At 41.1% G+C, this 72089-nt stretch overlaps 1 protein-coding gene across 1 annotated transcript; it reads right to left on the bottom strand.

The window, feature by feature from the left end:
- Window positions 1-12537: 12537 nt before the first annotated feature.
- On the bottom strand, window positions 12538-37071 carry LOC131293878 (protein encore). The gene is made up of 12 exons (XM_058321928.1): window positions 36364-37071; window positions 23208-25457; window positions 21976-22146; window positions 21644-21846; window positions 21194-21418; window positions 20736-21115; window positions 20525-20652; window positions 19422-19976; window positions 18931-19333; window positions 15411-17677; window positions 15239-15332; window positions 12538-14201 (listed from the first exon to the last, which is right to left on the bottom strand). The coding sequence occupies exons 1-12, from the start codon at window positions 37069-37071 to the stop codon at window positions 14125-14127; spliced, it is 7461 nt and encodes a 2486-aa protein (XP_058177911.1). The 3' UTR covers window positions 12538-14124.
- Window positions 37072-72089: the final 35018 nt, after the last annotated feature.

The raw sequence follows: 72089 nt of genomic DNA, 5'->3' as shown, positions 1-72089 counted from the left end.
TTTGCTAAAAAAAAAGTAAGTCGAAGAGTGAAAAGAAGGACGATTTTATAACGTCACCCGATAGTTTTTTCTTCGACCTTTAATCTAACTTGGACGGCATAAAGTTTGAAAAATATTAAATCAATAAAAATTGCGTTAGTTATGAGGCTTGAAAATTATAACTTCTAGTTTATAATAATAATAATAATAATTATAATCAACCATTTCTCCGTCAAATTTCTGAGAAATTATATCATAACTGTGATAAATTTTCTTTTAACAAATCTGTTACACACCATATAAAATACTGATTTAACTCTAAACCTGCTAACTCTATAAGGCTCGAAATCTTCTCTATACTGCAAGACGTTCACGACCATTTCATGAATCGTAGGTTTGCTCTTGGTTCTAGCTTTTTTCTCCTTCCGCATAGAAAGAAGCGATTCATGTTCTGTGAAGAAACGACCGCTTTCGGACACGCCACGATGAAATGTGATTATAATTCATCCGAGACATGACCGCTCCCGGTGTCATGTTTTCCTACCGGTCTTGATTTGGCGTTTCATAAACATCGGCCGGCCGTCCGGGTTTCCATTTCCGTTCACACCTAGCCCACGTTCGTCCAGACATTCCGTTCCATTCGCCGGTCGGTCATTCTCAACCGGGGTTTGCGTTGATTCGCAAACTGGCGTTGCAAATAGGATGGCTCTTCAGCGAGATTTGCGACGGTGAGAACTTTCCGGAAAAACCGGTTTAAATACCGAGCGACCCAATTTAAGACTCCATCAACTGCGTACGTTCAGTCAAACGGACTGATTTGCCTCGTTTGCGGAATTGTTGAACTCATGGTTATTTTAGCTGTACCAGTAAGTTGAAACATTATTCTTTTCTATATTTTACACAGTTTTAGTTTTGTGAACTATAAATACATTTTGGAATTTAAAGAGCAACAGAACACATTCAATTTCGATTTTCGACTGACGATGTTTTTGAAATCTGTGTCGATAATAAGATGAAAGTGGAACAGACATTATGTGTAAAAAGTAAGGTGTATAAGATCGGCGCTTTCCAATAAAGCGTTTACAAAGAATCAATAAACAGCTCGTTCAAGTCTCTGATGAAAATAGAAGCAGAATAGTATTGATGTCTAGATTAGACTGAAAATAAAGAAGCAAGTTTGATAGAAGGACATTAACAGAGGTTATACATATTTGTAAGGTATTTAAAAGTAGTCTAACATGATTAACAACACCACACATAGATTTTTAATCTTTTCAGCGTCCAACATTTGATTTATATTATTTGAATTCGCTGATAAGCTAAGGTTGATATATGAGTAATTCTTTCAAAATTTAGTGTATTCTCTAATAGTCTTACTCTTAGAATTATAATTAATTACCAGTACCTGCCAACATCAGCTTTGTTTTTGGAGTTTCTATAAAAACTGGAATTATCTTTCGCACAAATCAATCCCTCTGCTATCCCTGCACTTTAAAAAGCGTTAGTAATCTTTTCTTTTCTGCAATGGATTTTTGTCGCCATCAATAGGAAGCTTTTCCTGGGACTAGAGGTCCCAACTCTCGATGACCCTCCAAAACTGAGGTTAAATGGGGCCAGAATAGGAAATGACAATCCAAACGGATCGTTGCTCTAGGTCTCCGTTTTTCCGGTTCGCCCTCACGACGAGCTTGACATAGTAAAGAAAGGCCAACGCTGGCAGGGTTGAGTCTATGAGCCGCCATCCCGATAATCGATATCATTCCGGACACTATTTTTCGAACCCAACCAGAACTACCGAGGGCACACACACGCGAATACAACCGTATCCCCCAGCACACCAGTGAAAAATCTAGACGGAACCGCATGGACCCATTTGGCGGAACACAGCAGAACCAATCGATCGAAAGGCAGCCCGGAACGGGAGCAAAACTCAATCACAAAACGAGTTTCGGTTACATAATCGTGGAGTCGCTTACGTTGCTTTCTCTTCGTTTCACTTCCTGTGCGATGTGCGAGCTAATGTGGATATGTGTGTGTGTGTGGTTTTGCGAGGAGCTTTGTGTTTTATTTTTTTCTTTCTTCTGCAGGGATTTTATTTGCCTGCCCCAACCACGACCTTTCACGGACGAAATGGTGACGAGCGACATTCCGAAACCACCAAAAACTATTTCCAATCCAGCGTTTCATAAATCAAAAAGGTCGTTCACACTGTCAACTAAAGAGTGGGGTATGAAAAGTATTTTTTATTGAAGTTGCTTTTCCGGTTTGTTGTTTGCTAGTCACAAAAAAAAACTCTTTAAAAAGAAAAAAATAACACTTTGAAAAAAATTAGACCAAAAGTGTATCAAATTGTTACATTTTCATTCCTTTGAGAGATTGCGTTTTTATTGCGTCTTTTGAAAATTATTGAAAGTTTACTGAAATGCAAAGATTAAATTTTCAATGTTTCCAGTTAGGTATGATTATTTGTTTTCCATTAAATCAAATCACTGTAATGTGTACTTTAATCTTCATATAAATTATCTTTTACGCGGTCAATGTAAACAAAACACATTCTTTTTATTTGAATATGAATATAGTTGTCAAGTGAGTAAGACAATTTTCTATTATACTTCCTTAAAATAACCATTCATGGTAACACGCACTACAATGAACAACAATCTTTCGTTTGATTGTTTGTTTTTTGTGAGTAAAAACGGAAAAAAGCGACGATCAAAAATTTGCATATGTTTTAAGATAGTCAAAAATATACAGAAAAAGATGTGATCTACTTAATTTAAATTTGTACCGTAGATGTACCATATTTGGCGCAGTTAAGGAAATTCTGCATAAAAAGTTGAATAACCAAATCAATTTTCGGTCAAATCATACTACGTTTTGCACAGTGCCTAACTACCATTGCATACAAGTAAAATAAGTGAGAAACTTTTAAATTAATATTTCTTCAAGTTTCAGAAGCCCTTTGTGTGGCACATTATGTTCCTAACTTGGCGCATTGTTTTTGCAATGTTCCTTACTTGGCGCGATGTGTTCTTTACTTGGCGCGATGTGTTCCTTGGCGCACTTAAAACAAAATGGATGTAGTTCATTGAATTCAACAGCTTTATTCAAAATTTAACTTAAAACAATAGAAACACGTTTCAACAGCAATTTAAAAAACAAATTAGCTTTTTTTGCCGCGGACTTTGGCTTCTCTCGTGAAAATAAAACTATCTCATCGCTATCTTTTAAATCTCATTCATCAAAGCCTTCTATGATTCAAAAATATCTAGCAGCGCAAACATTCATAGTCTCCACGGTGAATAATTAGGAACACTGTGAGCCAAACTTGGCGCAAAATATTTTCGCTGCAAAATTAGTAGAACAATCTCAGAAAGCGACGAATCTAACCACGATTCGTTGGAAATACTTACGTTTTAACAGTTTCTGATAAAAAAAGTCCCTAATATTTTTTCCTTTGCGGAAAAATGATTGGAAACAGTTTCACCATCTCCTTAGCAGCGTTGCTAACGCGGGTAAAAAATGGCGCACTTGTGGGATGGAATTTTTTATTTAATTAAATATACATCCAATTACAAAAAATCAATCACATGTTTTGATGCGGATGTATTGTACAAACATAAACAAATATTTGACTACATATTTTAGACTGAAATGTTTTGGAAATAGTCTAATATCGAAGAAAATATTAGATAGTGCGCCAAGTTTGGACCTGCGCCAAGTATGGTGCTTCTACGGTATTTCACTTTCAAAGTGAAGAAAAAGTGTTCCAAGCTTACAAACGTGTGTAATTTCTATTCAAATGTTCTTGACGAGATATGCGGGACGAGTGCATCTGACGAGATTCACTGCCACGATGGGAATGGATTGACTTTCGTACAAATTGGTCCCTCAGCTATCAACGGAAATGGCGCGGGAAAGCCTCCGCGTTCGTTACTACTATTACCCACATTGAAATGAATACACTGGCAAAGACTCGCGGGTACAATTAGCCATTCGCCTCCGGTGAAGATTGCCGGTAGCCATCGCCCCAGATACAGTCGTCATTTGCTGCAGGACGATAAAGTTCACGGTTTTTTGATCTCCGAGGCTATTGCGTAGCAATGACGTCGACGCACAATGACAATGGCAATGGAAAACAGCTAGATCTTCTATTCGAAAATTAGTACATTTAAAATGTGCTTTCAAAATGCACGCTAACCAGCAGAACTGCGCGCTATTTTCTGGGACACACTCATTATTACTTATGTGGCAATTTTAAACTGCATCATCGTCCATGCAATTACAACTAGGTCGATGCTTAAAATACACGTCATTCACGAGCATGCTCGAACTGAAAATTTAAGTTCAAGATCAAACTTTTTAAACCAGTTATTAAAGAAAATGAGAGTTCTCACAAAAACTGGAACTGGATGGAAAATTGTATTGTCCAAAGCAGAAATCAAAAACATGTTCCAGTTTGTTTCCAACAGGTTGCCAAAAACGCTTGCTTACCATATAACAAATAAAACTTCTCACCAAATCGTTACAGTTTTATGATAGACTAATGGAAATTGGTTGTGTCACGCGCCTGAAAATGCAAAGGGCTTTTCTTTTTATTTCATTTTTTGCCCAACCAGATATATAAGAGGTAACGAAAACATAAAGAAGAAAATGGTATTTGCCATAAATGTCACTTGACCACCCAGGGGTAGGAGCGAAAAGCTTCCGCATCGAACAGCGAAGTAAACAGGAAATCAAAATTGAAATAAATTCATGTGGCTTATGGGTAGCCACTTTTCAGCAAACGAAAAGTTCTCAATTCTGCCGTGATTGGCTACGCCACGGTTGAGCCATAAAGTTAGATGACGATTCGTGTACAAGCTCGCTGCTGGCGGAGTTTCCATCCCTTCTTTTATTTTCCTGGATCAGGCACAGCAACGACAAACGAGTTCGTTGAAGGTTTGTGTTTCTTTCGATGAAATAAAAACAACGAGCCAACGAATCGAAACGCATCGTATATTTAATCAATTCCTCGATACCTAAACCCGCAAAGCCCTCAAGAGTACGCTTTGCCCTTGAGCTATGCAAACCATGCAAAGCAGGTTACAAATTCGTCAATCTGGTGTTTTGCGTTACATTCCGATCCCAAAAACTGTGTCAACTTGAGAGTGATAAAACCACGATAATGAAATCCTTTTCGAACTGAACAACCTTAGATAGGACTTTCCGTAAAGCTTGCAGATAAAATATGTTAAAATTATAAAGAATTTTCTAAAAAAAACTGTGAGATCAGCGCTATTCTCGACCGAACTGTACCAATAAAATGTCGCAGATTGATACACCCTCTGGTTTGTTGACGATCGGTTGTTTTGGACTTGCGACGTTCGTTTTTTTATTGCATTGCAGTACATCACTATGATTCGCAGTGATCAAGCCCAAGTTTTATCGATACACATGGAAACCTTTTGCACCGTACTTATGGTAGATGTGTTTGAAAGATAGACTTTTACCCCTCCGTTACGCCTACCATACAATACAGGGGCGATTTTCTTCTTTGAATGTTTTCAATGCTCGAAAAAATGAAGTTTCAATTTCTTCTGATATTGTGCCACCAATAGAAAAAGTGTTGTACAAATTGTTTGAAATCTATAACAAACACACAATTGGGTCTTATTTATTTAGAATACCGAAGAGAGGTTTTACGTAATAATAAAAGTAAATTCTTGATACAAAGTAAAACTCAGAATAACGTATAAACATAAAGTTAAAATATGAAAAATATAAGTTAATGAGTATTAGCAGAACAATCCATGCATAAATCGCTAAACGCTTTAAAGGACAAAAGTTATAACTCAGCATATATCTATCTGTATCGTTTACGAGAAAAGATATCCTCTAACACACAGACATTTTTAATGCCATATTAATGCCATATTATTATGTTTACAACGCTGTACGCAAACCAAATGTCATTTCAAAACTAGCGCAGGTGTCTCCACCAACATCTTAAACAGTGTGAAAAATTTGTCTAACCAACATCAATCAACTAATAATAATGTTACGAGAGGTATCATTGTTTATACTTTACTACAGTATTTTTTACTGCAAGAACAATCGATTTTGAAATGAAACCTCCAAACCCGTAATCTAAATATATTTCACTTTACGTCAATGATCTCATTGTTCGATAAGCAATCTTAGTTATATTAACACCATTTCGATAAAACTTTAATTTTAAATACTAAGTCTGAAACTTATTAATTATTTAATTTTACATATTTTCTAATGTACTATGTACCGCCCGTTATTACAGTGTGATAATAAGATGTCATTGCTTCAATTTAATACAAAAATGAAAGTTAATTTTGATACATTTGTGCGTCGGGAAGACTGTTTTCTATTATTATTTTTGAAATTTATAATTAAATTTCAACAGAAAGATTTATTTTTTATGATTTGAGTACACTGGGATATCCCTGAAGAGTGTTAAAGGTTTGGATCATTAACATTCTAGATAGGAACAAGTGTTGACTTAGGAAAATGTAGTTCAAATCTTTCCACGACTGTAACAGCCAGTGGCCCACATCAGATTGAGAAGAAACGGGGTTAATTTTAGATCGCATCCCAAGATCGACCTTCACATCATTTTCGCACTCATACCAGAGACAACCCATTAGTAGTGTTAGGACGGTTCACGAAACTGGATAGTACTGTTCATCCATTCATCGTTTAACGGACTGAAAACCGAGCATCACATGGTCGATCCGCACAGATTGTAGAAAATGGTGTAGACGATTTTTGGGAGAAGACATAAATCTCGTGCAAAACCATAAGTCTACATAAGAAAACATAACACCTACCTACCTATATGCCGAAAACCAAAGACGGGCGGCAACAGCGTGCAAAAGAATATGGGGAAGTTGACCGCGGATGAGGTTTGATTATTTTTAGCCAGTTACTATACTATCAACAACGCCGCAACGTCTCACCGCACCTCTAACCAACGCTTCCTCTTGAGGAGCAATCGTCGTTCGAGTAAAGAAAATGTTTACTCGCTCATAAATTTTTACCCAAAGTTAAACAATACAAGCAAGGTACGAATTAAGTTTCTATAATTGACTGTCTGACATGCTTGACGAAAGTAATTACTAGGAGAAAATTTCAAATTTGTTTAGAGTAAACAATATTATTGTTCTTGCAGTCACACCTTATCAATAGAAACAAAAAATCGAATTAAAGCTGATACAATCAATCTTTCGATCATACGCTCTAGAAGACGTCTTCCAATTCTATAATTTAAGATTATCTCTACTTCCTTTGTTTTTAAGGTAAAGGATCGGGAGTAGTTCCCAAGGAACCACTCTTGGGCGAATTCGTACTGTGTGGAAATGCTATACACACATATAAACACCCATGCACTTTTCTGCGCTTCCAAACAACAAGAACAACTGCACACATTTCCCGCACAAATCGGTAAACAAATTTCCAATCCCTACTTCGTATAACACGAATTCGATGCAGTACAGCAGGCAGGCACAATAAGAGGGCGTACATCAATAAATAAACTGAAAGTAAAGAGAGCATTGGCGCAAGCCGCTTAAATCCCACTGGGCTGGAAAGGTGTTTACAACGGCGCCGAAACGGCCATTAATACGTAAACGGTTCTATTTACGTCCAGTGCTTTTACTACTAAATACGATGGCAGTCTAAACATTAATACGTTAGATGATTTGTACTCTGCATCAATCATACATGTAGAAATCAATCCGAAAAGTGAAGTTGCTTAAGAAAAACAACCCCAATTTATCAACTTCAAAAAAATCTTGAACATGTATATTTTATATGAAACATAAACAATGCTACAATAATTATTCAGTTTGACTAAAGCACAGCTCAACCAACAATTTAAGTATAAAATATAAATATAATAATAAATATGAATGCAATTTGGGTTGCTGTTTAGTTTTAGCTTGAGTTTTAGCTTGAAAAAACGTCTGTGTAAATTAAACGATGAACACTCATATTTTTTATATTCTGTACTTTTGTAACTAGCTCAAGCAATAAGTTATTTATTAACGCATTCCGCAACAAGCATGTTCAATTCATTACCCCTAAGGATTTATTTGGCACTGCACTGTCTAATGGACATAAAAACACAAAACCAGCTCAAACAATAAAATACGGCACTGCATCACCTCTGTCGTAAGTGCAAAACGATTTGAAACTAACACACAGTTATAAAAAAGCTAGCTCCGATTAAAGAGCGCAATCATATTTCATACCACTTCAACCCTTTATTTCCAATACACCCGACTAACTATCAACAGAAGCATCGTAAATTGGCACCCGATTGGTGATTTTATGGCCACAATATTGTGAGTAATTAGTACTGGACCAGGGTACAATCGAGTTTACACTTTGGCAAATGAATGAAAAAGAAAAATTGATTGCTTACGATATAAACCTGGACAAAAAGTGTTGTGAAACTACCTTAAAATAATAATTAATCTAATAAAAAGTTTAACTGTTGGTATGCAAACTGGATTTCTCCAACCTGTACCCACTTGTACTATAAAATTACAGACTGTAGAAAATTACTTTCCATTCTGCAGTCAAACGCTAGACTGGCAGTGTTTGCAATCGCTAATATGTGTGTGGTAGATTTAGACATTTAGACAAAAAGTTGCTTTCAGTATTTCATTCAAAACACAATATTGAATATTTTTATAGAAATATAACTTTGTCCATCCATCGTATGATAACATATTTGTATCGATAAATAACACATTGATCGCTGATTGTACAGTGCGAGTAAAGTTTCCGGATGCAACTTCCCCGTAGCATATCATTAATACCATAAAGATATACTGAACATGTTGCTTTACGTAGGTTGCCTTTTAAGTTTCGGGATTTGAAAAAAACTGGTTATGCAATCTACCAACTAACAATTTTATCGTAAAGTTTGGCGTTTTTGAGGTTATACGTACTCAGAACGTTTTGACATACGAGCGCTATTTGTGTTGTTAAAAAAATATTAAAAGTGTCAATGTCCGCCAAATTGTGGAATTGGGTCGTGGACATTCTCGTGCGATTATTTTTTGCAACTTTCGACGTGAATTGACACAGCAGTAGTGCATGAATGAACCTAATTCAACTTTTTGTGATGAAGCTCCATCAATGATCAGTATTTATCGATGGTTTGGAAAATTAAATCGTAGTTGGAGTTCACTCCAAGATGAATTTCGTGAAGGTCGTCCAAAATCAGTTGTCGTTCCGAAAACAATTGATGCTGTGCGTGAACGGATATTGCAAGATCGTCATGTGACTTTTTGTGAAATAGAGACAACCCTAGGTATTACTGGGACCAGCATATACTTAATATTGCATGAACATTTAACTGTCAAAAAATTTGCTGGTGTTGGATTCCACAAAATTTGTCAATCTCTCAAAAAAAGACTCGTGTCGATTGGTCGGAAGAAATGCTCAAAAAATACGATTGCGGTGCTTCAAAACTCGTCTTTAATATCGTGACAGGTGATGAGCTGTGGATTTACACGAATGAGCCCGTAACTAAACTGCAATCGACTGTATGGGTGTTTCAAGATGAGCCGAATCCAACCAAAGTTGTTCACGCACGAAGCACTTCCAAGCAAATGGTCGCATGTTTTTTTCGGCAAACTGGATATATCGCAACCAAACCTCTAGAACAACGCAGAACAGTCTATTCTGAGTGGTACACAACAATTTGTTTGCCAGTTGTCTTCCAAGAAATCAGGAAATTTAACCGCTGTCGACGGATCACCCGTCACCACGACAATGCGAGCTCTCACACATCGGCTCAAACAACTGCATTTTTGAGTACTCAAAACATCGATTTGATGAGTCATCCGCCATATAGTCCTGGATCTAGCACCAAATGACTTCTTTTAATTCCCGTACGTAAAAAATAAACTGAGATTTCAATGTTTTTCAACACCTGAAGAAGCGAAGGTCTCTAAAAAAAGACTCGTGTCGATTGAAACTTTAAACATTTTTTTAACAACACAAATAGCGTTCGTATGTCAAAACGTTCTGGGAACGGATAACCTCAAAAACGTCAAACTTTACGATAAAATTGTTAATTAACAGATTGCATCACCAGTTTTTTTCAAATCCCGAAACTTAAAAGGCAACCCTCTTAAACATGATCGGAAAATAAAGTTCTTTCGGTTCGGTACATAGTTGTACCGAAGTTTATCGAATGTTAGTAACTGATACTGTATTTCTCCAAAACACATTTGAAAGTTAACTAAAAAGAATTCTTCGAATAAAGAACCGGTGCAGTTAAGGTTTTAAAAGTAGTGATAATCAATTATAAGGTAAGTTTCATAAGGAACCTTATGATAGAGAAGCAATGGACCATAATTAAATATACAATATGATGGTGCTTTTTTAAATCTACTATACAATTTTAGTTTTTTCAATGCATGGGGTTTTGTGTACACTAAATACTCGACCATTACTGAACCGCCATTTCTGAAACTTGCCACACATGAAGTTGAAAATGTTGTTGAAAATTTGTTGGATCACTATTTTTTTATAAAATTATCTAAATTTTAGGATTGAAACTCAGTTTTTCACACGTATGAAACAAGCATGTACGTACACATGTGTAAAGGTATATCCAACAAAGTTATACAACACGGGGAAATCGATGAAATATCAACTTTTTTAAATATTTCGTTTTTAGTCTACTATAAAAAAAATAATAATGACATAAGGAGACGTAAAAAAACTCATAATAAAAACATAACAGTATCTAGCGCAGTCCTCTCGTACATGGGAGGGTCCGGTCGCGATCGGGATTCGATTTCGCTTGTCGTTTATGGTTGCTGGATTACGAGGAGCAGACAGATGAAAGAAGTCCTAGAATTTTCTCAATACATTAAAAAAAAAGTATACACACGTATAAATGCATTTTTCTACTTTAATTTTTTTTCATTATTTTCCCTTGGAAATAGCTTTCCCCTTTGTAACTGCAGCAAGTTCACTTTTTATTCTTATCATTAGTTGTTTTTTCTTTAATCAGTGTTCACTCATTATAACTGTTTCAATGTGATCCTCTTTCATTATTCGTCATTTACTTTTTACCTCGCTTCATTTTTACTTTTTTTTCGTTTACTTACTCTCGCCATCTTTCTTTTTCGGTGTATATAAATTAAAATAAATACATTCTTTCATATATATAATAACACATTATCAACCGTTCCTTTTTTTCTTTTGTGTGCCTGTACGTTTAACTCATTCACTCGATTCTCATTCCTTTCGATTTGTATTATCTGCTTCAGGGATGTTGGTTTTGTGTTGGATTATGCAATTATAGACGTATGGTCTTTTTTCATCAGCCTCGGGCGTCTTTGGCGCTATTTTTTGCATCAAATCAGTAGTAACTGATAATTATCTTGGTTTAGTCCTACTGCAGATCGGTTGTTCTGATTTTAGTAGATAGTATGGTATGGTTTGTTATCGTTAGTCTTTCGGCAGAATTTATAAAGCATAGAGAATCATGTTTAACTCAATGCTGGTAAAACAAAGTGGCTGTCCAATGTACTGCAGGATCCTAATTCCGTTGAACACTTGTTTGTCGGAAAAGTCTAAGACCGTAGCACCAATATCAATGTTTTTTGACCAGAATGCCGATTCTACCACATTGGGAGCTTTGTTACCGGTGCCTTTGTGCTCGTATCCTTTAAGTTGCTAACAATTTGATGAATAATGTTTTTTATTTTTATTTTTCATATTAAAATAATCGTGAAATCTGTTACATAAACGGGGTATTTGGCATGGTATTATTGACGATCCTTTACTTCATCCCTAAAAAAAAACGTGAATCAGTTTTTGGTAACATTGAACATCGTTATGAAATCATTCTTACACTTGGTAACATGTAACAAAAACTGGTTCATTTGATCCACAATAGGAAGGAGAAAAAAAAGTATTACACTAACCGATGCTGGAAACCTTATGATGATTGATCACATATACAGGCTATTCGAAATATAAAATATTTAGCGAGTCATGTGTAGGGAAACGATTCGAGTGTCCTTTAGAATACTACAACAAAGAATGGCCCATGCTTGCTTACTGTTCATGTAAAGATCGGAGTTCTAGGATGTTCAATATTAGTGTTATAATATAGGTTGGATTGTGTCTAATGTTCCCTACAGTATCGAACCGTTTCGAATCCGTTTATAATGTCTTCATTTTACTTTTGTTTAAATACGGGTATTCTATTTTGCTGATTGTTGTTATACGAATGCATCTTCGCCTTCCCCTTGTATTCACTTTTTCATTCTGTTATTACCTTTCGTCCTTTCTCATTCGTGTTGATTCGTTGGCAACTAAATAATGTTATCTTAACGCTTCATACTTTCATCCTTGATTTACTGCTTTTACTGCTTTGCTAGTGTTAATGGCAACTGATATTCTGTCAACATATTTTCTAAAATTTGTTACAGCACCACAGCAGCATACGGCATGCCTTCCTTATTTCTTTTGGTATTTGATCACACACTTCAATGCAGCAGTAACGTGTTTTTCATCACAAAAAAGCAGCTTTGACGCAATTCCGGTTCTAGGTTTTATAGTTGAGATGTTCCCTTATATGAGTTGAGATGTTCTCTAGTGACATCAACTAGCTGGGATGGTAGTATATGTTTCTTTACTGTTACTGTTGTTACTCATGACTGCCAACGTAGTTCGTACCTTTTGCGTTTCGCAAAAAAATCCTTGGTATATTATGTGTAGTTTAAGGAAACAGAAATCTCCGATGATAGCGTGTTAAGACTGTATTTGAATATATTGTTGTTTTGTGGCGCATCTTGTTAGGGTTTTACATTTGTTGCATTTAGCATGGACTTCTATTCTGTCGTTTCTATCAGGATCAACAACATTTAACGCGTTGGCTACCACTCATGCACACACATACGAGGCTTCCAGCCCATCCGCTACGCACACACAAACACACACACACATGCATACCAATTCGAGCACAGCAAGTTGTTTCGGTCACATTCGGTTAGCTTCAGATCATCATCAGCATCCGGCGATCACTCATATATTTTCTTATCGTTTCATAGCCTTAAGCTGGTTGTTGCTAATCTTTCCATAACAGACTAGTAGTTAATATAGCTTTTGCTAGCTGATGTAGTTAAGTATTTGGTTTCCTTTTTAGCTGTTGTCGGTGCGTCTTTATTCCAGCCTCAGCTGCTTGTTTTTCCTATCACATACAGTTGTGATATTTTGTATATTCCTTTTTAAAGGGAACAGTCGCGCATTCGCAAAGCATCACTCATTGTTTGTCATTTTATTCGCATGTTGTTGATGATAGTTTCCTTCTTTTGGTCCTTCCTACGATTTCATATTAAAGAGAAATTATCCTTTGATGATTTTTTCCTACGTTACTTATAAAAAGCAACTTAGGATATATGCTTTATTACCAGCAACTAAAGAATGTAATGTACCTGGCATATCTAAGTTCGATCTTGGACTTTACTTTCTTTTTGTTTCTTATACCGGCTAAGGTGTGTGCATACCGTTGTACCTTTCATATACCATACATTTAGCTGGTAGTTGAATTAGCATTAGTCTCTTTTTATGCATTTTGATCTTACTAAATAAACATCTGTTGATACATGCCTTCATTCTTAACTTTCTGGTAGTAGCGTGTCATTACTATCTTGTCTTTCTAGTGGCTATTCATTCGATGCTGCCTGTGTTTATTTGTAACATATGATTTCGATTCCATTTTGTTTGCTATAATGCTTTAAAAACCATTAACAACCATCTCTCATTGCCATGGGAGTTTTTGCACCGTCAAAAGACCATGGTACATTTTTTGGTAGTAGTTTGTTGTTGCCTTGCTTGTACAGAAGCATTGCGAGATGTTATTTTCAACTTTATTTTTTACCATCAACACTTGTCCTTTCTTGTTGATCATATCAGATCACATTTTAGTTAGAGTTATGCTTTTTCCTCGGCTAGTGAAAAAGGAGACAACCCTCTTGTTATACTATAGCTTGGATTCTACTTTATGTATTTTTTTTCCTACGGATTGCAGCTTATATATTTTACTCCGGCAAGCGACTCCTTCCATTTAGTTCCTCTCTGCAACGTGGTCCGGATTTATCGCAGTGTTTTGGTCGACTTGCTGTTACTGTATCCACTATTGTGCTGCGGCCGGGGAGTGAACTGTCGTGATGCTGAAATGTGGCCGATGGATGCAAATGTTTAATGTTTAACTATAGAAAAAGAGCAATCCACCTGCACGCTGCTAAAACCATAACATGCTACCCTTGAACTATGAGGTAGTAAAGCGAAGCTAGACGCCTGTTATATTCTTTTAAGGTACGACATCTGGAAAAAAACATTTGGCCTCAATTAACGATGTTCAATCGTTCGTACATCGGACTCATGGACACGGTGATATCGCCGAAATCAACTGCGAGGATGCTTCCTTACCTGCAACCTTCTCCTAGAAGATATACAGAACGCCTCAAATGCAGCTCAGTTGAATGTATACTAAATTGTATCAACATTTTTGACTAAATCATAAATGTAAACAAAATGCAAAGTTGCTGTCACACATATTCCTACTGCAGTAGTCATATACGAAAAACTCCTAAAAGCTTCGGTGTTTCGACCGGAGCTCGAAAACAGAATCAACAAAATGATGAAGTTGACTTATTATGTTCCTACAGGTCCAACATATAAGCACCGATAACAACATTTGCAGAACTAGGGCAGGTTTAAAACCAAGTTTTGCCAAAGCGAATTTAACTGTTTTTTTTACTTTCAGTACACCACACATACGTTAAAGATTTATACAAATAAACATATTAAGAAAAACATAATGTTTGTTTAGAAGGTTTACTGATTTTATCAAATAAGCGATCAAATTCAAATTCAACCATTGCAGACAACAATTTCTCTTCAATACAAAACAATATCATGAAAGAGCCCTTTGGATTCTGATTATAAGAAGGTTCAATTTCGATACCTAGAAAGCATGATATTGTTGCTTTCTTTTCCATTCATTTTACGATTGAAAAATCATTTTCAATTCAATTGAGGTTCATTATTTTGAGTAAGCAGCATTGAACCATGCAGCGCTTACTGCTTTTCAAGCGTCAAGTGTCATCTTTTCCATGATCAAATCTGGTTATTGGTCACAAGAAGGGAGATATGGCTAACATTTAAATGCCAGCTTAAAGACCTTCAAAAAGGAAAGCCCACTTACCTGGCATCACCATGTTCATTGTCGGGTATACACCAGCGATAGGACGTATCTCGTTGGGAGGCGACCGTCGACTCTGGGGCAGGGCTAGCGAAGGCTAAAAACGATACAGAAAAATAGTAAGCCATTAAATGCAGCCAGCAATCCTGTGTACCATAAGTATGGCGATACTTACAAAGTACGCCTGTCCGATTTTGACGTACGACATCCCAGTGGCGGCATTGATCGGAATCAGCTGCTGATGGAACGGTTCAACGGCGGCAGCTGCGGCCGCTGCAGCGACGGCGGAATTGTGCATCACGGCAGCGGCCGTTGCCGCTGGCATCGCGTGCGGATGATTTCCGTGGGCTCCCGCGTTTCCTGCACCACCGGCACCGCCTCCACCGGATGATCCGCTGCCATTATTGCTGCCGACACTACCACCCCGCTGCTGAGTGGCCCCACTTCCGGCGCCTCCGGAGGTGTAGTACGTTTGTTGTACTGCGTGCGGCCCGCCGCCATGTCCGTGTGGTTGGCTTCCGGGATGGAAGTAGTGCGTAGTACCGCCACCGTGACCACCGTGGTGATGTTGCCCGGGAGGTATCTGTTGTCCCCCCGCTCCACCACTGCCACCTCCCGGGTGTGGGTGATGGTGGTGTGTAGATGGATGATGATGATGGGGCACGTGCTGTTGACCAGATGTCACCAAAGAATGCGGACCGCCATGATGGTGCGACGTCGGGGTCGAAGGGTGGTTTCCTCCGTGGCCGCTGTGATGATGGGTGGTTGCGTGATGTGATGGTGGTGGCAACGGATGGCCACTGGCACCCGTATGTTGTGCAGCCTCATGTACGGACGATGACGTAATACTGTTCGGGGATCCGTTGCTTTCGTTCGAGTTTGTGCTCGGTGTGTTGCGATTGTTGTTGTTGTTGTTAACCACACTGTAGCTACTATTGCTGTAGCTTCGCTTCAGATCGAGATTAGGTGGCTTCGAAGCGCGGTTAAGTCGGCTTTTGTCTCCAGCGGTGGCATTCGGTGTCCCCGTCGGTGCCATGTTCGGCAGGGTCGGTATTAACGGGGGCTTGTTCGATGAAGCGCCACTATTCGGAGGGACACCGGATACCGGTGGTCCACCCTCGTGACGATTGTTTTTGCCCGGAGGTGGTGGTCCCAGGATTAATGGACCATTGTTCTGGCTATTCCCTGTATTGCTGTTATTGGACGCGTAATGTCCTCCTTTCATACCTGTCTGGTAGCCACTACTGCTGCTGCTACTCCCATTCGGGGTCATTTGACGGGCACCACCGGCAGAGTTGGCGGAATTGGCGTTGTAGTTGAAGTAACCTGCGCCAGAGCCTCCATTCGAATTCGCTCCCGGTAGTCTTGGGTTTTTTCCCTGATACCCTCCACCTCCGTTGCCATTCTTACGCTCCTCAGACATGCCAGGGCCATAGTGGTGATGTCCACCGCCACCTGCGGGTATATATCCACCGCTGGGCATCATCGGCGGAGTAGGAAACAGTGGCATACTTTTAGGACCCGAGTTAGATCCGCCACCGTGATGTGACGGCAGTGACATGGGCAGGGACAGTGGCGTGCTGGGAGTCGACTGGGGTGTCGGTGCATTTGTCGCACTGTTGTTACTGTGATTGCCACTGTTACTGCCGTTGCTGCTACTGCTGCTGCTGCTACTACCCCCACCACCGTTATTCGCCACCGGTCCGTTTGTGTTCGTGTAGTGCACGGTACCACCGGTCGAGGTGTTGCCGTGATGGTGGTGCCCTTGGTGGTGATGAGGTTGATGGTGATTATTATGTCCACCAGACAGCCCCGCCGAGCCCGCGTCCTGTCCACCTGATGGATGATGATGGTGCGGGTTCGCATTGTGATGCTGGTGATGATGGTGGTGGTGCTGCTGCTGCACGGAGGATGCGGCTGTATGCGGATGGAATGATGCGGCAGTGGGAAGAATCGAGTTTACGATGGTGCCGCCGCCAGCGGATGCGGCGGACGCGCCTGCGTGCGGATGCGCCGTCATCGGGCTCGCAAATGGAAGCATGTTTGGATAGAGAGGCTGCGGAAAGGCGGCGTACATCGGTGCTCCAGCGGTGGCCGACGACGGATCAGGCAGTGGTACGGGAATATTGGTGGCGAATGGTGATATCGGCACTGGCGTTACCGAGGCACTGTGTGTGCCACCGCTCTGGCCCTGCTGCGACTGGCTGATACCGTGTGCGTTCGGAGGAGTCGTGTTGCGCTTCCCGGACATAGGCCCACTAGCTGAGTTCGTGCCCGGGGCCGTGGTGGCCGTGGCTGTCGTGGTGATGATACCACCGTGCGTAGGCGTCTGCGATATCGGAGGAGGCATCAAGATCGATGCACCACCAACCGTCGAAGGAACGGGCGTCTGAGGAACGTAGTAAGTGATTGGCTGATTCCAGTAGTTCTGGTATGTTGCACCTAAAATAGAGGAAACAATTTAACATCAATCGACTGCCTTATCATGAAAGCATGGGCATCATTGGCTTTCAAGCACAGTTTGTAAATGTTAGAAAAAGATTCAAACCAGACTCTAAATTATTGGATGTACGATAATTAAAATTTAAATATAATGAAATAAAAAAAAGTAGAAGCTTACTAAAATAGATGTTGAAAATTTATAATATACTGAATATGACTGCTATAAAATATAAGTATTACAGCAATCATCTGGAATGGACGTAAAGATGAGCATCCATTGTGCAGTGATGAAATCAAGTATTTTACTCATTCATACACATTATTCAACACAGTAAACCAAATAGCGATCATTGCGACCGCTATGTATATTGTGTTTTTATTATCTCGGTAACGGTTGAATATTTGCTGGCTGAGGCTGAGAACCAATTTGAACAGGCCCTAATGAGGTCTTTTTTTACTAATGCAACCTCTACCGCTCTTTTATGAATGCAAACATTATTATTTTTTAAGATTTTTTTTAATTCGTAAGCGGCTACTTTTATTATATTTGGTAACAATCTTTGGAATTTTTGTTTTTTTGTACCTCTCTCTTTTTTGTATCATTCAGCTAATACTATTTCATTTGAAAATATAAAAGTTGAAAAGAAATTCAATCTGATCTTATTTGCTTTACACTGAGCTAGTGTAATGATGGAGCCACACCAAAAGATAGTAATCAAATATACTTAAGCCGGTTACGGATTAAAATTCATCTTTGAAAAATATTAAATTATATTGCATTTGTAAGATATCAGTCAAAATGTTAACGGTCTTTGCATTTAGGCAAGATTCTAAAACAATGTATTCAGGTTTTAAAAGAACAACATCTATAAAAAAAATTGTTTTATGGAAAACAAATCGATGTAAGGCAACGGCAGTGTGATGCGATAAAGCGGTAATTGTTATATGTTTGCAAGAAACCATGTAAACTTTTCTAGTGAAATAATTTTTAATTTAAATTGAATGAAACGAGGTGTCTACTGCAAGCGTAGGAAAGAGAAATCTTTCGAAAGTGTTTAATAACTAGTTTTAAATATCTATTCGGTAAACTCCTATACATACGTAGTACTTCGATAACGAATTGAAGTTTTTCTAATTTATAATAATTTAAACCAATTACTTAAAACAATTACTATAAAAAATATTACAATCTCATTTACATCAAGAATAATAAAATGCTCTCCATGCAGTATAGGATTTCTACTTTTCCTCACCATTGAAGGGATATCCTATGCCGATCGGATAGCTTATCGGGTACTGCGAGAGCTGACCGGCAGCAGCAGCCGCCGCTGCTGCCTGAGCGCCCGGGAACTGATCCGACGAGTACATTACCGGATTCTGGTACAGCGGTGCGCCACTGTATGCCGCCGCCGCGGCTGCAGCTGCTGCCGCCGCACTCTGCGTGTACGCGATCGGGTGTAATACTGTCGAGGTGGCACCGGCCGGAGCCGCCGAATAGATCGAAGCACCCGGTGTCGAGCAGAGGCTGGCATCCCGTTGCGGCTGTTGCGGATCGTACACAGGCACAAAGTATCCACCCGACATGTCGGTCGGGTCCATCGTCGTAGGATATGTGTAGACCAGCGGGGAAGGTACGGCGTAGATGGCACCGTCCGGCTAAGGGCATTAAAAACATATTCGATTATCGAACCAAGGATGCCAAGGAGCCAAGAGCATGGACTCAGTAAAAGGCAAGCAAACCTACCGCAGTCTGATATGTCGTCGTCGACAGACCCGGAGCACCAGTGGCATACACGGTGGTGCCCGGATGTCCACTCCCGCCACCATCGTACGAAACCGTATAAGCACTTACACTGGTGTTGCCACCTGCACCGATCCCCACATTACCACCGTTCGGCGTAGTCGTTGCGCTCGTGTAGCTCGTCAACGGGACAACCGTTTGCACTACGTTGGCCACCTTCACTATGTCATGTTTTTTATTCGCCTCGTTCTGCCCACCGTCCGTCGGAGTTTCACTTCGGTCCTCGTCGTCCTCCTCTTCAGCAGCCTCAAGGGTACTGCTGCTAATAACCGGTTCATGGACATGTAGTAGTTGTACGGCCGGACCGGGTGATGACGATTTCTGGTGCTCCACCGCCGTCATTAACTGTTTGTCAACACCATCGAGATCCTCAACTTCACACAAACCGTCAGCTGGATCAACGGTATCATCGATCAGTGTACGATCGCTGTTTAACAGGTTGGTGTTGGCAGTACTTAAGAGACTTTCGTTTTCATGTTGAGTAGAACCGAATTGAATCTACAAAATACGGAGGAATTATAGTTTATTCGTAAGGACCGATGTAATCCAACATACTGGAAATTCATTAATTAATCATACAATTAATACACCTCGAATGACAATTACTAATACAGAAGAAATTAAATTCCCTTCTTGTAGTACCTCAACCGAAATGTACACGGCGTCCAATTCATTCACATACACTTTTTCATCAAGCCGTAGCTAACGCCACAGTTCATACACTTTCAACACGTTTTTTAAATATTTGAGTGTGTTTACACAATGCATAAAATATGTTTGTTTGTGGTAAATGATTAAAATAAAATAAAAGAAAATTCAAATTAATGTTATCAGGTGTTAATTATTAAGTGTCGCTGGGACCCCCGACTTGATGGCGACCCTTCCCTGTACGAGAGGACTGACTATGCACGTACAAAAAAAGGTCTAGTAAACCGTTACCGGGCAGGTATGAAGAAAGACGGTAGTACGGGTACACCATGAAGAAGATATATATTTATTGGACACCGTGTATATAATTCATGAAAAATATCAAGCACACTACTCACTTCGTTCATATCAATTGGCTGCAATTCGCTGGCCTGCAGCATTGGACTAGTGGCCTGATGTTTTTGTAACTTCAGTGCGCCAAGCTCGTTTGTCGTCTGAGAAATTTCTTCGCAGAGGCTTGAGTTTTCTGTGGATTGCGATGGAAAAGTGATTTGCATCCGGGGGTCAGCATAACAGAAACATAAGGCAGGTGCTAGCACGTCATCTTACCATCCATGTCCGGATTGTCTTTGGTAGTAAGTAGGGTTAGGCCACCAGGGTTGCCGTCGTAGCATCCCAGTTCACCGGCGACCTCTTCTGCGATGGTCGTTGGCGTTGTCGTCGAGGCAGTTGTCATCGCCATGACAGTCGTAATGGCATTTGGGATGACTTCACCACCCGCTACTGCCGTCTGCTGACCGCAGTCAACCGTCTTCCCAGCCGCCGGAAGATCGATCGAGCTTTCGATTGAACTACTGCTGTGCAGATTATTCTTGCTGCTGAACGATTTCTGCTTTTCGAACTTCCGCTTCGACAGCTTGCCGCTGCTTTGCCAAGGGCCACCGCCGGCCGTAGGCGGAAGGTTGGAGGGATCAAAGTGATACAGTGAGCTAGTGCGAAGAAAGAACGAGAAACAATGATGAGGTAAGCATACGAGTTTATCTATTGGCTTTTCGACAAATGGTTACCCGTCCTGGTTGACGATCGGTTGGAACGTTTGCGGATCGATCAGCACGCTGCCCTTCGGTACGCTGGCCATATCCGTGACGGCCCACATGACACCGCACGTGGAAGTTGATGGGGACGTGACGCACGGTTCCGGAGTGTGATCGCCACTACCGTAGCCGGTCGGTGACGGAGTGACGGAGTCCGAGCGGATCGACTGCGTTTTGTAGCTGGAAGTAAGGTACGACCTGCGTTGAAGGTAACCGTTACTAAATCGATCGATACGGAAGATTACCCGGAAGCATCGATGGGTGGACGACGACTTGCGCTGCAGGAGCACAAACTCACTTATGCCTTTTAACGTCTACCTCCCCGCATTTCCCTTTCGTTGATCCACCCATCCAGCCCTGCGATAACTTCCGCTGAGAGTGAACACCATAGCACTGGACTGTCCTCCCAAGCGTAGTACTTACCCACTGCTGGACGGAGACAGCCGCCAAGGCGTGTTGGTGCTGGCGTTCGAGTCCTGCTTTGTGAACAGCCGCGCACCTGCGCTCTTGGTCGATGTGATTGAATCCCCACGGAGCAGTGATGCGTTTTGCGAAGAACCACCGTACCCACCGAAGCTATGCGATTTCGACACGCACGGTCGTTCGTCCGATCGCCCTTCAATTGACTACAACGAGACAACAAATGAGAGAAATGTTAATCCCACGCACTAGTCTTATACCCCGCTTGTGTGTGCAACATAAGTTCAAGTGTTGTGCAAAAGAATTAGAGCACGCATGGCTCCAGAAGTATGTACCACTGATTGTACTTTCAGCAAACGATTGTTCTGCAGCTTCTGCTGGTGTCGGGCAGCGTTGATGTCGAGCAGAGTTGTGACTGCTCCACCACCACCGCCACCACTGTTTCCACCACCACCACCGCCACCATCGGTTGAAATCCATTGCCACTGATCGGTCTCGGAATCGTGCTGAAAGATGGATCATCAGCACATCAAGGTTGATATGTTGAAAGGAGCACAGGAGCGCATTGGAGCATCAGGATGATACCGTGGAATTAGGAAAGGAAAACATAAACGAAAATAATAATGCAAACTAAAGTACGACGTTTATGGAGAATTTACAGATGATAATGCACATTTGTTTTACTTGTTATTTTATGCTCTATTACCTATGTTCTCTTGAATTTTAAATCGAATATTTACGTGCAGGTATTCAAAATGTCATTCTTTAAACATCGTTTTCATATTCGGCCCTCATTTAGGTCCTCTCAGTAATTTTACAAATAACTAGAGAATTTGAAGTACACTTGACTGTCGTTATCCCCGTTTGTTGCAACTTCTTTTGCTGTGCTCAATGTCGCAAACTTATTCAAAACATTGGTTATAAAGAAAACCATGTTTACTCAAATTTATTGACTGCTACATTACTTCCCAGAAGATAACGGGCAAAATGTAGCAGATTGTTTGGATAGGACCACACTCCATACCCAGATTCTGCAAGCTCGTATGCTGTCGTGTTACAACTTCATTTTTCAAAGCAGTGTCACTTAAAAACAGTGAAACAGTGCTTCTATGAGCTATCAGTGGGTATTTTGGTAAAGTTATTTGCCAACTGATGCTTTGTTACGAGAATTATCAGAGAAATTGGCTTATCCACGGTGAAGTGGCACTTTTAAAGCTCTTCATCGGAAGTCCACTATAATCATTTATTTGTACATGAAGTTTTATCGGTTATATCAACCCTGAATATATTTTAATACCCCGAGTTTGTTATTCAAAAGTCATATTTATTTTAATATGTTGAACATTCTGAACTGGAACGCATGCAAATCATTTAAAAAACTTTAGCTATACCTATTGTTTTTAGAAAATAGATTGAATTCGACTGTTTAACATATTTAACTGGTAGTAATTTTAAATTTTGCTGCATTGACAAATCAAAAACATTGTTTTTATCACATTGACAAAATAAAACTAGTATGCACTATAATCGGTAAATAAAGGAAATATGATTTTTTGAGATAACTTACCTCTCGATTTTTGAAAAGCCTCCGCTTGCTCTGGCCATACTCTTCCTCACGCTCTTCGAAGCTCTTCGCCTTTCGATCCAGCACGCCCCGATCGGGACAATGTAACAGACCACTCCCACCACCAGCTCCGCCTCCGCCTCCAGAGCCCCCACCGGCCCCACCCCCGACATACCGGTGATACTCGTCGAAACTGTGCGTGTCGCGCTTCAGTATCGACTTGCGTGGCTCCTCGGAGAAGCTGTCCGAGATAAGGTTCTTGAAGCGGATCTCCGGGATGCGCGTGGCGGACGTTACCTCTGCGATGACGCACTGCTGCGTTGCGTCCACGTTATGCTCCATGCCAAAGTAGGCGGCCACCCGGTGGATCAGCATGCGGTTGTAGGAAGACATAGGTGGAAACTTCATCTGGCTGCGGCTCCGGTCCATCGCCAGTGCAAGCAGCTCCTTCTCGATCTTCATCAGCATATTGCGGTCCTTGAAGTTCTTATTCAACGTTTCCTTGAAGAACTGCAGCAGATTGACGCCGCTCTGGTCGGTGAACTGATCACACGAGTTGTCCCGCGACATGAAGGCCCCAACGCCGCCACCACCATTCCCACCCCCTCCACTTCCACCTCCACCTCCTCCACCACTTCCACTGCCTCCACCGGCCCCGGATCCACCGCCATCGACACTCGAGGAGGATCCACCGCTCAGGTTTTTCAATCGAGCCGCCTTATTGCCACCCTTTCCGGATGCACCGCCACGTTTCTTCCCACCACTTCCTCCTCCACCTCCTCCTCCACTACCACCCCCACCACCAGTGGGGTTGGCGGAAGACCCCGTCGGGCCGTTCGTGTTGCTAGCACCGCTACCACCATTTCTCATAAGGCTTTCGGTCGGACTGTCGCACTGGATGTAACGGGTTTCCGTTTCCTGCGAAAACTGTATATTGATCTGATTGTTCGCATCGGCGCGCGTCGACTCTGGAGCACCGGCCGGACTGCCCCGCACGGACTCGTCGTTACAGCTATCGCTAAAATTCACCTCCCTATGGGTTTGGTGGGAGTGCAGACTAGGACGACCGGATTCGTTATCACAATAGTTGCTGCTGCTGGTGCCGCCATTGGCGGATGCTGGTGAGGCAAGCGACGATGACGCCCGCCCACCACCAGCTCCTCTTCCACGACCTCCTCCACCGTCATCATCGTTGTCGTCTGTATCGCCACTTCGATTTACATTGAGCCCGCCACCACCCGAACCGGACACGGACACGGCAAGGAGATTCTGATTGGGCGGATTTTGCGAACCAGACGACATTCCTCGGCCACTAGCGCTCGACGGTTGCTGTGAGGAGCCCGCGTTTCGATGATGCTGCGCCGGGCCTCCACCACCATCCGGTTGGTCCATACTGTTCGAAGTACCGGTGGAGGCGCCTGAATTTCGTCGAGATTCCATCGAAACTGTCTGTTGCTTGTACGAGCCGTTACCCCCGCCGCTTGAGATGGTCGCCGCCGGGAGGGAGTTCGATTTATCTACCTCGCCGTTGCTGTTGCTGCTAACACCACCTCCTACACCTGGCCCATTGATTTTGCCACTGGAGGACGTTACATTCGCGGTTGCCGGGGACGTTCCACCGCCGCCTCCGTTGCTACTACTATGACTATTGTTACTGTTGCTCTTAACGCTATTGGCCTTCGGAGGATGCGGATGATGACTGCTGCTGCCATTATTTCCGGTGGCATTCGGATTAAACGATGTTTTTGGTGGCGTCAGTTTGGGAAAGTCTAGATCCAGTTGACTTTTACCACCACCACCCCGCTGCTGCTGCTGCATCTCATCTCCACCGGCGAAGTGAACGATGTTCGGGGAATTGTTGCCATTTCCACTGCCGCCACCACCAGCACCACCCGCAGGTCCGGTACTGTTGTGCTTTGCGTGCAATTCGCTGTCGTTCATGGCGGATCGCTCAAGCGGACTGTGGGGACCATTGCTGAGAACGCTACTGCTGTTGTTGTTGTTGTTGTTGTTGTTGTTGTTGTTGATGTTGTTGTTGTTGTTGTTGCTGCTGCTGCTGATGGTGGTGGTAGTGGTAGTTATAGTGCTACTGTTTGCGTTTATACCACCGTTTGTATTGTTGTTGATGCTGGTGATATTGTTGTTGTTACTGTGCTGATCGGTTGGAGATCGCGGTGTTGGCGTCCTAGGAGGGGAAGTTGATTCACGCATGGCGTGACTTCGGGTTAAATGCTTGCCTTTGCCACCAGCAACCTAAAAAAAAAGGCATGAAAAGGTATTAATGGAAGATTATTTTATTCAATTTCTTAATTTATTAAACACTGTTCAACTGCTAAGGATAAGCATTTTTAATGCAACAATTCCATTCCCAAAAGAACATGCACATCTGCCCAGAATGGTACGGATAACGCTTACAGAAAATCTTGGCGTGTGCGAACTTTAACACTAAACTACATTGCTTTGATCTTGTCCCTAAGTTTTTAGCGTTTTTTTTGACCACTCTTTTACAAATGCTGCTACTTAATCATTTTTTAATATGTTTCGAACCGTAATCGGATATTTTTAAGAATATTTGTTAACTATCCTTTGGCGTTATTGCTTTTGTGATGCACTTTCGGGTCAGAAATTTTTTCATCTTTTATGTTTTTGAAAGGAAAAATATAACCCCAGAAAAACAGTCTGTACTAGAAATGATATACATTATGGCACATTCGAAAAATTATTTCATAATTTAGAGATGACAAATGACGCAACTAATTGATTTTGAAGTCGAAAATGTTCCATAGTCGAATTTTTGATTACTTTATTTTATTTTCCGTACGCGAGCCTCTCGATACGTTATTATGAAAATCGCATCAGTTTTCATCAAAAACATATGAAATGCGCGCCTAATGTATTTCCTTTCAGGCGCATTTTTCTACGGTTATATGTTTTATTTTATTTTTTTTTTATATATATTTGGATGGCCAGGCCGTATTGTACAATATGTTTTATTTGTAAAATATAAAAAATGAAAAAAAATCTCTGATCTTTTTTCTTTCACACCGCGCTGCCAAAGTGATTCAGTAGTGCATAAAAAATCGAAAACACCCAAAGATAGTCACAAATTATACTAAAAGTAGTCGTTTACGGATCGGAAAATTTAAACATTTTCGATACATTTATGAGAACGAAAATTGCATAGCGGACAAAATGACACAAAGAATAGTTCGCAAAACGGATCATTTAACTTTTTCCCATCCAACAATTAGAGTCAGCATTCACAGAACTTAAAAAAAGATGGGCTCTCGGTACTCTACTCAAAAGTAGAACTATAAACTTGCTGCTGGTGTGGGTGGCTTTCGTGGAAACTTTCTTTCCATGCGTGCCCTTTTTCTCCTGCCGCTGGACTTAAACCCCGCGTGGCCCTGTTGGAAAAGCTAAATTGAAGGTTAATTAGAAGTCTAACCTTAACCACACGACACCACACAACACCCACCTAATTACTAGGTGCTCTTGGTGCGTCCTCGCTGTCGACAGGTTCGGTCAACTGTAAGAGGTGGATTCGTTGGTTGGGTGTGCTGATTCCTTTTATACCGAGTGGCAGAAATCGGTGGTGTGATCCCCAGCAAGAGGTGCCCAAGTGTGTTGGTCCACTCTCCGTTAATCGTAGCTATCATCCGACGGTTAGCCGAGATTACCGTCAGGGAAATGATAATGCGGTGGGCGTACTACGATGAGCTTAAATAGTAAGTGGCCCAACAACTACGCTTGTATCGTCTTCGAGTGAGTTGCGAATTTGTGTTGCTTTAATGAGCTACCTTTAAGAATAATACTGTATTTGATATAGCTAAAATTCCGTTCATAAAACAAAAATCTGCCTTCTTTTCCGAATTTTTCACACAGTTTTCTGCTGTGATTTATCAAAATATGAGGCTACTGGTCGTTGAAAGCATAACATTTATAGAATTTGTTAACTACAATGATTTTAGCAAGGATTTTAGTCAAGACAATCTTTTTGCTCGCTCCATACACCAAAAAACACCCCTATCAACACCGGCCGACTCCTAGTGTACAGTACCACACGAAGTTTGTATGCGTGAACAAAGATGAAAGATATAACTTTTTGTAGCTATAACTCCTAAAGTCGCAAATTGTCGGTGTAATTTTTTTCAGCATACCTACTTAAGATGTTATATTTATGCGTTCATATAGTCACAAAAAGTTCCATTTGGTTTCAAAAAAGGACTGGTTTATGACTCTTCATAAAGCATAAATGTTGGGTTTTTTTTAAATTTTATTTTATAAAAATTTGTAAAAATTTCCAGAAAATTTGCATATTTATAAATTTACCCGATGGTAAACAAAATGTCCTTTGCAACGATGTATATCATGGGTAACAAAAATATTAATAAATCTCTCAAATTTAACTTGGAAACCCAAGTAAATATTTGAAAGAATACCTCAAGTTTTCTCATTATTCAACTTGCAAGAACGATATCTCTCGAAATTGTACATTGACATAGATAATATTATGGATATTTCTGATTCCGGACTCTGAGCCACTGTCCGGTGGAACATCTTTCGGGTGACTAATCGGGTAAAATATGCTCACGCAAACTAAATCACAGTAATCTGGTCGAACAAATAAGATTACCCGTCGCGCAGTTGTTATCAGCTTCCACGCTAAATGAATTAACAGGAAGTAAAGTGACAACACACAAAAGCTGGCATCGTTAAAAAAACCCAACCCGCCGATCATCTTCTCCATTGACGACGAGATTCGTCGGGGAAAAAGGCCCGGAGGCACATCAACTTTCGCTCTATCGAATTTATGAGCACCGAAAGTGACAAGCAGCGACGGCAACTAGCGTCCCGATCTCAGCAAACCGAACCCCCGGGACGAGCGTTTCCGGGTGGCGGGAATTGACATCGATTCACCGATGCGCTGCTGTTGTTTGCTTTGCGGCCTAATGACGGCGGAAGGAAAATTAAGGGCGGATTAGTTTCCAAATCACTCTTCGTTACGCCGTGGAGGTGGACATTTACATTGATTAGTGACTTCGTCGAACACCGGAAGGGAGGCGGGGGGGGGGGGGTGGGGGGGGTTTCGAAAGTTCTGCGGGAAGGAAAAACGTGCAGAAAAAGGAAGGCAAGGCAGAAGAGATTAGAGACTTAATATATTACGGCGCTTCCTTCGCACCAACCACACCCATTGGGTGGACCGACTTCTTAATGCGTTCGCCCATCTTGACCGCTCGCTTCGCGATCCGCTTCGGTTCGAAACCGTGCGACTTTCTCGCTAGCAAGGAAGTATCCGATTAACTTCTGACATCAGGTGCCGTTCCGTGCTCGGAGTTGAACTCCTACCAAACCGATTCGTCGGAGCGCTCACGTCACGGTGGTGGTGGTGGATGCTTCCGGTTCACCTTTCACAACTGATTAGAGATTCGGGTGTCGGGCGTAGCGGACGATAGCGTGAAAATATGTTCCCGTCCACTCGATTCTGCCGATGTTGATGACTTTTCCACGCCATGACTTTGCGCCAAGGGCACAAGGAAGGGAGACGGCTGTCTGGAAACACCGCGTAGGGCAGGTTGGAATTATAATTCCAACCCCTCCCCCATTGCCCGTACCCTTGCTTCCGTACACCGATCAATAATGATAATTAACAATCATAACTTACGCAAACCCCCTGCTGACCTTCACAAAGTGGCAGCCAGCGATTCCTTAACTCCACGGAACAGAGGAAACAAGTAAAAGCACCTTTCTTCAGTTGGTTGATGTTGTGTAATTACTTGGTAGAGTAAATAACAAAAATCACACATTTCGTTTGTAATAGATAATATAAAATGTGCATTGTTCACACCAAGGTCAGTTTGAAAAAATCAATATTACTGTCCGGGTATAACAATCAAATTCGAATTCCAACATAATTTCAACCCCCAAAAACACTGTTGAGGTCTCATAAAAATTTTGATTCTTTCACTCATAACAAACACCACATGGAAAACTCTTAACAAGCAAGGAAAACATCGTATAAAATCCAACCGAAAACGGAAATATTGGCATAGAAGCTCGGGGGATAATTTTTCATTTGTATATAGAAGTGGCAACGAGAACCACCACGCCACTCATCTACGATCAATAAATTCCAACCTTGGGATTCAACCTCACCCAGAGGTGCTGTTAAGAGGTCCTTGCACCCCTTTCCCGTCCAAACGCCTCGGGCAGGAGGAGATGGTGCGCTGGATTGAAATCATTGTTTTTCGTTTGCTTGGGGGGGGGGGGGACCTCAGTCCACGTTAGTATAATTCCATTCGAAACGTATCGTGCAACGGAAGCGACGATCCTTCGTGGAGCTGGCGGGAAGGATATTGACTGCCATTGGTAGAGATTTTTCTTTTCCCCCTCCCTTCAGCTTCTTCGGTCCAATGAAAGTGAACCAAACGGACGTTGGAGCCCACAATGCTGACCGGAAGGGGTAAAATAAATCAAACGGAAAACAACGAACATCAACCACCACCGGCCGCTCCATCGGAAAACCGTGAACTTTAGGAAATGTCAATGTCGAAATGCGTGTGATTCCTTTCACTCGGTTCGTGGTGCTTCGCTTCGTCCAAAAATGTTACGACTTCCGACCGCTCGGTAAACGGAAATTATTTCCTCGACCTCCTTACATTTTACTTTTCCGTACTACTCCCGCCCTATTGAAAACCACTGTCGAGGCACAGCACCATTATTAAAACTGATCAAATATGTGATAATGTCAAAACTTTCAGGAGAAGGACTAGTTTAACGGTGAGTGGAGGGTAGATGTAAATCGTAGGTTTAATGTGTCAAATTAAATAGTTGGTACACATTATTCATAAATAACTTACAATAAGTTCTGGTTTGATAATGAATGATAAACAGCGTCAAATGAGCAACAACTATGGTTGCATAAAGAGCCGATGGTTTTATCAGGAAAATTCCATTTGTAAATCCAGGGAAGCAGCTTTATTTTTAAAACTAAACAAAATTTACATTTTAAATCAGCTGGTTATACAACGATTTAGCAACCATTCAAAACATTCCTTTTCAAATAGAAGAATATAGTTCGCTGTTTGCGAATGTGGAACTAAAACCAACAGAAACGAAAGTTTTAGAAGAAAGAAAATATATTAAGACATAACTCCGGACTGAAAGAAAAACAACCGACTCCGTGAAAAAACTGTTTCGACGGAAGTTTACATCTCCCAATGGTGAATGAAACGGCTTCATCGCACCTACCGTCGTAGTTTTCACCAAAAAACGGCGCGAGCATCGATGTTCATATTTTCATTCATGTCATCCTTCATTCCTGCTTTGCTTTGCTCTGTTCCGTTTTTTTGGTTTTTGTACTATTTCTACCAAACCGAAAACGTCCGTAGCGGAAACTGATTGTTTTGCTGACACGAACATCGACAGTGTGGGTGAGAAAAAGATTGCGACAGCGGATGAGAAAAAGATCGAGCGCCAGCCGATGGTGCAAAACTAAGATGCGTTCGTTTCAATTTTGTGGTAAATAAACCAGTTTAAAACTAACCACATGGTGCTTAGAGTAAATAAGTTCACTTAACAATCGAATCATCATTTCCTCCCATCAGCTCTACATCATCATCGGCCTACACTCGCGGCATTATTTGAGTGGAAGAAATATGCGAACGTATCGTCGTGAGAGATGGCGGAAATGGAAATTTGCTACCCGTTATTGAAACAGAAAGATTTGCTTTTGATGTGCGTGTCTGTGTTTTTGTAAAGAGGGTGTGAGAAGAAAGTTTTGCACAAACTTATTGTTTCTTCCGCCATTTCACTCACTAGCATCATTGAAACGAATTAAATTAAATTTAAACTATGAACCAGTGTACCAAGTGTATTATGACTAACTTTATAACCGTGGGTTGTTGTGTTTGATTTTTAAGTAAATTTGAATGTGAATTTGACGGATATTAAATAGACTTTTATACGTTAAAATAAAACTTTAGGGTTATTGAACCATGAATGCTAGCATTAAATTATAATTTGTGATTAAAACACAAAAAACCCTTTCACATATGACCAATCTGTGCAGATTACGTAAAGTTAATTGAAATTACTCATCGCGAAAGTGTGGTACCACATACCAGATAAAGACTGTCCATCATAAGTGGTAAAACATACTACTAAGACGTGCGAATTCCAACCAGTATTACCAGTATCTTTTTGAACTTTTGTCTCTCTCCTCTCTCCTTCTCTCTCTCTCATCGTGTAGCAATCCCTTAGTCGTGTAAAAACATAATCTTTACGAAATAATTCTGCTCATGACGTCTGTACCACCTAAAAAAAGGAATAACAAAACCATCGAGCCATAGCCCGAAAAACAAGTAGCAAAGCACACAACGGCGTCATCTGGCCAGTTGTCGCACGGTAGGCCACTGGCCTGCCTATCCGCTCACATTTTCCCGACTTTTCCTGCGCTTTTGCTTTATTTTTCAAGTTTGTATTTTCCCCGCCGCACAGGAAGAAACATCTGACCATTACTCATTTTGCGGTCTTTATCTAGCATGACGATGCCGCCTTCGTTTAACAGCAGAGTAGATGCTGGGGCTTTGGACGCTAATAGCGCGCAGACAGCCGCTCTTAGCTCGGGCCCTACAGTTGTGCCCGAAACCGTGAAATGTCGAGTAATCACATTTGAAGCAGTAGAAGAAGAAAACAAACCACCCAGATCATTTCCCCAGAAGGGACTCGACGCTAGGTGCGCCGTATATAGGTAGGAAAGAAAGAAAACCCGTCGCGCGTTAGTCGGTTTGGCAAAGTTTTTGGCAGCAACGAAATTGCAATCTATCTTTAGCCTAAATGGCGCGCAAGTGTGTACACAAGCAAGCGCATGTAAAGAGTGCCGCGAGACAAACTTGGTGAGAGTGGTGGACAAGGGAGGGGTCGACGAAAAAGAGAAGAACAGAATTTCGGGAACAAGCGTTAACAATGATCACATCGTCACACTTACCCAGCAAAATCGGAGGATATGCTTTAGAGTGTAATATTATTATGAATTTCTGGATCACAAACGAAAACGCACAAACCATTTAATTAAAAAAAAAATAGATAATAGCCCTCTAATTCGTTTCCAAATACTAGTACAATTTGCCAGCCTGTCTATCACAAAGCACACAACACAATACACAATAACATTTTATAATCTTAAACACAAAGCACAGTACTTTGAAACTCTTAGTCTGAAGTGGTCATAAACAACAAATTCTACAGATTTCCTACCATCTAAAATGGCAAGGCGTCTACTGGGGACTATTATTCGCCTCAATGCGAACCACACCAACATATCTCGGGGGCATTGGAATTTAAACATAAACAAGACAGGCACCAACCAAAACAAAACAAACAGCGCAACACTGCTCGTGGTTTCTGCGTTAGTCAGCCTCAGAATCGGTGGGTAGGAAGCACAGTTTCACACGGCCCAAGGCGCAGCCCACTCACCAACACATTGTGGCAGCCTGGATACCCCCGGGGGAACCATTCAGTGTCGACGACAACACACGTTCATCACAAATTTAGATTCTTTCATTCATCTTATAAATAAATTGCTCCATTATGACACTTTGGATTTTGTTTTTGTTGTGCTTGAGTGGTCAAAAAAGAAACCAACAAGGCGTATGAATGGAATTTCATTCGTACACTGCTTGTCAATATTACTTGGCTCGTAATTTCCCTGTGTGGGTGATTGGGTTTGGGCAAAGGGTATGTCAAGTTGTACTCCATTCGGTTGGCATGAAACAATGTCGGTGACAAAGCTCATTTTCCGAAGCTCTAGATGTCGTTGTCTCATACCTTGGGCCTTAATTTTAAAGGAATTACCTCTTCGTGAACGTATTAAACTTGGTTTCCAGTTTTTTAAAAACGGAAAAAAATCCTTTAATTGAGGGTTCAAATAAAACATAATACAAAAAATTGTAGTGTACTGAGCATGTTGACAACTTACAATAATTTTGCAGCAAAATTAACTAAGACTACGACTAAGTAACTAAGAAGCTGAGGAACTGGAAAACCAATTTTCAATGAGAAAAGCTCTCAAATAGCCTTCATAAATTATAACAAGAAAAGCCATATTCGAAATTAGCTTGTCAAGCATAAATAAGTTCTAAGTACCAGGGAGCTTCAAATCGAACCTGTTCTTTGCATCAAAATTCAATACTTCAACGGGGCATATTAATTCGTCTTTCGGGAATCGAAAGTGTGAGGCGGTGTGTGACGTCGGTTTGAAAATAACCGCTGTGTATTAGATGTCCCAAAAGAGAAGATCGGCCATAATGAGGTTGGATTAAAAATGCAAATAATTTATCAAGTCCCTACGCGAGTGTTAACAGACACGGAAGCCTGTTTCTTAAGCTTAAGCTGAAACTTTGGAAGGAAACTCAATCAGTAGTCAATGTCTTTATAACCAACCAACGTAAAACAAATGATTGAAAAATCTACGGCCCACGGAGATCGCTTTGTGGGGAATCAAATTTTACGGGTGAAATAATTTCAACTTTGATTTGTCTGCAGCGAAGAGTATTATGTTACGGCCTGTAATGATACTACCAAATCTCTCCCAACTGTTGACGTGGGAGGAGCAAAACGACCCAAGGCCCGTTAAATCGTCTAATTCAATTTTAACGGTTCAGTAGGCAGCCCCAAGCAGATTGCGGGTAGTGGTAATGTGAAGTTGATCGGAGTTTTCCCGCTTCCCAACCGTGCACTCTTCAACTTTGCTTCCCGCTTCCATTCCAGCCGCGAAAACCAAGTACGGCCAAGCAAAACAATGCCCAAAAGTTTAGGTGAGCCGATGAGGGGTCCTTTTGCTACCTGAAAGCGCAAACAAACCGCTCACCAAAGGTGGGAAGCGAAAGATTAATAAAAAACAAATCGTTCCATGGTCGTCAAGTTAATAAGCTTTCGGGAACAACTGAGTGTTGCGCGCTTCACGCAAATTTTCCTCCCAGTGAAAGCGTACGGATGGCCATTAAGTAAACGATAGCTAAGTAGGGAACCTTAGACACTATGCCAAGCAAGGAAGCGTCATTTGATACAGCTTATTACACTGCATCATTATGGTAATGCCATCTTCATTAGAGTTGGTTAGTCCGAAACTTATCCCTGAATGTTATTTTCCAGGGAAAAATCCGAGAAAAACCAACATCATAGGAACAAAAAAGGCGAGCATGCCACAAAGCTGCGAACTTTCATTCAAAACGCTAAATAGTATAGTATTTTCAATGCTTTGCTCAATTGAAAATCCGACATTTTTATTGAGTTTTCTTTGCAGCGACAAAATAAACATGTTAAGCAGCAAATAAATTATTTTAAGTTACGAAACACACTTAACCAATTTGTAATTTTCACAAAGTTTTTTCTTTTCTTCTCTTCTAAGAACCGGCCATACTGAGGACATTGTTTTCGGTAATAACATCTTTTTTACGAACAAACAAACATTCACCAAAATAATCACCAAATAGCAAGCGCTATTTGGTCGATACTTCAAGAAACATGTGCATTAAACGATTTTTTTCCTAACGCCGAAAATGAACGATAAAACTAATTTCAAAATAGGCAATTGACAAGAATAAACCGAAACTCAAAATGATAGCTCAATTTTATTTAATAGGTTTCGGAGACCGCATCAAACATAAGCAGGCATGATAAACAACATGGCATTGGAAAATTGTTGTAGCTTATTCCCGAGTTTGGCAATTCTCCAAAATTAAGTAATCGGTTATGGGCTTCTCCTGAACAACATGAAAATTCTTTCTGTTTCTGAAGACAGAAAACCTTTTTCCAAAATTTACTTTAATTTTGTTTGGCGCTTTGGCGCCCATTATAACCATTCTGAGGAGTACATTATACAGTTTTGAGCTTTCCAGTATGATGTAAATCTGCTATAACCTAGGTGCTGCAATGAGTGGAACGTCAGCATTTTTTTACGTGGCACAACATCCCCTAATGGGACAAGGCCTTTCTCCGCAGAGAGTTTCTGTGACAGAAGAAAAACGCTATATTACAGAACGGTGGCCACCTCTCCGTAATACCGTGGGGTGCCAGACTCTAGATTCGATCCCACAGCTGTGGCTGATATACTCTATATCATGCTAAATTTCTGGTATTACAGCAAACAAAACCTTAGAAACAGAAGAGAAATTGACTTTTGCTTATCTATATCAGCATACAGAAACGGTTAATGCTGATAGCAGCTGTACATTGAAGTGTATGTGTGTGTGTGGAAAGATGTTAACTCTAAACTTGCGTATTGAAATTTTAACACTTTTTTCTAATATTTACAAGCAGTAGTGTTGTATACAAAAATGTGCATGCTCAATATACTAGCAATGTAGTACAACATGCGTAAAGCGATAGACATTTTGATATGAGCATTGAGAACAAGCATATATAGTGAGTAGAGTGCAAAGCTGGCATGAAAGCTATGCGATTAGATACATCAACATTTGTCATACAGATGAACACGAGCTATAAAAACAGATAGAAAACTTCCGTACAATTATATGAGAAAAATCACCAAAAGTAAGAAGCAATATTAAAAACGATTAATCGCTAGAAAAAGAATCATAAGTAAAAACAAAACTATAAGCTTTTCTCCATAAAGAGTAAGTTGAGCGGGCAAAGTCAGCATGGTTTAGCTTCTCACGAAAAACGTTCGATAGTGCGGATAGTGAGGGGGGGGGGGTCCGCGACAGCCGAGCGGTAGCGCCGGTTAGAGAATCGGCCCATGAGCGCCGGGGCTCACCACCTCGACGGCGTGGGTTCGAATCCCAACCGAGACCGGACTCTCCCCTGTACGAGAGGACTGACTATCCACGGACGCATAGGGTAAAAGTCTCGTAAGCCCTTAATGGGAAGGCATGACCAACAAGATCGTTTACATCAAGAAAAAGAAGTGCGGATTTCTATATACAATTCAAAGGAACAAGATCTTTAAACTAAACACATACAACAAAAGAAAAAATATGATCTAATGTGCAATGAATTCTATTACGATATAATTAATTGATGTTTTTCCAAGTAAAAAATATGTTTTGGGACATCGATATAACATTCATCTTTATAGAACAAAGTGCAAAGCAAACTGAAAAAAGCTAGCTTTCGCATGCCCCATTCTAAAACGTACCCTTTGCTGTCGACCTCCAGAGGTCGGCCGGTTGCCCGTAGAGGGAGGAAGTGGATCCTGTTGCGACGGCTGCTGTTGCTGGAGGCAGTCCATCATCTGCCGCTGCGGCTGCCCCTCACTGCTGGCGCTTTTAATGGAAACGGTTGGGTCGGTTTCTTCGTCCAGCAGCGCGTTCCCGCTACCACCGGTGCCGGGAGCGGTTGCAAACGCCTCCACCACCGTCCCGGCGGGTGTGTTTGAAGTGGCGAGCGACGGAACCGCTGGCGAACCGATGGTCGCGGTGGGAGCGCATGGCATGGTGCGGGGAAATCCGTTCTCCACCGGAACCGAGTCCGGGCCGGGCGAGATGTGCGTGCGACTTTCTGACGCCGAACCGGAAAGTTGCTGGGCAGCGGCAGTGCTCATGTTCCGTCGCAAGGACGAACTGTCGGAACTGGGCTGCGCTACCGATGCTGCTGGTGAGGAGACTACGTGTGCTTGTGCCGATGATGCGAGCGGAAGCGGTGGTGTTGACGATGGTGGTGAAGATGGGGATGATTCTAGCGGCGGCGGCGGTGGCGGCTGCGGTACAGCCGACACGGTCGTTTTCTTGCCCTTGCGGCTCTTCTTGTGCTTGCCGCCTTTGGCCGAACTCTTCTTACTGGTTAATGAAAGGAAAATGTCTGCACAGTCGAACGCGCCATCGAAAGCAAAACGACACGGACACATTGCGTACGAGGTGCGGGGTGGATGATGAAACAAGACGAGACATCGACCCACGGTCGAGATGGACGTGAGAAAAGAGAAAAAGAGAAAGAGAGAGAGAGAGAGGGGGAGAGAAAGAAAAACGAGCATTTTAGACCGCAAAATGAGACAAAAAAGAACTAAAACAATGTTTAACAGAGCGTCGCTTAGGAGATCTACATGACAAAAGTGAAGCAACGTTTGAAGGCAAAGTACCTTTGTGATGCGTGTATATGGTGCTACATGTTTATACCACATGCCGGCCCCACACGTACAAGCTCAATTACAAATTTACAAAAGAGCTCCAAAATCAAACTGATAATTATCAAGCGGTTATTAAAGTTTCCAACCAGAATCAATTCACTGTGCAACATGGGGCTACCGTTAGCGTGCACGAATATTTTTCGATTGCACTGTACATTGGGACAGCAAATTCTTATTGGAGCGATAAAGTTAGGTAAGGCATTTTAAAAAACATGTTTGCCCTTTTCAAATGAACCAACGTAGTACGAAGCGTGTGCTAGTTTGTGCAACCTTTGTTAATGATAAGTTTCATGAAATAATATTTAAGTATCGATACAGTTATCATAGCTTACCTATTTTAAATCGACAATGTTATGTTTATTGGTGAACAAATATAAGCCAGCCAAGCAGCAAGTATGCTATATACATGTGCGACCACGAACAATGTGCGTGTTATACATATTATATATCAATATATCAATCAAAGTACACAGGAAATATGTAGTTTAATAAGCCGATAGTGATGGACTAGAAGTACAGATTAATTTTTGTTTTCAAAGCTCGTATGAAACTAAAAAAAAATTGCTAAGGCTAACTTTTCTTGCATTGCTTTAGTAATTGCTTACTTTAATGTTATTTGCAATAAAATCAGGCCACCAGAAACGGTTGCGAATTTAATCAGGATCAAGCAAAAGAAATCCAATATTGTTATCCAAATACGCTGGACCCCGTCTTGAGGGATGTACCTGACAAAACGATTCAAACACGATCATACTACGACTTCCGTACTTAAAAGATGGTTGGACATCTCGGAAAATATTAAAACGAACGCAAGGTCCGCCACCTAGCACCTTCGGTGCCCGTTTGAAGTATCCAGAACGTATGTGTATTTATGTGTGGATTTATGTGAAACACACGACGAGATACCTGAACTCCTAGCAGTAGTCTTGCATAATCCCTGTGCCTTGCAGCCCTATTTTATTGCCTCCCATAAAGATGCCGAAGATACGCAGCACTTCATCTGCGCACCGGTGGGAAGTTGGAAAGGAAGGATTATAACATCCGGAGGAAGCGCACAGTATATCGTAGGTTGGATTTTGCGTCTTGATACTTGCGGGCGCATCAAGAGAACGCTGTTTAGCCAGGTTGTGGTGCGGGTAAAGATATTTCAAAGCGGATCATTCCACCTGCATAATCGTTCATCCGATGTAAAAAAAGGGACGGTACCTAAGTCTGTCATAGTTCAGGAAAGTTACCGCTAGCACTAGTCAGCAAACAACACTAGCATTGAGTACTCGGGCTTCGGCGTTGTTAGAGCAGTACCGTGCCGAGAAAAGTATACACTCAAAGCTCACGGGAACGCAGAATAAACTTTTCTCCCTAGTTTACGGTTCGGTCCTCAAGAATGTCAGGTACTAGACATCTAGTTTTCTTCACACTAAGAATCCTTGCTCACGGTCGCCTTTGAAAGTATTGAGCATCCGTAATCACACACAAAAACACACCCTTTCCCGAGATGTTTACTGAGCCGTAAAAAATGAGTATATTTTCGCAAACGAACGACTCCACGCGCGGGTGGAGGTGGAGTACCGCAACTATTTTCCGTCCGAAAGAAAGGCTCACTGGGTGGCGTGCATAAATTCTTACGTTGGCCTTGTCAAGGTTAAACCCGTCCGCCCCGGCTATTCAAGGTTGGATGTATTGTATCAATTACAGCAAGAAGGCGCTTGTGCTGGGTGGTGTAAATAAATATAAAATTGCTTCAAAGTTTCAAGAAACTGAAAAAAAACATTTACCATACTTGTGCAAGTTTATAAAATCATAAGGAATAGCATATAACGCTTTTAAACTCTAAGTATCAGATGTCGAAAGGTAATGTTTTGCTTCTTTTTGAAAAAAACAACATAATTGTATATATTCGTATGCCTAAATCAAATCTTAGTAGTTTATATCATAAAGAAAAACATATAACCCTTTTAAACCGTAATTGTTGTTGAAACATTACGTGTTGAATATTTTTTTTTAATAATACCATGTTTAAATATTTTTTGAATTGGTAAAATTCCAGCCGTCTGCTTCACGCTTAGTTTGTCTATAATACAGCGTAGTAGAAACTGTTTACGAAGTCTTCCTCCTATCTTCACTTTCACCACAAGTAAGAATCCTTCGGGCTTCTAAAAGTTTCGCCTTCAAGGATTTAGAAAATGAGCCTCGCAACTATTTATTAGCCAGTAAAACGCAAACGCGCCTTAGCAGGACCAAACTTTTCCCAGTGGCGTGTGCGTTCCCAGTGTTTGCGGGGGGTAAATAGAAGGTATAGGTAGGTACTGCTTCCAGCGGGTGGTGCGGTTGTGGTGGTGCTTTGGGATAATGCAGTTCTGTGTTTCACCTTCTGTTCCGGGGCCCGGTCTTCTGTTCGTGTGCGGCCTTGGAATCCTTTCTCCTGCCTGCAGCAGGGTTTCCCATTTCGGGCTTTTCCCGGGACGTTTAGCAGGTTCTGCCCAACGATTATGATTAAGCCACACGGCGGTACCGGCCTGGCTAACAAACGGGACAGTACCGACTGGCTGCCTCCACTGCTCACTCCTGCTGCGGTGAACCATAAATATGTCCAACTCAAACTCAAACAACGTGTATATGTCGGCATCGTGTTCGGCAATCGTTGGTCGTTGCCATTGGTGTGATTGGCGTTCCGCATGAGGCACGAAACGAGGGCACCGTCAGGATGGCCGCCAAGCGAACACATGGAAAAGCTTCCTGCGACAAGGCCGACATTCGCTCGAAAGCACTACCACCGTTGTCAATAAGGCTTAGCTGCTTAAGGCATGTGTATTGATTTTTGAGTTTGAATTTGTAGGGCAGCTCGAATGGTGTAGGTCGAGTAAATTGTGGATGACGGTTCTGTATAATGTGTTTTTGATATGTCCTATACGTGATGAACGTTCGACAGATATTTATTCACCCAAATAGCATGCTGAATATCCCGGTTTATAATGCTTAAAACATGGAAAAATTAAATTTAGCAAAACCATGTGAAAGGTGACTATTTTGTTTTTCTTCGTTGGTAAACTTTTCATTGAATTGCATTTAAATTCTTAACAATAAAACGAATTTTAATATTTAAGGAAATTCAAGGAAACCATATTACCTAAGAAATCGAAACCATTAGGGTGCAAATAAGATAAAGATCTTGTTAAAGTTTACGTATAAGCTTAGACTTGAATAACATCACTCGCAAATCGGGTACATAAAGACAAAAACGGAACACGCTAATATCGAAGCAACTAAGCCTAGGGCACTGTAAAAATGTTTTTACTACATTTTGTTGCCGAAGTGGGATTATATTTAGCAAAGTTTCCGTACTCTCGGTGCATGCTCACTCTACGCCACGCAGCATTTCCATTGCAGCCGGGCAAATTTATGGAACCTGACCTACTTCCGTGGCAAAAGAGGGAATATTCTGGCTTTCGCAGCCGGTCGAGTAAATGCAGCTCGGAAAACGTGAGCTGGTGCAAGACGGTTGTATCAAAGAGCGCCACGAACGACGAGAGTAAGGACATGGAGGCGTGTTTCCAATTGAATCCCACTTTTTGCTCTCACACACATCATGCACCAAAAACAATTAGGAAATGGCAGCAAGCGCACCGAAATGGCACAAAAAGCCCTCTTCTGGTCTTCAATATGAAAATTTATTCCATTTATCTTTTGAAATTGAAAATAAATATTGAAAGTTGTGTGACGTGAAACAATAACGCTCCATAGTTGGCTCAGTTCCCTAGTAAAGATTCGGCTTTGTGGAGGCTCATTGAAACCTCATCCGTCCCTGGACGCATGCCACAGAAACTTAACGTTATTTGATTAGTAGCGAAACCTCAGCAAACCCAGTTATGCACGCATGAACCAGAACCAATTGTGTTGAAGGCGTTTGCCAATTATTTGAAAACCCCTGATCATCAAACAAATGAGTTTCAAATAAGCTTAAAGATTGTTTATTGGAACAGCATAACGAAAGCCTACAAAAAACGCTAGGTAAATCAAACCAAGCGGAAGAATTGGTTACGATTAGTAATCAACCTAGATCTTTTCAACATCAATACTTGAGTGAAATTTTCAAAATAAAGCACTAACAAAGAAAAGGAGAGAATTTAGTTGTTGTTGCTAAGTGTTAAAGTATCCCCAATGCTATCAAGACTTAACGTTGTATTAAAAACTTTTCGAATAACACATTTACTGCAACACATGAAATCGATATCTACTTTTTCACTTTCACGTGTTCCAAACGGACGCTGACGAAAATTATCAATACCTCCGAAATAATCAGCGAGAGCAGCCAGCTTGCTCCAAGCAGTAGCTTTCGGGTCCAGCGGAAGAAGAGTGTGACGAAAATTTTGACGGCCCGTCCTTTTCCACACTCAAGCCTGGAAAATGATGACGTTCGCTTGCAACGTCCCGTCGTGCTGCAACCGATTTTTGTAGATTGTGCTGCTGCCTTTGCTTTGCACTGCAGCAGTAGCAATGGAACACACTTTAACTATGGAGATCTGCTTTCACGTTTCAACCAAGGAACTAGCGCCATCGGATAAGCGGATCAATGCGGTAACTGTGTTTTAAAAACAAATGCACCCTCCGTTGTTTAGCACCTTAACTGCAAAAGTGGAACGAATCGTTTATCTTCACTGCACAATTTATACACCACACTTTGGTACGATTGCAAACGGCTGGCATTCCCCATGTAGCTGTTCTTGCTGCTGCTGCTGGCGTACACCATCGGAGAGAAACAAGCGAAACTTTCAAAAGTTATAATTCACTCATTACATAACGCTGACATAATCTCGGGAGCTGCTTAAAGCATGACACAATTCACATCACATGCGGACTGATGCTACAAGACACAGGATCAATTTCCTCCAATAAATTTCAGATAATTTTAATACCACGGCTCCATAAACAAAGCGGTTTTCACACTCTACTGGTTTCTTAAAAGTAGGTTAATCTAACGAATAACATTGTTGTGCAAAACTATATAGCTCCAGTCCCACGCAAATGACTAAAACTGCACTGATAGTCTGTTGTATTTTTGCAATTTTTTATCCGATTCCTCTGTACTCTCGCACTACTAGGTCCTCCGATCCTGATCAACGTTGCGTTCATACAACCCTCGTACAGCATGGCAAGAACATCCACGCACTAACACGGACATACACACATACGGCAGCGAACGTCAGTAGCGTCAAAACAGAAGCGTACTCATCCCATTACGTAACGTCGACTGGCCTCTCAAAAGAAGGGAAGGAAAATTCGAATGCTGCCGGCCAACGTCAGTTAAAGGAGGTGAAAAAATCTTCTGAAATGATCGTCTCTTTACAAATACAAATCTTAAATTTAAATAAATCAAAACCAGAATGCAAGTTAAAAACCTATCCAATCTTTTTTTTTTCTTTTTTACATTCTATTTTTAAAAACTGAGGTCCACTGTTGTTATCAATTTAACTTCATCAATATTCACGATTCTGATGATTAATAAGCTCTTGCGAAAAGTTACCATACGATTTATACCTTCCGTTGCCATTGTACTAAATAGAATACTTTCCCCCTTCGTTTGATTACAATATCAACGTTCAAGCCGTTTGATTTTATTTGCATGTGAGATAGCACAAAACGATTGCCAAACCGCCCGTTCAAGGCCTTTGCAAATGGATTCCCTGTTCGCAGCATCCCGCAACATCGCACCGCGAAAGGATGCACACGAGGGAAGCCTGTTTTTCAATTCCAAACAATCGAGCAATTTGAATATTCAAAACTACTTGTGCTTGCGCCCGCGTTGACGAGGAAAAAATGAGAAAGCAAGGAAGCCACTCCGGACATTTGAGCATGAACAAAAAATGATTCACACAACACACAAACACACAGGCAGCAAAAAAAGGTACTAAAAAACCCCGATGGCGTACAATGCGCGAGGATAATTTGAACCCTCGCAACATTCAACATGGATGACATTTCCTTTGATATTGGCGCTGGTTGCTGACGAATTACGCTGTTACGAAACAAACAATGGTATTTTGCTCTTTCCGAAAGGGTTTGGCCAACAGACAATACCGCGCGTTCGAGTTACTCCCATCATCTTGCTTTGATCTTTTCACCGTCACACGCAAAACTCAATCCACATTCTGATCGTGAAGGGCTCTCGCTCCGGGCATTATCTGTGCTTGGTTGTATGGTGTTACACAGACGCACTTGTGCGGAAGCTGTACGGGAAGCGGAGGATCGATTTTAAGTTCACCGTTCACAAGTGCGAAAATTTGCATCATTTGTTCCAGCGTGAAACCGGACAATGGCTGCCTTCGATCGATTTTTCACACAACCACTTCCCTTTTTTTCCCGAAATTACGCGAACGTCCGATCCAAGGGGACACAGTGATCGTGTGTTGCAGTCTGCCGGAGATGAAAAAGGTCCATTAAAGAACTGAGTGTGTCGGAGGATGATTGAGAGAGAGTGTGGAAGCTAGGAAAAGGAACAAAACCGAAGATATTCCGGTTGATAGTTCACTGTACACAGAGTCCTCAGATTATACCGCAGTGCTACACGCCACTGTTGTTGTTTGGAAGGTATCACACGTTCCGGGGATCGCTATCGAGAACTGTCAGACGTAACGTACGTAGAGACTCTATACATTATTCACATTCCATTTATAAAATGCATGGCAGAGAAACTTGTTCCCGGGGTTCGGTCAATTGAAAATAGCAGTAGAAGATATACAAATCAATAAAAATGACGCAGTGAAAAAATGTTAATTTTTTTCCACAGTACTTTTTGTCACGGAACAGTGTTGGTAATGGGCTTCACAGAACGTATAATTTCAAATATACACTATTTTTTTAAGAAAATCCGTCGGATGAAAAAGGAATCGTTCAGAATGAAAAACAATCCGTATCGAAACATTTCAGTAAGAGCATTGTTTTCGAGGACTTTGGGGAAATTGCACCTATAAAACAGTACAGATCACTTATTCGCTAACATCGCCACTTGCTTATATTAAATGTATTTCACCACACTTTTGCACGATTCGACGATTCATCCACACCGTAATGTGATCTTCGGATGGCAGTGCGGTTGTCCACACATCGCAGAACCAAAGAAAATAATCACTGCTCTTAAATCAATCTGCCCGATTTTCACTGGAGGAAAAACACAAACGAATTCGCAATCAAAACTGGTTCATCCTCTGCCAGAGGAGGAAGATGGCGAGAACACGCACTCACACCATCCGCGTTGCTCAAGAGTGACCCAACGGTGCGGGATGGGGGGGAGAGATCTGTGACTGTGTGTCTCCACACAGCCAGCACCAACACACGGGAAGAGCAGAAGAGAAAGCGAGAAAACAGAATCCAAGGATCCACCGCTGCGTGCAACAGTGTGAGAAGGCGATAGCCAAATGACCCTGTGCTCTCGTATGTCGTCTACCGTTTTGATAGGTTCCTTTTTGTATCACTTTTATTTATTTCATTTTCCCCACCACCACCACCACCACCACCATCAATTGGCTTCCGGTTCGTGCACGCTGCAGTGGCACGGAAAAAAAACATGGCGCACGATCGCAAGGGTTTGCAGGCGAGCTTGGAAAACTGGGCTGCCCAAGAACCCACACTCACTTGGGCACGGGGTTGTGTTGTACTGGCTGCTATTGGGCCGCACCGCACGCTCACGTCGTGAAACAACCGCGTGTGCCTTCGCGAAGGCTCAAAACCGAACTGGCCCGCGGAATCCCGGTCATGGCCGGGTGTCCCGGGTTCAGCCGAACGGGACACTGTGTTCGCTTCCTTCTCCATCGACGACTCTCTTGGATGAAGGCGGCGAGAGCGCGCAGCCAGCACATGCCAATGGCATTCTGCTCTTCAGCAACGGGGGATGATGGGGGGGGGAAGGGGAAGATCGTTCTTGGCGCTCGCGAATAGCGCTCTCTGCGCTCCGGATGCCCTAACATTGACAACCCGTTTGCTTCCTTCGTTCGCCCGTCTCGGGAAAGTCAGCGCTCGGTAGATTCCGTACTCGTTCCACAGTTTTCCACATCGCGTGCAAAAATGTCGAAACAAACGGTACGTTCCCTTTCCGGGAGCGCGAGAGAAACGGATTCGCCAGCCGTTGGACTCATCTCCCAAGCATCAGCAGCTGTTGCGGTAGAGGGAGGAGATGAAGATGTTTTCTTCCATCTCCTAAAAATGAACGAGAAAGCAACACATTAGAACACTTCTAACATACGGTCGTGAAGGGAAATCTTTCGAAACTGTCCCATCACATTACCTCCCCCCTGGACACCCCTCCGGTCGGGCGATGCGCTCATCCTTGCGTTCTCCTCTTCACTCACCTTGTGAACGAAGCAGGAAAAACCAGCTTAGCAGTGAACGCGAATATACGCTTTCGACAGAGCCGAAGGAGAGCGAAAGAGAGAACAATGGCACAGCTCTTGGGAATTTCCACAATCATGACATGCCACTAAACAGGTTTGAAAAACTAACCGAGACGAGCGGTGGAAAAATACCATCCAAGCCAGTGATCTGCTGTGTGTTTTTGCTTCTCTTTTGTGAGATTTTTTTTTGTTTTTTGTATAAATTCATCATCTCCTTAGACATCTTCGCCGTTTCTGGGTGCTCTGTTTTTATCTCACGAGGCGCGCGAACGCCGCCATGGTGGTTTACGTTCTGCGGGTTTCGCGTCGCATGCAAAACGCTGTACGCATGCAGCATGCGATACAGAGGAATAAACACAAATGCACAACGCGGAGGAGCGCTAGCAACCACAATTCTTAGCCCAGCGAAGACAGGTCGGATTGCATCATGTTTGAAATTGTACCAGGCACATCTTAACATAGCTAACCTTTTAGTTTGTTGTTGAATAAATCCAAAATCTGACTATTCTAATCATTGCGTCATTATATGTGACTGTTGCATCCAAATGTGTAGAACTAGTGGAAGAAATAAAGCGATTGTCCAGAACAGAACGTCCAGACAAACTTCAAAAACAAAAAACTAATGAATCTAAACAGACTATTTGAAAAACAAAAACTTATCGTGATCAAATTTCAATATTGGAAACGGAACTACAGGGTATTTTTATTTAAGTACTTATACTACTATTTTATTTAAGTACTATTACTATTTGATTATAGTTCTTATAAAGGTGAGTCTTAGATTAATCCTCATACTTCAGCTACGGCAAGAACGTAATATAAAACAGGCAAGTTAAACCATATTAATTAATTGATAATTTATTCAAAGATAAGAACCGGAAAATTCTTTAAGTCAGGCCAGTTCAGTAAAGTTCCGCTCTTAATTGTCTTACACATGGTAAAAAATAATAATAAAGAGCAGCGCACTGAGAGCACTTGAAAAGAATGAATCGGAGTAAATTATATGCTAAATGAAACATTACATTTTCGATTGAAAATCAACACCCGCTTTTTTGTTCTGCTACGCATTGGCAATTTTTCCGGACCAATGCACTTCCCATTTACAGTGGAAAACTGTCCCACCCCCAACACACATCCTTATCGCATGTTGCTCACATCAACATCGTCACCAACTGGAGACGGGAAATGCTTTGCCCGATGGCAACAATATTAATTAGCAGTCCGCATTAATTTACATAAATACTGCGGCACAGGGTTTCCCCAGAGCTGGTAGATTGACGAATTTATTTTAAAGTGTACTCAAGTGGAAAACGGGCACATGTGGTCGCTACGCGGGACAGATTATTGTATGCAATACACAGAGAAGGGTAGATGCAAGTGTGAAAAACCAGGCCATAACACAGGAAATAAATGCTGAACAAAGCATGTGTCAATTATAAAATATAGACTCATGACAAAACTGTGAGTGTGTACCCGTATCAGCCACATCCGAATGGCTCTTCATTTTCCACATTAATGGAGGCGCCTCGTACTTCTCTTTTTTTAATTTGTTTATTCGTAACTATACCTATGTTAAAAACTATATTTTGTTAAAAATTTAGTAGTTCCACAAATAAAAATGGAGGAGAAAATTAAAAATAAGAGATTAATTGCATGATGTTAAAACATCTTTGATTCATCCGGACCAGCATAAAAATACTACGATAGCAAATTAGTTTTTTCTGTATAATACAGAGTGCTTTGCAAATGATGCCACTATTTGCATTATCAATTTCACTGTCAAAAGTCGACCACAGTCAACCCTGCCATCGTTGGCCGTGATTTGAAGCCGCATTCAACCCCGACAGCTCTGTTGCACTCCAAACCAGTCCGCTCACTGTACAACATTTTTTCAGCACAACACAAAATACCTTCTCGTTCGAAACCTTCATCGCGCGCGACTGTGTTGAGCAATACCTGCACATCGCTCGCAAACCTAAACCATCCGAACTGCGTTAGAATTGGAACCGCTGCCACGGCACAGAGTCCTCAAAAATACTTGCAAGCATGTACAAGTCACAACTACCAGCACGCGTCACGTACACGAACGAAACACGCCTCTACTTGTCTGCCCGTCCGTGTGCCAATGGTGATGAAATAGACTGAAGAAAAATCGATTTTCCTTTCCTAGTTTGACCGGTCTGCTCGCTGCTACGCCGCACAGGATGGCGTCTCTCTCGGACTACCGATACAGCGCACCATGAACGGTTGGTAGGAGTGAGAACACTTCTAGCTGCGACTATAAACCCACTCAAACACACACGTGCAGACACGCCAGAATAAAAAACAGTTTGCGCGCCATGCTGTTACTTTTTTATTCGTTGTTTATTTAGTTATTTATTTATTTATTTATTTATTTATTTATTGCTTTCATCAGCACGGACGCTTCAACCAGTCATCGAAGTAGTTGGTTGTAGTGGTGAAAAAAGTATGAATCGGTCAACACCACACGTGTTCAAGGAATAAAAAGCTCAAAACATGTGTACGATCAAAAGGTAACAAATTTTCAGCTAGAGTTTGTGAAGAACAACCAACTATTTAGCACTCATTATAATATATCTAAGGTAAAACGTTCGTTATTTTTATTTTCGTTATTTTTATTTAATTTAATCCCAATTTATTTATAATTTAATATCGCAATTTAATTTATATTTTTTTAAATTTAATCCCACCAAGTGAAGTACAACAAATGAAATGGAGAAAAGAAAATTAAACACTAGTTGATGGAAACTATCCCGATTGATAAAATAGTAGGGGAAATTGTGGCAAGATGCCCGGGTAGGGTAAAATGCACCGGAATTTTTTTATAGCTGAAACAAACCATTTCTAAAAATTCATTGGTGTGTCTGATACATCTTATGTGAATTTCAAGATTTAACAGGAAAAACAGGGCAAGGCAAATTATGTCTGAAAGCATGTAAGAATCCTAGGATAGTTTAAGATATAACAAGTATTTAAATAAATTGTTGCAGTCAATCACACAATCATCAAGTACCTTAATATGCTACATAAAGAATACTAAACAGAATTCGATTAGTAATCCTTACATTCTGGTTGTGGGGTACAAAAATAAAAATATTCTTCAATCAAGGCGCAATATGCGTTTTGTCCCACTTTCTGGGCTATTTTGCCTTACATTTTTAACTGAAATGTTGAAAAGAATGCTTTCAAAAGTCAAAAGTTGAAAAAAAACGTTATAAGAGTTTTGATGTCGTTTTATTGTTTTCTTACTGGCAGAAGGAGAGAGGTTCGAGAATAGATCTGTGAAAATTTGGAGTATTTTCCATGAATGGTCTGCGAAAATGTATGTTTTCCCCTAAAGGAGGTCATTTTTGTCCCAACTTTTCCTTGATTTAAAAAAGGTAATCATTAGGAAAAAGTAATAAAAAGGCGAATACTTATGGAACTGATTAAAAATTAACCTACAGTGCGATTTGCAATGTTTTGTTTCTTCCTTTGTTTTTATAAACACGTCGCTCTGGCGCCTCTCCTACTCGCTGTAGCTACCACCCGATGCGTATAAAAACAGAGCAGCGTGAAAAGTGCTGCCGTATCTCGACCTACAACACTGCACCAACGAACTGTAATGCGCACAGGAGCCCGACAAAACCAAACATCCACCCCCAAACAGACGAACCACCAGCAATCGCCAACGAACAAAGCAAAGCAGCGACTCCATAAAATCAAAATCAGAGGCCGTTCGAATCCTTCCTTAACCTTCGTTAACCGCAACACTGCTCCTACGCCTTCGCTCCGTAAAGAGTTTGGCCATGCGATGCTGCGGGCACCAGCAGACAGCGAAGTCTCAATCGGTGCACGGGCTCGGGGCAAAGGGCCACCACACCAACACCATCATTGCATAGCGACCACCAATACCAGAGCAAGACCACACCGCACCAACACCGAAGTGCAGCTACCACATGTCCTGTCCTGCCAATATAATCACAGCTTCCAACACCAGCGCCTTTTAAAATAGGTCACTTGTACATACTTTTTCTCTGACTCGGCCGATTGCAAGACAACCCATCACGATTTCAATTTTTCTCTCCCACACTCACGTTGTCTCTCTCGTGTTCGTTTTCGAAACACTATGTTCTCTCTTCCTTGCTCTCTCGATCAAATGCTCTCAAATTTCCCACATTTCCACTCACTCATAATCACAGAGTGTGTTGTGCATGCATAAGTTTTCTGCGCTGCACCATGCCTTACCTCAATAGTGGTTGGGTTTGGCAAGTATACCAACATAAACCACCAAAACCACACGTAGATTTTTGGTCAACGCTGTTTTTAAAATCAGCAGTCAATCACCGTGCAACTCACAGGGGCAAAGAAAAGCGATGAGGTGTACACTTACAAAGCCTCCACAAAAGCCTCCTCAAGAAACCATTTTCTTACTCTCCATACGCATGCTATAAAATGTATTACGATGCGTCATCATACTCTGCCTTTTTTGGTAACCGAAACTTACCCGAACCACAGTTGTTTGCTCATGAATTTTCCGCAAAAGATTTAACACATTCAGTGACAATATCCGTAGGCCTACAGCAAAAACCCTTTTCTTCCATTATTGGCGGTGAGTGGGAATCTCAGAAAAGGCTGGAGAAAGCGGCTCCGGGTGGGAGACGGAAGGTGCTTACGCTGACTGGACAAAATTTTCCAGGAAATTTAATTTTCACGATGATCGCACCGTATCACGCGTGAGGAGCGAGCGAATGAGAAAAACGGAATGCTTTTTCGCAGCCCGCTTTTGTGCAGTGTGTTCTGTTTGGGCAAAATTTTAAGCACGTTTTTTTCACTGGTTCGGTGACACACGCACGACTTCTACAAACAACGGCTGGCAGCGTCCCATTTCTCCGTGAAGGTGGTTTTGCTGGAAATGGAGCATAAGAGAAGCAACGTGTGTCTCGATAAAAAGATACTCCCCCTCCCGGAGGCGTTCGATAGGGGCAGAGTTTTACAACATGTGCCTGAGCATTTGTGTCGAAAGGAAAAAAGTAACAAAAACAAACGAACCAGTCAAGAAGAAGCTGCTACAACACATAAATAAGCTCTTTCAGGGAAATTGGCTAACGAAAGACGGCTCCGAAGCTTATTATGGAGGCGCCTTGTCGTTCATGCTTGGAAAATGAAATGGTTTACTCCTCCCGGACAATGTTTCCTTCTTAGGTTTTTTATGGAGGAAGTATTAATCCTGGTACACACGAGCCGGTAAAATAGTGACTTTTAACATACAAGTAAACTTAAGTAGAATATGTTCAAACAAATGATTATATAACTCAGACACTCCTTAAACATACATACTCTTGTATTATATACAAGACAGTCTAATTCAATTAACTAAGAAATTACCATGTTTCAATGAATAATTCAATACTAACATTACGAAGACAAGCGATGACAACCAATCGTTCATGTGAGTAAATGTCCTACAGGTATATTCATCAACCTTGAGAAAGCCCAATTGTAGGTGAAAGTAACACGATAATGAGTAGAGGGTTCAAAGACAAATTGCTATGCAAGGCAGCCAAGTATAACAAGGTACACGCTATGATTGGGAAGCTATAACGTTAGTAACAGGAATCAGCGGCTTAGACCAGCATATATAAATACAGGAGATAATTAATAAAGAATGAACCGGTTCATGTTCAATACATAAATCTTTGAATACTACAAAGGAGGGGTAGAAGAAATACATAGTTCTTTAAATTTCCTCCAACAAGCGTAAGCTAGGTGTTTTCAATATCAGCCTTTTAAGTAGTAAAATTCAAGATTAAACCTCTGATAATAGGCATGGTTTATACGTTCTGAGAGTGTTTCGTAAGTAGTAGCGTAAGTAGAGTGTAAGTATAATATAAAATAATTTAAACATAGATCAATAGGTAGGCATAAAAGAAACATAATGATTGATTTGAAATATTCAGATTCATATTAACCCGGATTTGATAGCATTCTCAAACTAATATTTGACAGTTATTTTAACAATATTTGACTAGTAATAGTACATCCGTAAAAATTATAAACTTAAACCCAGTACATCGGTTGCGCTGGTTCAAACTCAGCTAAAGGTATAAGAAAAAAGAAAAGTTGGTCCCATCCCGACGAAAGCGCATGAAAAATGATCTCGATGAAATCAAAACAACGTCCCGTACGGAAAGAATGAAGTCATTCTCCGCAATCGCTCATCCTATACCCACCAACCAACCAGGTCAACTCACCACCGCCATCGCGGTGCTATGAACAGCTAAGGAACCGTAAGGCACTTCTCATTCTCCACGTTGCACGTCGAAAGTTTAATTCACAATGTTTGTTCTTCGATTTTATTCGTTTACTCATTCTATACCCTCTGCTAACACGGCCCACCAGGCGCCTCCATCCGCGCCTCCATCGATTGCATTTCGGAGCCGGGTTCTCCAGGGAAGCCCAGCATGCGAACGTGCTAACCAAACGAACGACGGAAAAATTGCGGAAATTAACGCAAGCGCGCCACTGAAATGGTAAATTAAATTCATCCATCGAAAATCGCAAGCAACACTTGGGCGCCCTTACTGGCGGTCAGGGTGGTGTACGTGGAAAGTGGAAGAAGGATTCAACAATACATACCGAGGGGAATGAAGTTTATCCAGCGTACGATGATGATGGGAGCGTCGGACGAGCCGCTCCTGTTTGCCGAAGCGCCGAAATGGGAAAAACCCATTGCAGCCCATACCGACTTCCGAGCACCGGGCCAGATTACTTACACACCAATTTCGCAAATACACACACCGGAAAAAATCAATGCCGGTGAAGCCAGCGAGTGGTGAAATGCAAGCCGGAGTTCAGTGAAGCTTTCGAATGCCCACACGAGCACAACAACCGTAATAAAGTGCACCATAACTTTACTTTACGCTACAGAACTGGCCACGACAGATCGGCCAGCCGGTTGGAAACAGTTTGCTCGTTCAATTTAAGTAGCGGCGTGTTGGCAATTATGATGAAATTGAAGCTTAAATCAAACCCCTAATGAATGTGGAAGAAAGGAACCTAAAATTACCTTCTTCTTCATTTTGCATATCCGTTTGCTTGCAACATTGATATTGTTTTTAAAAATTTCTTCGAAATAGAGCTTACCATAAATTGTTTTTTTGACGATAAAACAATGTTATGGCACAAAACCCGGCTGTCAGAAATATACACCGTGTTTGTATGATTTAAAGCAAGAATAATCCACATTTTTACGAGAGAAAAGAGTGTACATTACAACCTTCAACTTGTTAATACATTTTTATGTTTGAAACAATAAAGAAAGAAACATAATGGTAACAGCAATGTTCAATTTCTTTGCAAACCATACAATATCATGTACAAACTACTTTAGCAGATGGTAAAAAATTTTAAAAACTGATAAAATATTAACCATTAAAAGTTATCCAAACCAACTAGAAAATAAATAATAGCAAAGGAAACAGGATTCTTCACTCAACAACGGTGGTAGCAAGCTAACAAGCAAGCGTTTGCTAAGAAAAACTTTAAAGACATTTCATTCCGAATTGCAAACGCTTATAGTCACGCCATATCATGATTCGGAAGCCTACAAGAGCACACACAAAAACCATCGAAACGATTCCCCGCCCGTTGACACCCATTTCAAGTGGAGTGGCACCTATCTCGAGTCACTGCGAACTGCACACTTGGTAGCTACACAACTGTACCGAACGAACCCCAAGGGCACTAGTACCAGGAATTGAAATTAAAAAACCAATAGACGCGTAGACTCGCGAATAAACGCGGAAAAACATGTATTTTGTTCGTTTTTTTTCTTTCCAAGATTTCAATTTTCCTTATCGGTCGTTGGGAGAGAACCCGACTGAATTGATGATGTTTTTATAAGGAAAAGAAAAAAAACGGAACAGATTGTTTTTACTTTTGGTTGGTGTCTGTTTTTGTCTATGAAGTTGAGTTCACGGGACCAGAACGTTCGGGCAGTGGCTGAAAATCATACAAAATCAGACAACACCATTCACAATGAATTTCCCAACCGTATTTAATTGAATCCGGGCAGAATAGGAAACCCCTTTCACAGACTTTACCCAATTTTCCGCGTCCGTGAATTGTTCTGCGTATGCATTAGCAAGTTTCTCGAGCAAGTTGAGAAATTCTTGTCCGGACGGCTAAAGAATCTTTGCATGCAATAACAAAGTCTGTACTGTGTGTGTGTGGATCTGTGTATGTGTGAAGGTTTTTTGCAACTTGTATTTTAGTTCAAGGTTGATGGGGAAAATTAATGTGTCAGACCGTCGGCACTCTGCCGGAAGTAACAAGTAGGCACCGTGACGTAACGCTGTCGGTCGGTCATTCAGGACAACATTTTGTCCTGAAAATGCACCGCTGCAACATACAAACATATCTATAACAACACTTTCAAACGTAAACAAGAAAATTTAAAAAAAATTAAGTTGTCCATAAAACTGAACACTTTTTACACTTATCTATTTGATTATTTTGATTCACAATAAATGATAAATGAACACAATATAAAGCTCAGTATACACAGCTAGAATATTAAAATATTAGAAAATATTTTGAGGGGGCAAATCTTTAAGCGATGAAACAAAAAAGGTCTTAAAAATGAAAAAATATGCTTTTCCACCAAGACGCGGGTGGGAAAAGACTAATGTATGCAAATAAAGCGAGACGATGATAGCACTTTAAAAGAAACTGTTACAAAAAGAGCACCGAGAGTGTTCGTGAAGACAGGTCTGTTGTTTGCACAATCGCCGGAAATGAGTCAGGACGAATAAATGCATATTAATGCTACCAACGAAAGCTGCTTCAAGCAGTGTAAAAGTGAGTATAAAAAATTATCTACACTTCACCAGCACCGTCGGTTTGATTGTGCGTTTCGGCACGAAGTCGAGGGAAAGATTGAGCATTTGCATTAGCGAGGAGAAAAAAATAATGTTCGCTCTTGTTAAATCTACAGCGGGTAGGTGTTGAAAAACTCACTTGGATTGTTTCACTTCTTTGCTGGCAAAGTACGGATTCAGCTTGAAATAGATAAACCCAATGCTAAAAAAGCTTTTAAAAATTGACATTCGCATATCGTTTTGTAAATTAGTTTATCACCATAAACACTGATACAGCCATAAAGTTAACAGCCACAATGCCTTCTTCACTTGGCGTAACAACCTTGTTGGTCATGCCTGTCCCGTTAAGAGCTTACAAGACATTTACCCTATGTGTACGTGGATATTCAGCCCTCTTGTACAGGGAAGGGTCCGGTCTCGGTTGGGATTCGAACTCACGTCGTCGAGGTGGTGAGCCCCAGCGCTCATGGGCCGATTTTTCTAACCGGCGCTACCGCTCGGCTGCCGCGGACTCCCCATTATCATACGGTATAATAAATATCTAAAGAATACACTGGACAAAAAAAATAACAGTCGAAAGAAGTAAACAACCGAATGAAATATTGAAAAAAATTGAAGCACCACGAAAGAGCTAAATGTAAGTGGAAATGTCGAAATAAAATGTTATCCGATGACCAATCACAATTTATTGTGAACGTTTTCCATCCAAAATCGTTCCAATCCGATTGGACATCTTACACCAAATTCGTCATTTTCCCACGAAGCAGATTTGTGTTCGAACATCCTGATAAATACCATCTCACCGGTGAAAAGCGCACCACTTGACAATCTAAATAAATGATACCAGGTTCCGCGAATACCGACGAAAATCGAAAGCAACCGTAATGTATGTTCCAACGGTCAAGCCACAATCTCTCGACGGTGTCCTACGACCTACACACAATAGGATTTCACAATAGCGCACCCCGACGGAATGGACCAGAACCACATCGGTGTCGGTCGTATACATGTTGTATTTCTACATATGTCTGTGTGTATGTGATTGAAAAATGACCAGGATGAAAAAATAAAGAAAAAACTTCCACGCTTCTGCACGGAAACACGCGATGCCCGGCACGGTGACGTTTCATTTTTTTTCTTTTCGTTTTCCTCTTCCTTTCCAAAGCATCTGTAAAGCATTTGTTTTGGAACAAAGTCATGATTCCATCATTTACCATGAACCTGATGGCGTCGTCCTGTGGCCGTGACCGTCAATAGGCTGGGTGAGTACGGAAAGAGTATTGGAGCTTCGACCGATGGGACCCGATTCCGCTACAGGACAATTGACGACTTGCGTGTACGCCTCCACAGAAAGGGAGGCAATTTCCGACGTGTAGTGAAAAGCATGTTATTCTTTCGTCTCGACGGTAGTTGTTATATAAACAGCACTAAGAATGTTTTGGGCATTAGGGGAAAAAGTGTAATGAACAGTAAGCTTAGTTTCTTTTTATAGTTAAGAACTGGAAAATTTGTTCTTGTTTATTTATTGTATTTTTTAAAAATGCTAAAAACGTCGATGTGACCTTTTGTAAAGCTGATGGAGTGTCAGTTGTCAAATTAAAATAAATAAACCCTTGATTTTGTACAAAATGCAATAACAGTGTTGGTCACTGTATTAATAGCCGTACAGCACAGCTAGAAGCAATTCTCATGAAGCTAGATAGCCTTGATCATCGCACACGTTATGGCATCGTTTCATGCAAGTTCTTTGCAGAGTTTTCGCGTACACGATGTGTTCCGAACCCCTTTTGCGCTAGATAGCAGCGGGTTTTCCCAGGGTGTGGGCATGTTGTTCTTTTTTGTTCCTCACAATTCGCTACACCATAATCCATTATCCGCCACGTGGAACGATTTGCCGATTTGAACTCGGTTTGGCGGGGTTTTTCCCGCCTTTATGACCCTGACACCCAGTTATCCAGGATTCCGATGGTAAACTCCATCAATCCTACACAAAACGCATCAAACCGGCAGCCCGCAGCAGACGGTAATGAGTGGAAAATCACTGCCGGAAAATTGTTATGTCGCCTGGCGACGGCAAGCACGGTAGGGCAAACGTCAAGGCAACTAACTTTTTCTTGGAATTGCGACTCGCTTCCAGTTGTGACACTGCAGCCACGATACACATAGCTTTACTGCCATTGAGACGTTTTCCTTTATGACAAACGTGGGAAAATCCCGCATCGGTAATGTAAAGTTTCCTACAAGCCGTTATTTGAATAGAGCACTGTTTTAAGCATACTAACACAGAAAGCTATTTATTCTTTTTGTAAATAATGATGGTATCATAGGTAAAGACATGAAAATAACTGTAGTTTCATATAGCATGGTTTGTCTGCTTGTCTTCTATAACATTACCGTTCAATTATTTTATATCTAACGAAAAAGTGGTGATGTTGCATTTCTTCTGTCTTTATTTAACAATTTTCATTTATCAATTGGTAATATAATTTTAAAAAGATAAATTAATCAATGATACATAAATAGTTATGTATAAATCGAAATGATGGCTCGTTTATCATACTTTTTATATAAATTTTTAGAATTCAAATGAAAACATAATACACCGGCCAATATCATGTGAGTCACCATTTCTTTTATCAGAACATTTTTATTTTGCAATAAACTATGAAAGTTGAACTAATAAGAGATGATTACATTTGTCAACATTTGGCAACAAATCTAACCATCTAATAAGTAAAAAAGGTTGCAGCAAATTACTACTTACTAGTATGTTCTCTTCAGCCCCAAACCGAAAAGCTTTACCAAATTTCACAAATGCGCGTGCAACAGTAGTTGGACGCAATATTGATTTATAGCTTAATGAAGGACCGTAGTTAGCAGCAAGATTAGTGTTTTTCGTTTCTCTATTCGGTTGCCGTCAGCATTTTTCCAGTCTCATAATTATACGATGATGACGATTCACATTTCCAACAGTCCGATGAGTGGAAAGATGCCGCCCCAACTGTTGACGAGTGGCACGAAATGATATCGCTGTGCGCTCTGCGAGCGGTGAAAGAGTGCACGAAGAGGCAAGACATGCAAAAACGTTGCAGAGTTGGTGAGAAATAAAATTAAATGAAACTTTCATTAATTATGAATGACCATACAACTTCGTTTCGGAACAGCCTGGGGTTCTGAAGCATAACTTGAGGACTTTACTCGCTCGGTCAAAACAGACACAAATATCTGTGATACAGTTGTTGATGACCGAAAGGGCCCGAAATGAAGCCATCAGCCGCGTCTGTACTTTCCAACTCGAACTCACTATGTATCAAAGTTTTTCTCATATATAATGCAATATTATCTATCTATCCTATCTTACATTTCATTTAGTTGTTATTTCCGAATCAACTTTTTCATAAAGCATGATGTACTCGGATATTTTCGAGGTGGAAGACACAATAATACCGCACCGAAACTATTCAGCTACCATTTCCACAGTACCTACGTCCGAAAATTCGACCCAAAAGCAAGGACAGCAAAATACTGTGCCGTAAGATTCATAGAAAGATGCCATCGGGTGAATGCAAGTAATAACAATAACCAGGCTGGCATTACACTCGTCTGTACTACACAACATCTGTAGTCCTAGTCATAAACTCCCAGTCGCAATCGGGCCAGTCCTAGCGTAGGAAGCGTTTTACATTATTCATTAACCTGTTACAGAGTCAGTGCTCGATTTCTCACTTTTCTACGTCGTTGTACATTCGTTGGCCAAGTGATGACACTGGGAACTACGACATCAGGTGTTCGGACGATGCATGCATCCACGTCGATCGACTGAAAAAGGACAAACACAGGCTAAGCCCGCACGAAACTATTTCAGGATGGAACCCACCATGGTTCGTGCTTGGTATAAGAAAAATAAAGCACAAGGGAAACATACAAATGAGGACCTCCCCGTGCAAAACATACGGGGCCAGATAATTGCTTTGGGAAAAAAGGAAAACCCAAAATGCGTTCACACCTGAGCTTTCACAGCAAGTTTGTGGTAGGGCCCTAGCTTGGGGTTACTGATTGACGAAATTGAATCCAACAAAGATGGTAAGACAAACAATTGACCAACAAACAGATAAAACATATGCAAAGCCGTAACTTTCTTTTCTCGGTTCATTCACATCATTTACAGCACAATTTAAAGATTTTTTATTGCTTTACTAATGGAATGTTAGCCCAAACTGACATTCTAGTTGGAGTACCCCAAAACAGCTAAAGTATATTGTTCGTATTCAAAGATTAAGATGAGGAGAATCCAGAAACAAATTTTAATCTCGCTTTAAAAGATTCATGATCCCCAAAATGATGCAAAGAATATTTCAGATTCTGAATCGGAATTATACAACTCTCGTTAATTCACAAGGAGCAACTCTAATAAGTTAATAAATCTATACAGAAAACAGCATAATTTACAATCACTATGGCATCTTGGAATGTAACATCTTTACTCCATGGAAAAACATAATGCGCTATAACATCAATACTCTTTTCAGCATTTGTGTCCTTTTACAACAATTGCTAAGAAGCAGTTGCTTAATATCTCCATCCAGTCTGTCATCGTCCTTAATAAGACGAATATTTTGTTTCAAAAGAAGTTATACTACTTCGTTATCTGATAATAAATGTTTCTCACCATTTTCAAGTCGCGCACACACAGTGAAGAAATAAATTTTGTTGTTTCATTTGGGCGCAATTACCACGTCCAATCGTAAACTGCTCAACTCAATTGGAATCTTTAAGATTAGCAGGATAAAGCATAAATTTACAGTGAGGGGTTTTGTGACCATCACTTGCATCAGTCGTTTTTGTCCGTAAAATCGGTTTCTTACACACCTGATTTTATGTGGTGCTCCCAAGTGTAGGTAGGCTCGGCATAACTGCATGAAATCGAAATTACAAGATGCAGATATTTAAGGCAACAATTTACTTCGCAACTAAAGTTAAAATTTCTTAGAATTCTCTAATTATTATAATGAAAACTCTTAGAAAAATTGACAACGAATTCAACGTCCCTCTTTCTCCAGCGAAAACAAACGGTTAGAAGTTTATCAAATCATCACTAATGAGCCCATGGGTGAGGAACATTCTTTTGAAAGCAGAAAGCTGACGTTCATTTACGGCTTTCGAATATTTGATGAACCGAAAACCTTCTCCTTCCATCCTGTCAGACACTTTCCATCTCGCTTGTTCCTGCAGCTCGATTGATCGAAGTTTGATGAAAAGTCCATGGCGCTCCCCGGTGCTATGGACTGCATTATGAAAGACCTCTACCGGCCAAATTTCCCTACCCACCCAGATGCTTCCTTTCCCGACCAGCTCCCTTCGATCAATTATGAATGTTTGAAAACATTCAATATTTAGGTAGGACGACATTTGATTTACCACACCATCAGAAACCCCCGTCCGCTGGTTCCGCGGTGGTCTACTAGGACAGGAGTTGGTAGATGGATTGTGGAGAGAAAAAAGAGGTAACTATTATTTTGCGATAGCAACATGGAAGCAGTTATTCCTTCTAATGTGTTTCTCCGAAAACAAAAACATCTCCGCGGCAACGTGTAAAAAAGGAATCGATTGGACTCAAGTTTGTCTTGCCAAACCAAGGTAAAAAGTTGATGAAATCTTGCAAGAAGTGAAGCGATAATGAACCAAACGAATAAAAAAATAAGAATTCATTTAAGTGATGAGCCATCTAATAGACGAGCTTAACACTAAAAGTTTTGATACCATTACGAAATAATTTTCACTTTCAAACAACTTTATAGGTATGTAGCAAAACGGAAAAATATTTATAATTACCAATCATTATTCAGCTTTTTCCCAACAATTTCAAAAGTATATCTTTCAATTGAGTATGTTTATGTTTATGTTTATAAACAGTTAGGGATACGTCCTCTTAAATGACGTGAAAAAATGTTGGCACACAATTGATATATGTAACTTATAAATACTATTCACACGAAATATTACCTGTATTACCTACCGAATACCTTGAAATTTTAACTAGATTTTGTAAAATTAAAATCTGCGCATGTTTACTATAATCACCCTTCCTACAACAAAAGTAAGTTTTCTCAGTTGTCATGTTTGCTACTTTAAAGCATATCCTGGATCCTTTAAAGCATATTTAAAATAATTTGCAGAACAAGTGACCAGAATTGAATAATCTTTATTCCTAGGACAATCGTTCTACCATCACAAACGATTGCATATTGAAAAATCGACACTATAATTGTTATGAGTTTTACCTTTGTTCGTTCCATCCCGCACATGAGAAAAACAAAGGAGGTAAATGCAGCCGCCGTTTATTAGACACACCTGTTAAATAATGTACACCCAGGTAGAGATGCTAATGCTAACAAAGGCGAACAAACGCACGAATGAAATAATCTGGCGCTTCCCCTAGATGGAACGCACATTGCTGCTTCGCCCAGCATCATGTTATAGTGTACCGACTAAACTGCTCTTCTGCAAACAAAATGCAACACACGCACACCGAACCGGCGCAATTGAATGCGGTGGTTTGTTGGTTTTGCTGCTTTCTGATGCTTTCTCTTCCTCTTTTCGCAGCAATCGTCCTTCGGGGGGACACCTTTTTTTGAACACAAAAGGATGAGAGCAAGGAGGCGACATTTTTTGTACGTAAGGACTCTTTCCTGCTCTCGCATCCAGGATTTGGGAAGTGGAGAACCACGTGCGTTGGAAGGAGCAGAGTATCGGAGCAGCGAATATTGTTACGATTGAGAGAAGAATGTGACCAATGATTTTAGAAAAAAAGAGAACATGAAATACTGATTGCAAAAATAACTACGCATAATAGAATGCGCGCCATCGGAGGCAATCGTATCCTTTGTATACTATATTTTACCGCAGATATCAAGGGAACCTTTGGCAACTAGTGATAGTTTGTCCCAAGCTCACATAAATTTTTCATATGCCCCAATGCAATCACGCATGTTGTACTGATTCTTTATATTTAAAAATACATTTGAGCAGTATTTTATGTTTATATGCACTTACCTTCATAGAAACGATTCCTTTCACGCATGCACCAAAAATAACACGACGATAACGTTAGCTGTGGCCTGCAATTCGTACGCGCACTACATAGATATCCTGGATTGCCCGGATTGAACGATTGCGTTGACGGAAGATGGTTTTCCCGATTTGCACAGAATCAGCGCAACGCAGAGGAAAACGAGACGAGAAAAAATAACACGCCTAAACAGCGACACACCACAGATGTGCACCGCTCGCGGTTGCACGAACCGATGCACGTCACGCGATCTTGCCACTTTTGATAACACGCACGCAAAAACTTTTGTGTGTTGCAATTACGATTTTATCACAAAACAGCTTTGTTTTCCACACGATGGTTGTTTTCTCGGGTTGAGTAATGTTGAACTATTTGACTGACTCCAACTTGACACTTCTGTACCGGTGGTATCTTGACGCAAGGCTTATATAACATTGAAAAGCGAATAGCTGCATAGAATTTAAGGTTTAAGATGCAAAAACCTTCAAACCTTGACGAATAATTTTTTCTTAAGTCAAGAAAGACTATAAAAGTTCAGAGGTACAAAATTCGCGCTAAATTATACCATTTTGGTCATTATGATGTTCTTATACGGTATTTGATACAACCTCCTGCTCGGGAAGACTGAGTACCTTGGCATGAAAATATGACAACTGCTTGTCATGGATTTCATTTTCCCTGTTTTTGGAGCAACCAATTTGCTTGTCAATGCAAAAAGCTAAGCTTTATTTGGTTATTATGGTCGAACAGAAAAACGGGACAGAATTTTAGTACAAAAATATACGAAATGCTAGGATACTGGATTTTGAGATATGAACCTTTAGATTCGAAGGTCTCTTACACAGACGTTATTTTAAAGGTGGGACAATTTTATGCTTCATTGATGTCTTCACCTTGGTTCTGTAAATTCTCTATACTGTTCGAATTGTCGGTTATTTTTGGTTCGGTTACGATAATAATACACCCTTCAACAACAAATTTTATTAATTTGGCAATGTACGCTAATGGAACACAAAAGATTTTTAAAAAATAATATGACTTATTTAATTAATTATTATATTAATAAAATGACTAATTAAAGCAAAGCACAAACAGGATAACCAGCAATACTTTCTAAAAACGTTTTCCCATAATTATTCCTAAACGAATAGCTATTTTTTTACCTAGTCTGTTCATATATTTTGTTCTGTAAAGGCTTGCGACGCTTTCGTGAAGGCTACTGTAGACTCTCCTCCTCAAATCCAACTCTATACGTCCGCGACGTACAGATCGGTAACTTTTCGCCCAAATATCCAAGCTTGGGTACACGGGGAAACCCACCCCCTTGGGCGGATGGGCGGCTGAATTGAGGACTGCATCCCCGAGCGTCTGTTCTCCATGTTAGGAGCGGCTCGAACCAGCGTCTTTTCCTTATGTTAGGCGCTGCTGTACACCCTGTCCTGGCAACCTACGGGACGTAAAACAGCTAGGATGCGTTGTTCCATCGATGAGATGGGAGGCGGGGGGAGAGGCCTTGCAAGCCACCCCTGGGAACATAACAACGAACAGTTACCAAAATGACGAACCGATTCGGACCAATCATGCCAGACCTACGTGACGGAAAAAGGACTACGATTGGGAACTCGGTACATGGAACTGCAGTTCTCTTACCGCACCCGGGAGTTCCAAAATTCTTACAGAGGAAATGACAGCCTGCGGCTTCGGGATAGTAGCACTTCAAGAGGCTCGCTGGATAGGAGTTTCGGAGCGCCGCTACCGCAGCGATTGCATGATCTACCAGAGTGATGGAGATAAGCACGACCTCGGCACGACGTTCCTTGTTATGGGTGCTATGCAGAAACGGGTGATCGGATGGTGGTCGATCAACGAGATGAACAGGTACGCTTTTTGAACTGAGCGTACACAGCCCGCACTTTGGGAGCAGTGATGACGATAAGGACGCTTTTTATACGCAGCTCGTGAGGGAGTACGACAGCATGATGTTAAGATCATCATCGGAGACCTTAATGCTCAGGTCGGGCGAGAGGATGCCTTTAAACCAACGATTGGATGCTTCAGTGCCCACCAGTCACTGTTTCCTAAACCAATTTAATAAAGCACGATGAACAACGTCCAACGGCTGAATAACATGATTTAAATTAGTATCAGCCTTAGAAATTAAATTCAACAACTTATTTGATACAAAACACCCGATTTAAAACTTTATCTTAAAAAAAATAATTTTTTTAACCTTTACCGTAGCCAAATTATAATTTTAGATTTCCAAAACTACATCTCAGTGAACAAAATAGGAGTTAACTTAAACGAATAAATAATTCTAAATAGTATAATGTATGAGTGTAAAGTTATCTCTTTTACATATCTGAACTTCATTTTTAGTACTAACAGCAGTTTTTGTTGACCAAACCATTTATGAACAATCATTGATATTTTTTATTATTTCAATGCATTAAGATCAATTGATCGATGCCAGAGGTTTGCGTTTTAGCTTCATTTGTCATATGCTAATTTATGTTACTACCAATAACTATTAATAAACACGCTAAATACGTTAGCTAAACGTTGTTATTCTTTTTATCTTTGTTATGCCATTCGATTCAACGAAGAAAACAAGCATATGTCTAGACAATTCGTCTCGATGTATTCCTTTCCTTTCTCCTGAACCCTACAGTCTATTTAATTTTATAGGAGCTAACAAAAAGTCCCATTAAACCCGGTCCGTGCAAGCTAGCTGGCCTGATAGATAGCCTGTTGCTGTCGCGATCGAGCCGTCTGAGAATTTTGGCCAAACGAATCTGCTTTATGGCATTCCGGTCGACAGTTGCACGACCCAGACAGCAGTTCATTAAAAATTCGTGGATCAAACCAATTCCAAATCGTAGCAGTCATAGTGGTGTTGCTGTGCTGGAGGTACTCCCAAAACATTGTCGACTCGAATGTATCTTCAGTGCCAAAATGAAGAAAAAACCAAACGCCCACCCCGGGACATAATGTCCTACGCATGACGATCGCTAGACACATTAATGCACCCGACAGTGGGATAATGTCGAGTGAGGAAATGCTGAGAACCGTGATGAAAGGGAGAACCCGCAAAATATCAACGCGCGAAGAAGTCTGACGCTAACACAGGGAAGGGGAACACATTTGAGTAAAAGCTTAGACCGCTTTGTCTAGACAGCAGGCCCCGAACTCGCCAGTAACATGCGCCAACTGCAACAGGTTCTTCCCTCAAGTCTAGCGCAGTAGACCGTGGTCGATTGTTCACTCACCCTGTGACCGCCAGCGTTACCACGAAAAAAAAAAAGCTAGAGTCCCCCTTACCAAGGTATCAATGGTTCCAGACTCCTATTGCTTCTTTTCTCTCGTTTTGTGATTCATTCCTAATCCATCCAAATTCCCAGACAGACGCATCTAACAGCTCACCTGAAGATCTCTTATCTTTTTTCCGATTCAGGTATTGGAGGCATTCTCTCTGAAGGTGATCCCACGACTTTATTAGGCTCCTGTTGGATTTCTAGCTCCGTTTACTCCATTCTTTCCTCCAGGAAGTCTAGAGGTCGTTCTCTACGTAGTGGGGGCTGCAAAAGTGAAGGTGGTTTAGCGTCCCCTTTTTAGGTTGCCTTTACGGAAATCTATACACAGTTGCCGCGATCCAGAGAATAGGCAGGGACCGAAGGCACGTGTGCGGCTCATGATTTTGTTTGCGCTATGAACAACACAACTAAAAGACATGCTCGTTGGTGAACAGATACCCACGATCAGCATCTTGCAGTCTCCATCATTCTCCATCCAATGTTCAGAATAGCATTTAAAGAGAGAATGAAGTCCCAAATAAACGACCCACTGCATGCCGCTCCAAAAGCGGACGATGTCTGTTGCCACGCTGCAGTAACTAATCACTAGCGCACTTTTACGCCTCACCATATTCGCTCCGCTAAAGACCATGGACGGTAAGGATCGATCCCGTCGTCGGTGCGAGTCATCCTTTTCTTTAAGCAGGGTTATAATTTTGTGCAATAAAACGAACCGCAAACCTGACGAACGCCTAGGCAGCGTCTGACATCACCAATTTGTCTCACTTTTGGAGCCTATTCCTATTTTAAAGTAGCCTAATCAACTCTTGAATAGACCAGAAAAGTAAATGGTTTATTTTGTACAAAAAAAAAAAACAAAATGCGAATAGAACAAATTAAACAAATAAATAAAAATTGTATCCTTTACAGATGAAACACCAACAAATACTTCAACGTTGTTTTATTCAAGTGATATGTTTACATAATCAAATTTATTGCTCACATGCCAATAAAAATCGTTTCGGTTTCTTCTTCTTCTTGGCGTAACGACGTTGTTGTTGGTCATGCCTGCCCATTAAGGGCTTACGAGACTTGTTTCCCTGTTGTACGTGGATAGTCAGTCCTCTCGTACAGGGCAGGGTCCGGTCTCGGTTGGGATTCGAACCCACGCCGTCGAGGTGGTGAGCCCCGGCGCTCATGGGCCGATTCTCTAACCGGCGCTACCGCTCGGCTGCCGCGGACCCACGTTTCGGTTTATGCAAATGGTTTACCAAAGGGTTAGGCTCTATTTATCTAAATCATAGTTTTTTTTAATCGACCCTTACAATAAAATATCAATTGAGGTCATCATGATTGGAAAGACCGAAAACGACGGCACCTGTCAGTTTTCTCGACGCTGTCCCATACAAAAGGTAAACAACACTTTGGAAAATAGCGAAGAAAAGGCTGGCCGCGTCGTTTCGTTTCCGCGCATCGTCTCGACGCATAAGTGGCGTCGTTTTGGATCGTCGAGAAGATCTCGACACGGCCAGTCATTTTTCGTTTTTCTCAAAGTGTTGGTTACCTTTTGCATGGGACAACGTCCAGAAAACTGAAAGGTATACCAATGACACCATTCAGGATGAACTCAAATATTAGTTTGTAATGGACCAGGCGACCCCATTGAATCTTAACATGTCATTACATTACCCTAACCCGCTAGGCAGCTCGAAATATCGTCCTACGTCCTACGCCCGAACAAACGTCCTACTTTTTTGTGTGGTCATGAAACTATTGTAGAACGTTTTTCGAGCAATCGTCCTACTTCGTTCTACTCACCATACAAAACTTCTCTATGTTTGTGTCTCGTAGGACGTTTTTTAGGACGATTTGCTCGAAATCGCCTAGCGGGAATATCATCAGTCGGCGTATGCTGACATTTTTAATAACCATGTTTACCTTTAAAATAAACTTTACTTCAAATTCTTTTCAGTTTGCTTTTATAGTTTTGCTCTTATATTTTCAAAACTGTTAACACTGCTATGTTAGATAATTTTTTTTAAATTCTCATCAGTATGGCAAACATGTATAATACAAAAAGTCTGTTTGGATTTAAATTTTAAACTATGATTTTTTTTTTCTTGCAAACCACTGCACTCCTCATCCATTCCCATCCAACACCAAGTTTCTTTTTCAACGTTACGCCTGTTGTCTTCGGATTTCGGGTACCCAGAAGGGTATGTAGTGTTTGTGTGCCTGTTTATGTGAGTCTGTAACCGAGCCGCCCCATATCTCCCCTTGAAGAATGGTTAGAATGAAAATTTTGGCAACTTCCAGCAATGCCGAGCGTCTGTATTGGTGGCACCATTCACCTCGTCGCCGTTTCCGAAATCAAGTTGCAAGAGTTAAACGGCACGATGCCTCGACCGATACCTCCCAAATCCCGTGCCGTTGCATTGGCCAGCTTCGCGGCTGCACCAACGTCGCCCACTTAAGCCTGCCAGCATCCGCTAAAAACTTCTCATTTGTTTCTTTTGCCCTTTTGTATTATCTCAGCCAACACTCGCACATCCAATCATCGATCGCGAATAGATTTCAACATTCTTACTCTCTACCAGATTCGCGAAAAGACTTCATGTGCCTTTTTGGGTTCCATTCAGAGTTAGCTTTAACTTTGCTAAATTTGATTTTTGGGCATTTTTATTGCTTTCCATAATCTTCGGGTTTTTTCCTCTCCATTTTTACTATTTTACCTGGGAATTCGGGTTCGCTTCAATCCCTTGTTATCCTGCGTTGGTCTTTTCAATATCGTCTTTTTTTAGTCTTACTATCCGTGGTGTGTTTTCATGTTTCATATTTTAACGAACTATCTATTGGTAACTTTGGTGCGGTTTATATTCAAACTTAGATTGATAATACTTTTGCCACAACCTCTATCCAATGTCAGCGTCGAATCATCTCGCCGGCTCGTCCAAATGCAACTCTTCTCGTGAACAGCAACGGCGGCCGAACGACGATGACGACAACACTAACTATCGCGATTTTTTCGGCGTATGCGTTAACGCAAACCGTGCTTTTGTTTTGTTTTGTCGGTTCTTCATCCTTTTGGTTTTTGCATCCGTCTTCCGATGCGCCTTCCCCGCGTTCGGCGGAGTCACTGCTGAGGAGCGTTAAATTTAAAACATTTTTATTTGATCGTGCATCGGTCAAGGTTACGTGTGCGCAGTTTCGGCGCAAGGTTTAGCTCGCTGCTGCAGTGTTGTCTCGTTGTTTTTTATTATCGTAACTTTTGCTTCCCCTTCTTTGACGTTTTACTGCTCTGGCAGCGCAGCATGATGCAGACTTTGGTGCAGAAATGGTACAGGAAGCAACTGCGTGCGGAGCAGTGTGCGGGAGGCTCGGTGTAGAGCGGCGCATGATGTCTGTTACTTTAAATTGATAGAGGAACCGACCGAACGACTGGCACGGCCGCCATACGGTCGGATGCGGCGCAGCTTGGGCCTTGACTGTCGAGTTTTCCGGACAGTGAAATATTCCAGTTTTTGGGTAGAGTGGGGACGACAGTCACAAAAAAAAAAACACAGCACATTCGGAGCCCCCAGAGGAAGTGTCGATGAAACGAAGCGTGGAACGGCGTAGAGTGATGCGATCCTCACCCTACAAAGGCAACGCCAATAGAGGTTGTAGGAGAGCGCATTGGCGCAAGGTGAGCACCATGTGGATAGGTTGATGAAATATGGAGGATTGTTAGAATGCAGGGATTTCTCGACGCATCGCGGAACCGATACTTCGTCGTACGAAAGCAAGAAACATTGCCAGTGACACAAACATTGATTGGAAGATTTGAGATAAGTAAATAAAGAAAAGTATTAATAAATAAATATAACATCACAAGATATACATTTTGCACTGCGCCCAAGTGGCAAGAAATCTAAAATGATGTACGAATCTTGAAATAAATTTGGGAATCGTTCAACCGAGATTTTATTTTAGCTTGTCACGAAATATCACGATGAAATCGAAAACTAACCAATTCTAACATAGATGTTTTGGATCACCAGATTAGTTTTCAAAATACTAAATACCACAACACTAGTTCATATAAGTAATCAATTTCAAGATCATTATAATCCAACTATTTAAGGTTCTAATATCGTCCATAAGAACAACAGCTTATATATTTCTTTGAACTAAATATAAGAATGTAATAAAAGTAGTTGTACAATTTAGTTTTTCCTTAAATCGAATGCTAAATATTTAAAACGAACGAAACTAAACTTATACGACTATCTTTTTTACAACATATCATAAGTTGAAATCATGTTTATGCATTCTTATAATTTTGCCAGCTTGCACCTTTTGTTTTTCTCATTTTTGTTTCATTCCATTCAACTCAAAATTCGCCCGGAAACCAGCGATCAAAAGTCAAAAAGAAAAAAAAGTATCAGGCCGAATGCTATATGTAGTCGTGTTTGTAACAATCACCGAGAGCCTTCCGGGCGTCTACAATGCACTTGAGGTTGCATTTTTGTTACACGACTTAAGAAAACACGCAAGATCAGTTTGACATTGAACACAATTCGATGTGTTAATTTTTTTTTTGTGCATATTAAGCGATTGTTTTTACGACAGCAAATGTTCGTATAGGAAGTCAGAATTACAGAATTGTAGCAATTCACTTAAAATAGCTTCCTTTCCGCTAGATTGGTTGCAGTATCTTTTCTTACCTTCATTTTATAAGAAAAAATCCATTTATTAAACTCTAACTGGGTTGTCGAATGTATCTTGGACGTCATTAAAATTAGGAAAATAATGAAGCAGCTAATGGTTCTGTTCTGGGAACTTAATATGAGTTAGCCATAGGTAAGATCTGTGGCTAGACGAAATAATAATCTAGTTCCAGACTAAACCTCCCTGTCTTACCTTCTAAGAAACCTTCCAAGAAAAACTTAATGTTTCATAACGGTAGATTTCTTCTTCTCTTAAACAACCAATTTTTGGAGCTAGTCTGTTCATATTGAAGGTCACATACTTGTTCTAGGAATAAGGAAAGGAGATCTGGTAACAATTTTACCAGGTTGCGTTAGAATTGGTTAGATTGAACCATTTGTTTATTTCCCGTTATGAGAAAATTAATTCAATCGGAATCTCTCTATTGGTGGCCAAATCGTGTTATGGATTTCACGGAGACAAGTAATTGGCATTGTTACCGCTTCAGTGTTTGAAAATTCTCAAAAGGAGCGTTTTCGTTGGATGACCTCTTGAGGAATTCCCTTTTTTAGTTTTGGTTCAAGTCCACAAAACTTCCATCATATACACAAACAGTATGAGTAACGGTGTATTATTGCTGCACGTATTCGCCTCCCTGGTGCAGGGCCTACAACAAACTCAGTTTGATCAATCATTTCACGTAAAGTAGAAACCGGAGTGTCAACATCGATATCTTTGCTCAGTTTAATTTTGTCTTACTCTCTTTTCTTCCACCCTTGATTGTTACACTGTAATGCAAGGTTTGTTGACCATCCTTATTCAAGTTTTATTTTTACTACCAAATGTCCTTACCGCCCACGGCCGTATGGAATTTTTATTCAAATTGTATGCATCGTTGCATTAACATTTTCATTCAACTACCCTTTATTCATTTGTTTTATTTCTTCATATAGCAAAGCAGAGGAAGCGCAGAAAGGAGGAGTGGGAGGCCGCGGTGGGACTGAGCTGTAAATATTCTATTGCGGCGAACTTTAGGCATCATTGAGAAGATTCCGTAGCTTATGCCACCGTAATTGCCACCCTTGTGCGGTTTTACGATGTGATCATCGTTTGTGCAAATGAATGCAGGCCCACATGGCTCCATTTTATAGTAAACCGCGATGCATTTCTTCGACGTAGTACCAGTTTCACTTACTGCAGCTGTCAAACAAACCATAACAGGATGAGGCTGTGAGTGTGGGTGGGTTTGGGTCAACGACTTTGGCCACATCGGCATGGTGGAGGGCATAGCAAGATTATTGTCTCTTTTTCCAATTTTTGTTTTCTTTCTGATTGCTCCAAGCGACCAAAATAACACAAATCCATCTCCGATCGAACACAAAGCAGTTGGTAGATGCACTCGGGAGGTGTGACATGGGATGAAGAGCACGGGTTTGTGTAAGTGCGCCTGGTACCGCGGTACGACGAAAGAAGAAGTGTCATCCACATAAACACGCGCACGACTGGATCGGGATCTGGGACCCGTTCGTTCGAAAAGTGGGGGAAGAATTATTTTTATTTCAACTTTTATGACCTCATACTACGGCTTGCACGTTATGGTAACGTTGTTCCAGTGTTCCAGAATTGAGCAGCGTGAGACTTGAGCATTTACATGAAATTAATATAATAATCACGAACACTTTTCTTGCATTACACTTCAAGTAAGGTTTGATATATTCATAGAAATAAATTGCGATTTGAAATAATTAGTAGCATGTCAGCAACAATAATTTGTCACCATCAGTTTTATTAATTCTGCAAATATATTGATTAATATACGTTGCGTTGATTAAATGAAAAAAAAACGTCCAAACTATTGGCCAACCCAGGGGTTGATAGATGTTCAAAAAGCCAGGCCACCATGGTAATTTTTAAGAGTAAAATTTGAGATTATAAACTCAAATAACTACGACGATCCTGAAATTTATACTTTTGCATAAATGTTATTTAAATATTTGTGTAATTATTGTGTAATTAAATTCAAGTTAAATATTCTTGGATGATACAGATCGGAAAAGAAACCATATGCATGTCGAATATTATTTTGCATTTTTGTACGTGCAAACAACAAATAACGCAAATAGTATTTCTACACTGTGATATTCCTGATTTGAAAATGTGATTGAGTATCAGTAGCTATCAGCTTCGAAGAAGTTTGCCGAACACTGGACTAACACGTCGCACCTCGCAACTGATTTATTCGTTCCCTGTTGTAGTCAAATGTCATCAGGCAAAAACCAACTTGCACTGTGCACTTCTACTATTGCAGAGTTCGTCCAGAACAGGGGTCGGCAAAGTCGACCCACCAGCTGATTTATTCCGGCCCTTAAGAAAATGTTTGCGGAACATAAAAACTAATCTCAATTTTTGAACGATTTGTATC

Source organism: Anopheles ziemanni, chromosome 2 (genome assembly GCF_943734765.1).
Source record: "Anopheles ziemanni chromosome 2, idAnoZiCoDA_A2_x.2, whole genome shotgun sequence".
In the NCBI taxonomy this organism is placed as follows: Eukaryota; Metazoa; Arthropoda; class Insecta; order Diptera; family Culicidae; genus Anopheles; species Anopheles ziemanni.
This window is presented reverse-complemented; position numbering and strand designations above follow the sequence as displayed.

Coding starts and splice junctions, on each gene's coding strand:
- LOC131293878 (XM_058321928.1), bottom strand. CDS start 37,071: ATGTGTCCGTGTCGTTTTGCTTTCGATGGCGCGTTCGACTGTGCAGAC. Junction 21,116..21,193: donor CCGATCGTCAACCAGGACGG/GTAACCATTTGT, acceptor TCTTCGCACTAG/CTCACTGTATCACTTTGATC. Junction 19,977..20,524: donor AGCCAATTGATATGAACGAA/GTGAGTAGTGTG, acceptor CGTATTTTGTAG/ATTCAATTCGGTTCTACTCA.